The 72,089-nt window shown below is 40.1% G+C and overlaps 2 protein-coding genes, 1 long non-coding RNA gene and 1 pseudogene across 5 annotated transcripts; 1 reads left to right on the top strand and 3 right to left on the bottom strand.

The window, feature by feature from the left end:
• Positions 1-1,232: 1,232 nt before the first annotated feature.
• LOC146976020 (protein TUNAR pseudogene) lies at positions 1,233-16,693 on the bottom strand (annotated as a pseudogene). Its single transcript, XR_015037470.1, has 2 exons — positions 14,256-16,693; positions 1,233-6,023 (listed from the first exon to the last, which is right to left on the bottom strand). The product of XR_015037470.1 is annotated as a protein TUNAR pseudogene (transcript).
• Positions 16,694-27,760: 11,067 nt separating this feature from the next.
• Positions 27,761-45,570, bottom strand: LOC146976019 (HHIP-like protein 1). Of its 2 annotated transcripts, none has more exons than XM_085795531.1 (14): positions 44,363-45,570; positions 38,026-38,290; positions 37,416-37,695; positions 36,386-36,511; positions 36,118-36,261; positions 33,903-34,015; positions 33,592-33,732; positions 33,119-33,193; positions 32,600-32,726; positions 32,333-32,478; positions 31,448-31,529; positions 31,113-31,195; positions 30,560-31,020; positions 27,761-28,728 (listed from the first exon to the last, which is right to left on the bottom strand). In XM_085795531.1, exons 1-14 carry the CDS (start codon positions 44,672-44,674, stop codon positions 27,943-27,945), a joined length of 3,141 nt encoding a protein of 1,046 aa, XP_085651657.1. In that variant the 5' UTR covers positions 44,675-45,570; the 3' UTR covers positions 27,761-27,942. The 2 variants fall into 2 exon arrangements, with proteins under 2 accessions (XP_085651657.1, XP_085651656.1); XM_085795530.1 differs by having other exon boundaries at positions 27,763-28,706; positions 30,625-31,020.
• Positions 43,519-66,082, top strand: LOC146976017 (uncharacterized). The gene is made up of 3 exons (XR_015037469.1): positions 43,519-43,646; positions 44,471-44,611; positions 66,065-66,082. It is a non-coding gene; the product is annotated as an uncharacterized LOC146976017 (long non-coding RNA).
• LOC146976018 (uncharacterized protein C14orf132) lies at positions 58,247-63,768 on the bottom strand. Its single transcript, XM_085794643.1, has 2 exons — positions 63,652-63,768; positions 58,247-58,671 (listed from the first exon to the last, which is right to left on the bottom strand). The coding sequence occupies exons 1-2, from the start codon at positions 63,766-63,768 to the stop codon at positions 58,453-58,455; spliced, it is 336 nt and encodes a 111-aa protein (XP_085650769.1). The 3' UTR covers positions 58,247-58,452.
• Positions 66,083-72,089: the final 6,007 nt, after the last annotated feature.

The raw sequence follows: 72,089 nt of genomic DNA, 5'->3' as shown, positions 1-72,089 counted from the left end.
CAACACAGTATTAGGGTGCATCCCGCTGACAAGCCAAAAGAATAAAGAAGGGGAAAAACGTACAGAAGACCTAAAGGGAGTAGCAGCACCAAACACTCAAGTTGAATCCCACTGATAAAAAAAGTAAAACTGAATATATAACTAGACTTTTTTGAGCCCTAATTTAGTTATTCCAACGAATTTCAGCGATTCTATCTATATAAGAAAACAGACTTTGGAGGAGTTGTGCTTCGTTATTTTGTCGGATGGAAGGACTTTGTTTCAGCTTCAGAGCACATTTTCTACACATTGTACTGTATGTAATCCGTGGAAAATGTTAAGAGTGCAGCAAATGACATGCATTTAATGGTGTGTGGATCTAAATTATTCAATTGAATGTACAGGAAAAGAAAAAGCAATAGGCAAATGCCTCAAGACGAGACTCACATGTTATATTTACACTTATTTTGACATGTAATTCCCACACTTAGCTTAAATTTTCTCAAAATGTATTAATTCACTAATTTATTCCCTTGTGTATTGCATTGTAGTCCCTAATCCCTTTTTGGATAGATTTTACAAAATAACATCAAATCAAAGCAGTAGACTTCAGAGAACTAGAGGATCGCAGTTTGAGTTTTTGCCAAAACTAAGGGTTTATATGAGAAAAAAAGTGAAACTCTTTGAAAGTGGTGTTTTTGATTTTTATTGGCATTACTATAAGTATACATTATAAACATTACATGAAAGTACACCAGATCTCACAGCATTTGTTCAATGGTTACTCTCAGGGATTGTAACAAACAGTTTCTTCAGCTTCATTAGAAATGGCCATAATGTGCTTACTCAAATCTAAGACAAAGATTCTCTCCTTTGACAAATATATATGTTTATGTCTCGTTTGAAAAATCAAACATTTTGGGCAGGATAGTCTGGATATCTCCGATTTCAATTCGACGGTTTTCTTGCTGTACCGTCCTGGAATGTTAGTCACTAAATAATCAGCATGTCACACAAAACTTTGGTGAATGGATCATTTCTGAGGTTTTTCTGACACCTGGAAGTTTCTTGAATCGCTTTTCCTGCCTGCTCAGGAAAGATCTGGCTGTTAAATGAAAACCGACAGTCTGTGTCCAACGTGCCCTCTCAGGCTAAAAATCAATTAATTTCATGAATCATATAAAAACGTGGGAATCTGTCTCACAGTCTCAAAATGCACATCGGTCGCCTCTGAACACTGTTCTCTCGTTTTCAGTGTTGTGTGCTGTGCCTGGGGCAGTGCTTAGGTTGGGTTACTTCTAGGTGTGCTCTGATGCACCTGTTTCTTCTCTGTCTCCACAGTGTTTGTGCACATAGAATAATTTAAAAACACATAACAAGTAAGAAATAATGAACCATCCCAACATGTGCCTCATGAGACATTTGAGTTGCATTATTGTGAAAAGTCCATGCTGTGTGTGTGTGTGTGTGCCTGTGCATGTGCCTGTGCCTGTGCATGTGCGTGCATGTGTTCTGAAGAGGACAGCAGATGGCCAGGACTCACCCTGTGGGCTCTCTCCTCTCATTGGTCTGTGTGGGAGTGGGTCTGTTATGTTAACTGGTCTCAACCAAAAGCCTGAACTGCATGCAGAATAAATGATAAGATAACCTTATGAACTTCAATACTGTTGACATGAAATTATAATTAAGTTTACAAATTGGCATTTATTTCTATCAAATGTCTTTGTTAATTGTTTTTAAAATATATTTTTCATTTAGACTTGATGTATTAATCTGACCATTGTATAAGATCATGAATCACTTTGCCCCGTAGTTTTGAATAGATATTTACATTTTTTATATTTTGGCATGAGCATTTAAAAAGATTAAAAATATTTATCATTGGCACAAAATAAATGGCTCTCAATTGTTTCAGTCCAAAAATATTGGTTTAAACCATTTGAAACCCCATAAACTGGTATCATTTTTCAAATAAGGTGTCCTTTAAAAAGGCTTTGTAACAAAAAATTGCTCAGTTGGTTTAGTTAATGAATACTTCACTTAGGCTCTGTAAATAAATTAGAGAAGAAAATTGCCATTCAAGTTATTAATGGGTTCTAACTGCTCTATGAAGCATTAGTAAATAATTTATGAACTATTACAAAACTATTAGTTACAACTTACAAACCCTTTCTAAAGAGTGCCACCTTCTGAAATGGATACCAGAAAACCTTTGCCCGTATCCACGTGAACCTGAGCTGAAACGTTAGATATACTTGTTCATTTTGTTTGCTAACGTCAAGTGGACCAAAAATATATAGTAGTCTATATTGAGATGTATTTCCCTTCCTCACAGCTGTGGTTTTGATTGTCACAGTGTGACAGCAGATGTCTGGTGAACCATAGGTGGCTCATACTGTGCTGTGGTGCACACTTGAAGTGGCTTTAGCTCAACAAACTCCACTGTACAGTTATTGGATGTGACAGGAAGTAAATGTGCAAGTCACATTGATCTCAGCATGCTAACTGTCGACTCTCCTGATATGTGCTGAAAGATGGTGTAAAATTAAACTCTTCAAAGCCAGAATGCATGCGTGTGTGTGTCTGTGTGTTTGTTTTTCTATCTTTGTGAGGACCAGTTTGTGGTTTAGAGCTAAGTGAGGACATTTTTGGGAAGTGCAGTTCTTAAAGAGCTGTTTGATATGGTTTGTTACTTTTGGGGGTTTTATCATGAGCGCTCAGGCCACTGGTTGTAGCTGCTATGATAACTTTGTAATTACTGGAGTGTCAGAACACAGCAACATTGCTACAAGTAGATCCAACAGGGCAAGCGACAGTATCTGTCAGATAATGGCACAGGTTGTAAACAAACCTCCAGTTTATCCAGATTGGCTCCAACGTTTTGGTGTTAAAACATTTAATTAAGCACACTGCAATATTGTTAACTCTCTCACTGCAGGACATCCAGAAACCATAAGTAAGTCTTGTAGGTCCAAATTGAAACAGGAAGTAGGATTGTGCAACGTTTGGGGGATGATTTTAACAGTACTCTCTATCCTCCAAATAAGTACAAAAAATAGTATCTGAGAGGTCACATCATCATGTTCTTGGATTTCAACAAGTTGGTGAGAACAATGTGAATATAACTGAGAACTCAAGTTGCTAAGATTTGGATTAGGCAATGTGCTTCTTATGGTTTTCAATGAAGGTTCTGGGGTACAGAGGTGAGAACACATTTGAGTCCTAAGGCAAGTTAGTTATTATGTTATTAAAATATGTAGCCTACCCTTTTGATACATCGACCAGTTTCTGAGGGAAAATTGTGGTCACTTATTTATCCAGCATTCAAGAGATATAGCCATGGAAATACTTATCTGCATCTTCTACACTTCCACTCAATAAAAATAGACTGTGGCCAGTAGAACCATAGATATTTCAAGTCCATCACAATGTGGTGGCTTTCACATTTGCTTGCAAACAAAACACTCAATGATAAACTAATACTAAAACTAAGAGTATATATACACAATGTAACAAGGAATCATATTATGTATTGATTATCAAAATATCAGTACATATTCACATAAGCAAACGTGTAAAATTGGAGAAGATTAAGTGAACAGTTAGAGGTGCTGGTCATTCATTTTCGGAAAACGTTCTGTTCCCGTGGTCCCATTTGATGCGTCTTTTCCATAACCTCTGATTGATAGTGTATGAAATGAACGTTTCCACAGGTACGGGTGCATCTATATATAAAAGTATTGTGCTATGTGAAATGACAGCAGGGATTCGTGTAGGTCATCTCAGTACTATGTCTTCTCTGGCTTTAGCTTGTTGGTGGAGAAGAGAATGACGAGGATGAAATGTAGATTCAGGCCAGTCCTTCCTGCTCGCTTGTCAACTACATTAAGGTTTGCTCCTCCATTAGAGGCACAGTGCTTCAACCTAAAATCATATCCATAGTGACAAGCAGCTCCGCTCGAAATGTTGTAACCAAATCCCAGGGAGACTTTTGTGCCTTCAAGAGTTTCGAGACAGACGGTGAGGCCTTGTACAGAGGTTTTATGTCCTCTTTTGTCAGACAATCCACACTGGCTCTCCCTCATTTCTCTGTTTCTGTTGCGCTCCTTTGTGCTGCTCTGCAAAAGTGCACCGTCTTGACTTGTGCGACAATGTCTCAGTTCCACGTTTTGCCCACTGTGATGCCGCTCTGTGCCTTGCTCACAGATCCAATCACAGAAACATGACACCAGAAAACAGAGCGTTACCCTGTGGTACCAACCATCCACAGAGGGATCTTTGCTGATGCGCAGAGTTGCTGCACAGGCTGAAACATCGACACCCTCCACTTTCATGTCTGGGTGTTCTCAACATCAATGAGCATGTAGAACAAACAGAATTACTACAAAGACGGCAGTCTTCACATCGGTTATTTAGAAAGAAAACAAAAACGTAGAAAAAAGTATTTGATTATAGCGATACAAGCTTAAGTAAACATCTCATGATGCGCATAAGTGAGCAAGTACTATATCTACAAAAACACTAACTGCAGGACACAATTTTCCACAAAAAGGTGAATTCTGTAAAGCATTTTATCTTTTATAAACCAGACTGTAAACAAATCTTCTTTTCTTTTCCTAAGCTCACGCGTTTGCTTTTAAATTCTTTCATTTATTTCTGCTCATCTTATTACTTTCCCACTATTATTAGAATATCATTTTCTTGTTAGGCACAGAAATCTGCCTTTAGAATAACACATAATCCTCAAATAAGCTATGAATCAAGCTGTGCTTATAGGTATTATAATATACTGTACATGTGTGATTGAAGCACATACAATAAGATCACTGGAAGCCCCTGGCTGTTAGGTGCAGCTGCAACTATTGCAAGTGTGGCAAATTATCACATAGCTCATAATGTGTTCAGGCACACGCATCAGATCGAAGTGTATATGTAGACAAAGACAAGCAGCAGGAGGTTGAGTGCGATGCCGATGACTCCTAGCACGGCCAGGAATCTCTCCTCCGGTGTGCTCAGGTATGGACTCATTAGGTCCATGTAAAACTTGCTTTTCTGTAACTAACTACAGAAGCAAATATTTAGCAATGAGCAATCAGTTTTACGTTCATACCGATGCTCTGTTCAAGTAGATTTAACGGTGCCCAGGAGAGGGTCCCTTTGTTGATAATTCACTTGTTGAATTTGGTCCCTATCTACTAATTTGGTCGAGTGAATTTAAAGTGCTGTGTTTGTCAAACTATTTGGCAGTGGCTATATCTTAAAACTCATAGAAAGATTGTCAGGGGTGGGAAACAAGCAAAATAAACCACAAACTTTCACAGAGATATGAAACATGAAGGCAGATGAAGCACACTCAGATATGAGCACTGTCAGATGAAAGACACATAACACTCTGTAACTGTCCAAGCAGTTAGAGGAATGCTATGCTACAGTCATGCATTAGTATGATTATACACACTTATGGCCGTTACCAGACTGGACACACTGTCAGCAGTCATTTGACATAGATGTGTGAGATTGTTTTTTGGAAAAAAAAAAAAAAAAAAAAAGTACAGTTTGCAGGTATAGTTTTAAAAATGAAGATGATTCCACCTGTAGCTCCTCCTCTGTGACGGGCAACAGCCTTTAGTCAGCGGAGCAGAGCTGTCTTAAGGGATAAGCAGGGATGCAGGTGTGGATAAATATGGCTACCATCCAGCTGAACACACTGCCAATGATCCTCACATGTCAGCACTTACTCTGCATAATCAAAATCCTCCAGGTGTATAAATACTTAAAGAGGAGGGTGGGCATGTGTGGAGCAAAGTTGGGGATGCCGCCAATGCCTCTCTTCCAGGGAAACACCTTAGGTGACGGAGGTGTAGATGTAGACAAATATGACCACTAAAAGATTGAGGATGGTTCCGATGATGCCCAGCACGGCTAAAATTCGCTCCTCGCGGTCATTGGTGGAGTCTTCCTCTCTTGCATGAGCGCTGCAGACATAGCGGCTGCCGGGGACCATGGTTACCATCACAGAACCCCACCCCCACAGGGCGCGACGCCTAGGGGAGAGAGAGAGAGAGAGGGGCAAATGGAAAGAGGAGAGGGAGGAGAAAGGAAACAGGTTAATTATAGCTGACACAAAGTAGCTGAAGTGGCCCCCCTCATCTTTTCACTTACAAACTTTCTCCTGCATGCATGTGGACATTGAATATTAAAAGGGTAAAAAGTTCAAAGTCGGTGGAGAATGAAATGAGTTTTTGACTGTGTTTGGTGTCTGACCCATATCTCCACCAAAAGCAGACGTTGGTGCTTCTTCAAAAACATTTCTCCTTCTTTTCCCTCTTCCATTTCCCTCATTCTCGTACATCTTTTTGTCCTCCTTGTCCCCCTTCGTGGCCTAGATCTTTTTTTTTCTTTGCTCTTTCCCTCCTACTCTTCCTCTCACTTTTTCTACTGCTCTTGTTCTTACCTCTCACCTCTTTTCACCATTCCTTCTTCTTGCCTTGTGTTTTCTCACTTCTTTCACATCATATTGACGTCAAGGCGAGTCCAACGCAGCAGGACATTTGACGCAACTCCAACATCTAACTTTTTTATGTTGTATTCATCCAGACATGATCTCTTTTCCATTCACCTTTCCCTTCATCATCATTTACACTATAACCCCTTTCCCCTTCTCTTAGATTGCAACTTCTATAAGTAGATAAAGCTAATATTTTATTTAGTATAATTTTCACAATATTTCAATTAAAGCTTGTGTTAAACGATTCTAAATCCCCATTCTGTAAAATTCATTATACTGCTCTTTCCTTCTTTCTCTCACTTCATCCGTTTATTCCCCTTTCCTATTCCCTCTGTCACTGAGCATTACTGCTGATGTAGGATCAATGGTGTCTGTTAAAACTGAATGAGGTCGGGTGCTGATGAGGGAATTATCTGTAGTCCTTGGAGACAGTTTGGGAGCACTGAGGGAAATGGAGGTTAGGATGAGGACAGTGCTAGACTGTGTATTTATATCTCTCTCTGGCTGTGTGTGTGGTGCTAAAATGAGTGTGGCTTCACTCAGGAGTTCAGATTTCCACTACGCTGAACTGACCATAATTAGGTCCACTGGTCAATTAACTCGTCCTGTTTGGTCAATAATTCACCACCCTCCAATAAAATAATGAACCCAAGTAGATCAGGGAGGAGATTTGGTTTTATGATGTTTTACAGCAAATTCCACATGGAACGTATGTAAATGTAACCGGTGTGTGTGTTTGCTCTGCGTTGTGTGATTGAGCTCCAGTGAACCACAGCAGTGCTCCTTTTCCAGACGTCTCTTTTATTCTGACAAGGACGAAATAAAAACAATAACAAATACACTTCCGGTTCTCAGACTTCTCCCCAAACCCCTCTCCCATAAAGCAACAGGAAGAAAGAGAACGAAAACAACGGAACATCGCCATTTTATATCGATGCGGGGTCGCCCAAGAAGAAACGCAGGGGCAGAGAGCCCAAGAAAGAACACAGCCCGAGAAGGAAGACGGGTCAGGTAGATAAAATAGTAGATAGGTAAATAAAAAAAGATAAAAACTTACAATTTTGTGTAATAACATGTAATAACATGTTACATAAACACCAAACAGATTCACCCTCAAAAGTTTCTTTACTCCCTTACACCCTTTCTTTACCCTTCAATATAACTGTGACAGAGTGTGTGGTCCTGTATGTGACTCCTTTCTGTTGCAGTAACTGCCATAGAGGTGGTTGTGAGTACTTGGCAGGTGTTTATATGTCTGTCTGTTGATAGAGTTTGTCAGTGTTGGTGTCACAGAAAACCACTGGTGGGTGTGGTCTGATTGAGTGCTGAGTACTCATGGGTCAGGACGTCAGCATGACCTTTTCTTTTTGCGGCTGGTGTGATCTTGTTATGAGATGCTCTCTTGTTCTATCTTTTTTATTTTGTTGGTGTGCTGGGTAAACATTTCCACATCTAGCAGCTGTTGTTACAGCCCAGGGGTGTGTGTGTGTGTGTGTGTGTGTGTGTGTGTGTGTGTGTGTGTGTGTCTATGTAGAATAAAGACTGGGACATGGTAATGTCTTTTTGATGCAACCCAGCCATTCAGCAGTGTAACATGATTATTTCCAACCCAATTAGAGTTATAAAACTCAGGGCTGTAAAGATCATACATAGTTGAAGGAAAAGTTGTAAATAATAAAGAAAAGTAGAAGAGAAACTAGGGAAACTATAGATTAGCATACAGTATTCAAGATGTATTACAAACTGAATTGTACAAATAAATACTGCCAACCACCCACCTGTAAGAGTATCTCCTATTTTACCCAGTGAAACTTTCAAATCAAATACGAACTCCTCAGTGTTAGTGAGGCTACAGTCGCTAAAATATAAAACTGAAGAGCAGTTTGTAGAAGCCATGTGTTGAGCTTTTTAATATACATGTGCTCTAAATTGATCAAAGCACAAAATAGTCGCTACACAATATTGCAGCTACAGCAGTATGCTATCAACTAAAAAACCTTCACATAGAACAGTGTGTGTGCAAATAAATGTCTGAGGATCCCTACACATCCTTGTCTTAGCTTCAATTACATAACCAAGGTTCCATATCTACAATTTTTTTTTTTCGATCATTTCTTCAAGCTAACTTGCTATTTCAATAACTTCTTCCTTATCTCCATTTTACAGTAAATCCTGTGGCCATCGAAATTATACAGTGATCAGTGAGGAGGTTTATTTTTCCCTCCCTTGTTTGCATACAGTATGTGTGGACTCTTATAGGCAGCATTTACATCTCATTTTGTTGATCACATGTGGACAAACATATTCATTGTGAATGAATATATGTATGTGCACATGTATACAGAGAAAGAGGCAGTGCTATAAGCCTGCAGCACCTCTGCAAAACAACTAGCATGAATTCAACATTCACACATGCTGTCGTTTCGTAACTTTCACAAAAAAAACCTTACCCACCCTCTGCTCAAGTGCATCTTTAATGAACCACAGCAGCTCAAGCATTTAGTCAATTCAAATTAATATTTAAGTATATTCATGCTATTTCACTCAAGTCAAACCTCCACCACTCTGCCACATTAGTGTAATGAAAAGGCAGGAGGAATCAGATGTGATAATTATACTGAAATTGAAACTCAAATATCGTTTAACATTTGTCACTGGGGACGTGAATTCACCACCTGAGGTAAAAGCAGCCGCTGACGTAATTTTTAAAGCTCATGTTTGTCCATTTCTGACTGAAAGGTGAGGTTAGTTACAAACATCTCCCTGCACTGTGAAGAAGCAGTAATCAGACTTTGACTCTAATCCTACTAAATAACTAACTGAAAAAATACAAATGGTGTCCTAATTGTGACTGTATCTTCTTTCTCATGTAAACAAAGCATTACTTCAGGAAAACATGGCATTAAAGTAGCTTTAAATAAATAGAAACTATTACAAATAATACTCTAAACTTGTTTTGAACCAAATATTGAGGGTTAGGGTAAACAAACAGCGGTTGGGAATTCACCAATGGCCACTGCCGGAGCAATGTAAACTAATCTGCCCCATAGAACTCATGCATAATATTCACCATAATTGGTGCAGATAGCTGCTGTGCTTATTTCACTGTCAAATTAATGTATGTAGGCTGTGATATGAATTCCCTATGGAGCAGTGTACATTACTATAGGAGTTTGAGAGGTTACACTGAGACCGTCTATCATGGTATTCTCATGGCTATATCTAGAATGGAAAAAAGAGCCTGTGAGATGTATATTTTAAATTGCATGCGTAAAACAGGGGGTCATCATTAAGTAACGTAATATCTTTGAGAGATACTTTTTCCTAAATACGTTCATTTTGAACGTAAATGTAAGAAGTTATACAAACAGTGCTTCCTAGACAAAATAACAAAATGTTTAGATTTCAATGGGTGGAGCCTTTTTAGAGGGCAGTGCCACCCATGGTTGACAGCGCAGCCTGAGCAGCCTCAAGTGGAAGGAAAGTCTGATAAGGACAGTGTTTGATATATCCAACATGGGCTGAGCACCAGGGGTCTGGATTGAATTATTTAATGAGAAACATGTTTCCAGCAGTGCAAATATACTGTAATTACAATTGATTGCAATATGGATGGATGGATGGATGGATGGATGGATGGATGGATGGATGGATGGATGGATGGATGGATGGATGGATGGATGGATGGATGGATAGATGGATAGATAGATAGATAGATAGATAGATAGATAGATAGATAGATAGATAGATAGATAGATAGATAGATAGATAGATAGATAGATAGATAGATAGATAGATAGATAGATAGATAGATAGATAGACATCTTAAAACTGCACTGACTTTCCCACCACAAAGACTGTACTTGGGACAAAAATTAATAAAAGGTAAATAAAATATTGAAGAAAGAATGTATTGTTGCAGGAGGGGAGAACAGATGGAGGAATAAAAAAATGAAAAATTTAGACGCCTGGGGAGAACAGTGTGTATGTGTGTGTGCATGTTTGGTTGTTTCGTGAACACTCAAATAGCAACAAACTGTTTTTCCCTGCAACACGCCTTAATGGTCCTGGTTCTGCTCTTTGTCTCCACCAAGACAGGTAGATTAGACAGTCTCCATACTCTGTAATTACACACACATTCACACGCAGACACTCTTCATCTCATGTAACACTCCAATTTGTATTTCTAATCTCCATACCGACTTCATTCATTTTGTAATAGAAGATTATACCACATCTACATTTATCATGCACATGCTCTCATGTCACGCTTCTCTATGCACCCTGATGATCCACTTAGTTTTGGAGTAAAGAGTGAATATGCAGTGAAGAAACACCACAGTGAAGTCACCGCTGCAGCAGGAGCAGAGGAAATCCAGTACTGCATGTCCTCAAAGTCTAAATGAAACTGACTGGCGCTGACTCCAGTGCTGTTAATGAACAATGGACAAAGACTCAGAGTTTTGTCTTTATCATCATCTGTGGTAGCTGCACACTCACACCGGATGCTAATGATTTTAAGGTAGCAACGGGCAACGAATGGATGTTTCATGGACCAGCTCAGCAATGTGTCACAAGATGGGGACTTAATCCAGAGATGAATGACTGTAATATCTGCATCATTGTGATTAGTGGTTTAAGATTACAACATCTTAAGTTAAAAGTCACACTGGATAAAAGTCAGTGTTTTTTTCTGCTATGCTAACAGTAGAGTTGGGAAAGCAGCAAATCTTATTTAGTTTTCCCTCAAAGGGAAGTTTTGAAAGCCCTGAATTTCATTTTTGGTTCCCACGGTCACCTGTGCCACATGGCTGGCAGCTGTTAGCCGTCAAAGATGGAAAATCTGAATGAATGTTTTATTTATTTATTTATTTATTCATTATTGCTTTATAGCCTATCCTCCACCCGACATGTCCACTTTCGACATCTCAAAATTCCTCTCACCATTATTTATGAAGATAACTTCTCATCCTCATCACAACATGTAGATCTTTTCTGTAGCCTCTTACAAGCATCATCCATTATCAGCTCATCTTATCAACGCATGTCAGTGTTTTGTTCTTTTAGACAGACATATGAAAGATTGTAATCACCTTTACATGTGTCGACTATCTGCTGTAGTCTTCCTCAGAGGGGTCACCTGATGTTATCAACACATAACTATCCAACTTCCACTATTTTTTCTCCCTGATCAGCTGTAAGTGACTGTGTCATATATTATCCTCTTTGTCATGATGAACTCTAAGAACAACATCGTTTTATCTTCGCCTATTACTGACTTGAGTTTTGGCTGGTATTTGTCTTGATAACAGCAGACTCTTCAGACTCTGAACTTTTCCCTGAACTCAGTTGATTCACACTCCAGGATTCCCTAAGCGTATCTTCCCAATCTGCCAGTCAACCATTACAAGTTAATCTGTCTCAGGGTGTCCAGTGGGAGGGGCTGGGACTTTAAGATGCTGACCATGTAATTGTTGTCCCTTATCAGTCTTGCCTCATTTCCTTTTTTCTTTTTTTTTTAAGTATATTTTTGGGCTTTTATGCCTGTATTGGATAGTATAGCTAGAGAGAGACAGGAAATGGGGAGGCAGAGAGAGGGAGAATGACATGCAGTAAAGGGCCGCCTAATGCAGGATTTGAACCGGCGCCGACTGCAGTGAGGATTGTAGCCTCTACATATTCCCCCGTCTTGCCTCATTTCTTGCCAGCTCACTGTCAAATAAAAGCAGAAAAAGCCTCTAATACTCACAAATAAAGGTAATCTATCTCACATCTCTGTCTATCTCATCCATGTGATATGATTATTTAGTCAGGCAAGTAATCACCAGCTGCCACATTAAAACAACCAAGAATGACAACTGCACCGCTTTTTTCAACTTGCATACCAACAACAGTGAGATTTCATGTTGAGGAAATCTGACCACTTGAACCCTAATAATCAGGCCATGTGATTATTGATAAGCACGACAAGAATTCTGATGATGTCAAATACAGTGCAAACAAATAGAGTTCTCCTGTTGGACACTGTGCCGTGTCTATCAGCTGTACAAGCTGTGGTGATCAGAGACAGAGGAATTACGTATTGATCCGAGTCTTTGATTGGTAGTGTTATTGACTCTGGAGAAAGTCTCAATCAATGATCTTACAGCTTTTGTGTTTGCTATATAGACACTGTTCAGCATTTGCACAGATCAATGACACCCACACAAGCTGCATGTACACATAAAGCGACACACGAGAGACTGTGTGTTGCCACAGCTCAGCTGTAAAGACCAGCTGTTTGCTGCTCAGAGATATGATTTTGCTTAAGACAGAATCATCAGTCTATCCTACATGTATAATCCTATGTGCTTTTCATAAATCCCCCAAAGTCTCTTATTGCTTCTGTCTCTAGCTGTCTCTGTCTCTTGCACATGCACACGCGCGCACACACACACGCGCGCACACACACTGAGCTGATGCACAGAGCGGTGGTGTGGGAACCAGATCCGTATGACACTAGAACGTTCCACAGCCTCATTACAAGCCCGAGCCCGGCGCTGCTGAAAGAGGAAGCCAGCGGCCATGAAGCGACTGTCACTTCTCCTCAGCCACAGCCCTGCTTACTCCATGTTTGTGCATGTGTGGTTTTATAGCATGTGTGTGTGTGTGTGTGTGTGTGTGAGTATGTGTGTGGAGGCATGTGAGAGAAAGACGTGGACAGGGAAAGAGAGAGAGAATGTGTTTACTGTAAGACTCTATGTATGAGATGTATTCATGACAGCAAGGGAGGAAAGCAAAGTGTTTGTGTGTTTGATTCGGTTCAGTTTGTTCGGAAACATTCCTCTATTGGTGACAGCTCATCCCATTAGAGTTGAAGAATGAAAATCTTTACAACATTAAGAGGTTAGAGATATTCTCATAAAACAAAGCACAAGTACTGACAACCGGCTGAATCAAAAGAATCCCTGATTACCTCACACACATTTTCTGAAGCAACAAGAACGGATTACGTGACCATTTTCAATATTACAGTAAATATGTTTCTCAGTATGTGCTCAATAAACAATATTTAGAGACACTTTAAAAGGTCCTCAGCTAATGCCAATACCCAGAATAACAAACTCACACGACTGCAGGCAAAAAGCAAAAATGAAGTTTTGCCCGACAACAAGAGTACAACAGTTAATGCCTCTCTCCTCTATCAATCAGAGGCCTAAAAATGACACAAGATGAAAGGTCAGCTTCAGATTTCTGAAATATTCTTCATTCTATTCTAATGCAAGACAGTTTGTTCACACATGTTAATTGGACATATGGTTATGAGATACATACAATGATGGAGGCGTATCCTCTGGTAATTAACGCCTGATATTACGCACTTAATTTGATTTAACGACCATCAGTTGATATCGGAGTATGTTCTGATGACATTATTACTGCAGGCGCTTTGTATGGTTTAACATGTCCTGGCTTGTGCAGTGGTTCGGTTTTCATTCAAGGTTCCAGACTGGATGTCATGTGACCCATCGGGCAATCGCATCGTGTGACCCACATTATCCAGTTTCAATCAGTGGATGGAAAACAAAAAATGAGCCACTGATCACATGACCCTGCAGTGTCCAATAACACGAAGCACCTTACTACCCCTGAACTCAGTCTTGTCACTGAACTTTCACCTTTGACCTTGGTCACCCTCCTGAGGGAATATGGGATATATAAATAGATAGATATATGCACAGATGGCAGCCATGAGGGTTTGACCGTACAAGTAGAGACATGTACTCACCACACATTGCACCAGGGGGGCAGCCAAAGACTCTTTTCTTTCTTCTCTTTATCCGAGCATGTTGTCAGTTTTTTCTTCTCCTCCGTCCTGCTGGTTTCTTTCACCTCCCTCTCCCTCTCCTCCTCCTCCTCCTCCTCCCCCTCCCTGTCCCCCCTCTCACCACTGCTGTTCAGGTCCAGCTCTATCGCTGGTGGGGAGAATCCAGGCAACACACACACCCACGCACACACACGCGCTCCCTCTCACACACACACACAGCTCCGGGCAATGCTTTGACAATACACTCAGACACAGCTGGGTTCAGTACACACGAACACACACACACAAGACACACACACACAAACACTGACACACCTCTACGCCACACTCTCACACAAGCATAATGCACAAACACAGCTGAGCTCCTCGACAGTCCTTACACCCCCACGCTGCCTCACACACATGCACACGCAGCTGGTCTATCCACAGCTGGATGGAGACTGTGGCGATGTGTCTCCCTGCGTTACTGTCGTGATGTTTTCAGGAATCGGTGCTTCAGGTAGGAGAGAGGAGGCGGTCTCTACCTTAACGCCCCGGCAACACTTAGAGCCATCGGGACTTTATTCAGTCATGGAGACAGAAACAAAGAATACTGTACATCCTGCCTCCAGTTAAAGGATCCTTTTATGTTGGTGCACATCAAAAGCTTCTCCACACTTCCATTTCCTCAAGCCATGACAGCAAACCTCCACCGGCCAAATCTGCGTAATGAGGACATTTTCAGAGAGTTGGAACAGTTCCAATCAGTCCAGGACAAAATAATGAGAGGAAACATCTATGAGTGCTTCAGCAGCGTTTGGCTTATCTCATCTGGCAGCGACGTACCTCACAGTAGGCAGACAGTCCGAGATAGAAATTTGTATTCATCTGCCACGGCTGGATCTCGTCCTTGTGGAGAAGAAGAAGAAATTGTTCTACTCCCGATGTGATTTCTCAAGTATTGATTCCCTTCTTGCTTTTGCTGTTCCCAAGACAAGACAGAGGTCCAGTTCTCTGTGTGATCATCCCACACTCTTCCCCTAGAAACTGCACAGCTGGCCAAAAAGTCAAAAAAAAATATATATAAATAAAAAATAAAAGCCCTCCAGGAAACCGAGTCTCAGCTAATTTGTAGATCTTGTCTTAATGCGCAGCAACATCTCAACTTCACCGTGCTCAGCTCTCTTCTGACACACTTTCAACGACAGGGTGGGAAAAAAATCCCCTAGAATAAGAGAAAAAATAAAAACAACAACTGTGTTTCCTCCTTCTGCTTCCGTCTCTGTGGTGCAAGGAGTGAACGCTTTTGAGAGTGGCCTGTCAGCATCAATATTTAACAGGAACCTTGCTGTGTTGCTGTCACAGTTAAAGTTTCCATGTTCCAGTCGTTGTGCGATGGGCAGCAACTTCTCTCTGGGTCTGTAGTCTTTTCTGTCTTCTCTCCTACTGGCCTTTTTAACTATTGCTCTCTGTTTGAATGTCAGGCTCTTACCTGGCCCGATTTGCTCTTTATCGCCATGTCCTGCTCGTTGGAATTATCTGTTCTTCCTTTAACCTCTTTGCTCTCCATACCATCTTCTTCCTTTCCTGTGATCAACCTTCTTGAGGCTCGCCGTTCCATGTGCAAACCGCTGTCATGTTCTTTCCCTGTGGCGAGTCACAGTCACTCAGGACTTTCTCCGCTGTGGCTGCTCAAGTAGTTATCTTTTTTTTCATTAAGCCTGTCCTTCTGTCCTTTGCAGCTCTATGTCCACTTTCTGCCCTGCAGCAAACCTTCAATCAACCTTCCCTCAACCGGCTTCAGTCATACCAAACCCTTCACTTTCTAAACTGACCCTCTTCCCGCCTTCCTCTCCCTGTAGCAAACTGATTCACTTGGCCTATATCTCACTCACCGCCTGCCAGCGTGGCTGCTTTCTGCCCTCATCCTGTCCTTCCTTTGTCTAATGACTGCTCAATTCTGGTCAATTCGATTATTCCCCCCCTCCTATATCGCTCTCATTGCTCCTCCATCCCCCTCTACCTCTTCTCTTGCATGCAGAATACACAGTATTCTTGCTGCTGTGCTCTGACTCATACAGCTCTCTCTCTCGCCTCCCCTTCCCCTTCCAGAAGCTCGCAAATGTTCTTCTGTTTTTTTGTCTTCTCTCTCTAGCAACACGCCAGGATCTGTTCAGCATTCCTCTTTGTCCCAAACACCACAATGATGCCTGCGCATCCTGCTGAGACGGATGGAAGGACAGCCTGTGGATAGACAGTCAAGCAGAGAGAGAGAAAAAGGGAAAGAGGGAGTCACACTTTCCCCAAAAGAGGCGGGAATTTGCCTTTAAATGCTTGTCTGCTTCTCTCTGTGATCTTGCTGCTGCTCACTGTCTCTTAGGTTGATTACAGGTGGCATATTTCCTTCTCCTCATACATGGGACATGTCTTTTTTACCAGCTGTGGTCACTGGTGCAAGTTTGCTTCTCTTTAACCCTTGCTGCTGCTGCTGCTACTGCAGCTAGTGTTGCTCGTTCAAGTCCATGTTTATGACAGTCTGGGGGAATTAAAAAAAAGAAAGAGAAATAAAGGATAAGACAGAGGCAAACGTTTCTCTGAATACACAGAAGAACAACAGTGGGGAAAGATTTTCTGAGAGAGAAAGACAAGGATGAAGGAGACGGATGTGGAGATGAATAAAAGAAAAAAATAGATGCCTTCAGGATCTGTGGAAGTGACAGCAGAGGAGATATGGAAGGAGAGAGGAGGAGGGTGAAGAAGAGGGGGAGGAGGGTAGTTGTGGAGAAAAAGCTTGTGTGTGTGGGTGGAATGGAGAGATGATTGTAAGATGGATATGGAGTGAAGCGAGAGGAGGCGCTTGTCAGGGAAGGGACAGAGTGAAGTGAATGGATGGAAGGATGGATGGATGGAGAGTTAGGTTGGGGATAGAGGGAGAGAGAGATGGGCACACACATGGATTTATGGAGGGACGGATGAATGGTTTGACAGATTGACTGCTCTTGTATGACACAGAGGAAATGATTTCATGCGGCTGTCATGGAAGAAAAGGCCTCTCCCAGTCTCTGCTCGTCCAAACTATTCAAATCATCCTCTCACTCAGAGCTATTTAATGTTTATTTTTACCTGCGTGGGAATCCTGTTGTGCTCTCTCTGACAATGCCCTGCTCCCCTCCTCTCTCTTAATTTCTACCTCTCTCATCGATTCTCTCCATCCCTCTGTCTGCTCCTGCAGCCTCAGTCTGTGCTATCACTAAAATGCAGCATCCTTCTTCCCTCCCTCCTCCTCCTCCTCTCTCTGTCTCTCTCACTCTATTTCCCTCATTTCCTCTCCTCCCTCTCCCCCACTCTGCTCCTATTCTCTCTATATTTGTCCTTCTCTGTGTCTCCCTCCCTTTTCTCTCCTCTGTTTTTCACCCTTCGCTTCTCTATCTCCCACCTCACCCCACCTCACCTTCCGTCTCTGCTCCACCTCCTCCTCCACCACCACCACCACCACCACTACCCCAGCCCATATTCCATCACCACCTCTTCACATCCCTCTCTCTTTCGCTGTCCTTGGCTTTCTTTTATTTTTTTTTTGCTACCCCTCCCTTTGCTGAGAGAAGCTTCCAGAACAGAGTGGACAGACTGTGGGAGAGGAAAGCTCCCAGGACATGTGAACACCATTCATAACCCTGCAACATGAATAATACACATGCAGTACATTCATATTTTCTCATATGCATGCACATAAAACACACACACACGCACACACACACACACACACACACACACACACACACACACACACTGTCTTCCTCCCTTGCTCACTCTCTCTCCTCCTCCATCTGGCTGACAAAAACAAAAACACATGCCACTAAAAAATGAACATACAGCAACGTTTTCCTGTTATGTATGCATACCTGAACAACACTTACAATGCACACACACACACACACACACACACACACATGCAGACAGATGCACTAAGACACAGTACACTGAAGACATTGATAATAAAAGAGGTTCCTCCACGGTGGGATTCCACAGCTGAAAAGAATGTAGAGAGACTATGGAAATCATGTTCACAGCCAATCACACACACCGGTCTTCTCCTCCACACACACACACACACACACACACACACACACACACACACACACACACACACACACACACACACACACACACACACAAAAACAATGAAAGAGATAGAGTGGACATGCTGGGGAAAAAATCAATTTAAAATGGAAATTCAGAAACTAAATCACTGAACAAATAAGTGAAACATCAGCCTCGTTGGTTTTGTGTGTCAAGAAAAATAAAGTGTGTTTTGTCTAGGCTATTGAATGTCCGCATTTGTCTGTTGCCCCGTTTTCAAGATTTGCATACGTGTAAACTATGACACGTATGTCTGTCACATCCTCTGTGTGTGTGTGCGTGTGCATGTGGAGCTGGTTAGAGCTGTCCTTTTGGCCTCTAGCATCACCCAGTGCCACCATCTGTGCTGCCAACCAGATGTCTGCATGAGTGTGAAAGTGTGTGGGATGAGACCTTTATTTGGGTGAACTCATTAAAGATCAACATTAGTTATGCTTGTTATTGTTTGTAGAAATTATATCTCTGCAGTTCTTACATTTAAGTGTCTGTATAGACTCTGACTCATCTAGGTCATAGGATAAACCTTAAGAGTATTAGATGAGTCTTGATTTCAAAAAGGCTCACTCATCTGCTTCTGAGTACGTTTCAATGTAATGTCAAGCAGCAGCCAAAAATTATGATGAAATATATTCATCAATGATTTTCTTTTCATTTTTGATGAGACAAAGCTGATGTTATTAAAAAAAAAACTGTGACTGAATCTCCACACAATATCAATAAGAAAACAAGAGGTGATTAAATCCAAATCTCCTTTAATGTCACTGACAAAAATTAGTAATGTAACACAAATGTAAATAGTGTTTTTTAAACCCATCTCATCTCACCATATCAGTCCACGATTCAGCTCGTGTTTTGTAAAATTAATTCGTCTTGCAACAAGATTTTTTCAGTCTTGTCAAGATTCATCTAAATAACTGCCAGTCCTGAGTTTGCTTTTCTTTTATTTTGTGAGTCTTCTTCCATAAGTGTGATTAAACGTGACTCACTCCTCAACATATTCAAAATGAAGCATCTTTTGGATGCCAACAGGATATTGACGCTCTCAAATATTTCCCCATGACATCCATCAAAGTTTGACAGCAGAGACAGACAAGAAAACTGGAAGTGAGCCATATCCATAAATTATTTTGTCACAACTAGTTTGCATCTTCTCTTCTCTACAAAGTGAAAATTACCAATGAAACCAAATGAGATGACACAACTTTGTACTACAATATCAACTGGTTTAAAAAATGTTGGTCAACAGAGGGAGTGTTGACTTTGTAGTAATGGCCTAATGCAGTAAAACAGTGTAGTCAAGTGTATCAAAAAAGTCAAAATGTGGCTTCTTATTAAAGACCAATTTCCCATTAAATCATAAGGGACTGGGAAAAATGCCTTAGCTTAGCGTCTGCAATTTAGGCCATTAAAAATATAGTAAAATTATAAATATCTGTAAAGGTCACTCAATAAAATGTATTTGATCATTTTAAAGGGATAGATCAACATTTTGGCAAATTGGCCCATTCCCATAATCCCTATAGTCATACAGTAGGAGTAGGTTTGTTACCTTCAGTTGTCGGTGTAAGATAGATAACGGCCGACCCAAGCCGCGAGCTGCTCAGAGCGACACTACGGAGGCTAATGGGATTTCTTGGTTTCCCTCATCAAACTCATCAAATACACAATCCAACAACTCCAAAACGCTCTAGTGGACAAGTTGTGACCTGGACATTCACCACTAACAGAGTTGTTTTCAAGGTAAGTTCATGCAAAACAGCTGATGCGCATTCCTGTCAGGGGCAGTTATTCAGCAGCAGTCTCTGCATTTACCTCGAAAACAACTCTGTCTCGTAACGTTCCATTATTATCTCATAGTGGGTGAATGTGCAGGTCACAACTTGTCCACCAGAGTGTTTTGGAGTTGTTGGATTGTGCATTTGATGAGTTTGATGAGGCAAACCAAGAAATCCCATTAGCCTCCGTAGTGTACTGTACTGTAGCTCTGGCTCGGCCGTTTAAAAATATCTTACACCAACAATTAAAGGTAACAAACCTACTGCTATGACTATAGGGATTATGGCAATGGGCCAGTTTGCCAAAATGTTGAACTATCCCTTTCAGTACCCCTTGCAATTACACCAAGTACCACCAAGGACCCGAGTATCCCTGGTTGAGAAACACTGGCTTATGCCAATGCAGAACCAAGAATCATGAGTAATAAGCCCTGATTTTAAACACGAACTTTGTGCGTCAGGCGTCAGCTGCTCATTGCTAAAGGTAGTTGATGTGTGAAAAGTTTTAACATCAGTTCAGTTCAGTCGGGAACATTCCCGTCAATTGATTCGGATCATTTGACCATAGCCAAGTTGGATATACTGTAACACATAAACAGGAAATATCTCAGCAATGCGATCTCCAATCATTCAAACACACTTCCCCATTTGGCATTGCCCACGCAACTGCAGCTACAGCTACAGCTACAGTGTATATTGTTTTCATTTTTCCTTTATGAAGAGAGAGGAGCGAGAAAGCCTGCTGTACTGTAGCGCTGGTAACGCACTGTCAACACATTCCACTGTTGATTCTGTGAGACATGTAAGAAACTGTCAAGAAGATTAGTTTAAACATGTAAAAAGACAGAGTGTCATGGCGATGTCTACTCCATCTCTGTCTCGCGTCTCTTGCAGTAAAAGCTCTCAACAGTCATCCATTTAGGAGCTGAATTCTGGATGCATTTCGTTGCCGACTATGTCACATCCAGTCAACATGATATACTTTTCATTTCAAAGGCTCCTCCAAATGCGACAGAGAAAAAAAACATCTTATCTCACCATCTATCTTCAGCTTGCTTGCTGACTGGTTATCTGAGGCTGAAATTCTGCTTGACTGCTGATTCCATCATGCCTCCTCCAATTCCGCCTGGTTTTTATTCGCTGTGTGCCTGACGGACTACCCAGGAGAGTCTGTGTGCTTCGACTCCACCTGTCTTGTCTTACTAGAAGTCGTTGTTTGTAGTATACAAGATGTGTCTGAATGCATTATGTCGAACATTAAGTCAGCCAACCACTGGCAGGAAAGCATCTGAATTTCTGGCCGGCAGATTTTCTCAAACGAGTAACTCGAGGTAACAAGCTGTGAACACAACCGTGACTTATCACCACTTTGGTGTCCAAGTTTACTCCTTACCCACCGAGCTGTTATGTTAGCTGTTATTATTAGCAACATTAACTAATTCATCTGTTGTGTTTCTGACCACCTGATGAATTTAGGCCCAGTTTTTGTTTTAGGTTTTGTTTTCTACTGAGATAAATATCTATCATTTGTCCTGGGAATGCATTTCTTGCATTGCCTGAACATGGTGGCTGCTGTTGCTGCATGTGTGTGTATGTGACTGCTATTTGCTTTGTTGCTGCTGCTGCTGCTGCTGCTGCTGCTGCTGCTGCTTCTAGCTCTGGCAACACACTGTTTGCAGGTTACTGGAATTTCTCGTCATTATAAATTCATTTCTAATTAATCTTTGACAGACAAAAGGCAGTAAAATGTCACTGTTGTCACATGCAGCTGCTAAAATGGATTAAAAATATATTCATATCTGTTCATGTCGATGTAATTTTCCAACCCAGCTTAAACATAGACAAATAGAGGGCAAGGTGTCTGTTTTTATGTCATGTTGCAGGACTTGTCATACCCATGAATAATAGGTGGGCCGCAAATCTCTAGATGTGCACGTCACGCCATCAGTGTGTCCACTATAACCTGCTAACATGTGTGCAGATTTGCAGAACATGTTCCCCAGCCAGCCAGATGCTAACTGTGTCTGTCTGCTGTTTGTTTCTGGACAGGGAATGTACGATGTGTTCTGCAGTTTTCACTGGAAACAAAAAAAAGTGTCTTAATTCCGTTTAATACAAATAACAGTAATTGAATTGTAAGAACTCAGGAATGTAACAGTGTTCTCATCTTATTTTATTATTCATAAATGACACTAGTAACATCATGGGGATGTTAGTGATGTTTTTGCCCAGATTTTACGATGTAGGGCATGTTCACAAGCATCAATGTTCCCACATGTCAGGCAGTGATGAGAAACTTCATGTACAGCTGCATGCACTCTACATATTGGATAAGGTACAGAGAAGCAGATCTGACACAGTGGTTAATCCTACTAAATACTTTAGAGGTGTGGCAACTCTGGTCCAGCAGTCTGTTATGTGCGTTGGGGATTTTTTGTTTCATTTGGAAAGACAGAGAAAACGAGAAGCAGACAGACAGGTAATGAGTGGACGAAAAGATGAATATAAACACTGACACATCTTGCAGCAGACAGACATATACACACGGACAGGGAGGCAGGGGCACATGCATCTTTTTGCTCATTCCAAAGTTTGCTGCGTCATTACCCTCACTCTGCTTTCTTTCCCTTCATCTGTCTTCCATATTTCCCTCCTCTCTCTCCTCCCTCACTTTACAAACCCGCACTTGCCTTTATGAAAAGTTCTACTTAAAACACAAAGAGAAGTCGAGAGAGTGATTAAGACAGAAATAAAGAGACAGCGGGAGATAGGGAGAGCTAAATTAGGAACAAAAGACAAGACACTGGGGGGGAAGGATCTGGGCGTGTGTGTGCTCATGCGTGGATTCCCTGTACATGCTTGCATGTTTTTGTGCATCTTTACAAAACCCTTATGAAACCGCAGGCTACTTAATTGCTTATTTCCTCTAGTTGTTTTCTGTTCTGCCTTCTGACTATTTCAGGATATAATGAACTTAAAGAACTAGATAAAACCACACAAATCCAAGTAGTTTTACAAAAAGAAGAATGAAGAATAGGTTATGTGTTATTAGGTAATTTCATATCAAATAATTAAGCACAAAAAGAGTATGTAAGCTTTGTGACTTAACAGTCAATATGATTTATGTCCTTGCAAATGTGCTTGATATGCCAAAACAGTGCTGTTAAAATGTAAAAAAACAAAAAAAAACAACACATTTATAATTCCACTCTTTATTTCTTTTATGGTGTAGGATGTAGTGCAAGCTTGTTTTCACTGCTTGTATTCTCTCTTTGCCCCATTAGAAGTGTTTTACTGTAGATCAATAGGACATCTGATCCGTTCCTCTTGAGTCCCATCCAGCTCAGGGATATTCATCGTTTTAATCAGACACAGATCCATTAGAGATAATTAATGTCATAGTTAAATTGTCTGCTGGCAAAGATTATTGTCACTCTTGTGCGATCATTTTCTGCTCCCTCTTTTTTCCCTGTCTCTACTTTTTCATACATCAGTGTGTCTCTCTTTATGTGTCCTAATAGATTGTATATCAATCCCCTCGCTGCCCACCCCCTCCCTCCCATCAGCACAATCACACACATGGACACACTTAACAGTAGCAAGCTGACTTGTAGGGGATTGGTAACATATAACAATCGTCATCAGGACAGTTAAAACACAAAACTGTACAAAGCATGTGCACATTTGTATCTTCTTAAACATATGAACACATATGCACATGTTCTTTTCAGCATAAATCTGGGTCAACCTCAGCAGACACTGCGGAGTGTGTAGCTGTAATAAACTGCTCAGGGTGATGGCTCTCCCTCACGTTGATGCCTGGGACTGCAGGATGTTTGGTGATGGACTGGTTCTGACAGTCTATAGTAGATACACTTGTGGTGATTAGAAATCTAATCCATATTTCAATGAGTCTTAGTCTCAATGAATGCACCGTATTAACTGGTCTTATTTTGTGTATCATCAATTTTACTTTTTTTATGTCTCCGTCACTTTTGAAATTAATGGTGTTTTGAATTCAAATGTTTTTTGTTACAGACAAAGAGACATGTTCATGTTGGTCACTGACTGCTCAAGCAGCTGCTGGATGGATGGTTGAAAATGTGCACTGCCATGTGCCCGTGAGCAGGCCCTAGTAGTCCCTGTCTTGACTGCAGCTGCTCAGGTGTGAGTGCATGTATGTATGTATGCAACCCGCTTTGCATCTGAAACATGTCCCCCAGGCTGTAGCTGCTGTTTGGATTTGTTTCCAGTCACCTTACCTTTGGTAAATAAGAGCAAAAAAAAAAAAAAAAGTCCTATGTCTGGAAAACATTTCCTCTGAGGCTTCAGATAACACAGTATAGAACATCCTGAACAGCTGTGACCAGCTAGACTAAAGCACACCGTGGCTGTGTGAGCATTTGGTTGACGATCTCTAGAGTAACTGTCAAAAAGCTGAAAAAACATCACAAGCTCACTGATTGAAAGCCAGTTACCCTCAGGATACATGAAGTATTTATCTACCTGCAAGAAACCGCAAGATCCATTTGTATTTTTTGTTTTGTTTTGAGTTTTTCAGTTTTCAGGCCTCCATAGCTGCTACTTTCATGAATATGTGTATTCTACTCTGTTTCCCACTGTTTAGCATGTGTGAAATATATTTCACACATGACTTTAATGGAGCCATTCATGAGAACTTGATTAGATAAGATTACTTGTTGATTTTTGGTGTGACTGTGACTCATTCAGCTCATTACAAGTGCAGTGACAAATTATTCATTTAATGAATAAATTCTACAAGCATCGTCTAGCCACATGCAGCATGAAGGCTCTCTTGATACATGACTGCCTCCTCCTGGTCCAGAGGCAGAAGCAAAAATGACTGTAACATTGTACTATAAACAAAGAGCCTGAGTGATACTTAATTTAAACCAACCAGGTCAGGTCAAAGGTCCCCGATGATGCTCTCAGACAATACAACTACGAAAAACACAGGGGAACACAGATTTAACAGACACACACATATGCTCATGCACTTCTGCTCTTCATTCATTCATGCTCTGTTTAAATGGGATTGTACCTTATTAAAGGCACAGTATGTAATATCTGCCACTAGAGGGCTCTCAATTAAAACAATATGGAAAGACCGAGTATGACAATGTTTTCTTCACCACCTTTGCCCTTAGCCTCTCTCAGTTTAGATCATTCAGGAGGTTTTTTTTTTACTTGGAGCAGAATTATTTGCAGATATCATGGTCCGGAGGAGGGGGGGGGGGGGGGGTTAAAACCAGCAGAAACACAAAATAAAGGAGCATACAGTAACCTTTTTTTTTATTTTTTTATCTGTGATTCATGAATACACTCTGCAGGGAATGGGGAGTTTTGCCTTTACTCTGATAACTTCAGCTCCAGATGTACAGTGACTAAAATCGTTCATCTTGTCAAAATAAAGTTGAAAACAACAAAAAAAATTATTCTTTAGATTGTGTCTATAAATGTATTGCTTTTGGCAGCCATGATTAAAATCAATCAAGCACACAAACATTTTCACATTTAAACATTAAGTTTTACATTATAGTGCTGAATGGCATCACTGCTGTGTGCATGGACTCCTTCAATGGACTTGAAACTTCACATCTACAGAGGTCAAGGTAAGCTAAGTTTCATTATCATCATATATTTTCTATTCAAGACTCATCTACTTTCCATTGCCCGAACACTGCTTCTGTCATTCATGTTTAATACGCACTTTTCTTTTCTTTTTTTTTTTGCTTTTTTTTGTCAAAGTATATTAAGAAAAAACATTCAGAAACTGCTGATGTCTGTTGCCTCGCAACTGACCTGTGATGCCTTTAGAGCTACAGTACAACCCATCAGCACTGTCTGAAGCGCTGAATTTCATAGGGCAGGACTGCTGAACCTTCTCACCCCCAAAACAAATTCTGTTTCACATAGCAAGTTGTTGTTGAATATTTGACATGCCTGTAAGGTATCTTCTCCAAAACTGTGTGTAACACAGGCAGAATATTTACATGGGGGTAAAGTTTCTGAGTAAGCCTCCATCCTTCAGCTCATAAGAAAACACATACAAAGAATAATCACAAGGAAATCACTTTGCTGTTAAATCTCTTTATATAAAACTGGAAACATTTTATTACATTCATCATACAGAATGCCCAGCATTTCCTTTTCCTGTTTGTTTTTTTCTTCATCATAAAACTACATTCAAAAAGGTATCAAAATGCAAATAGAAAATAGACCAGCTGAAACTATACAGTACAAAAATACAAACATCTACTCAGAACACAGCTGACAGGATTTAACAGGATTAGGCAGCTTTTCTCGTGTAAATATGTAAACAGAACAGGTTTTTTCAGAACTGTCTTACTCCCTTTTGGCCAGTTTTGGGTAAACTAACATTTGTAAATCTGAGAAAGCAGTGAAAAGATGTTAAGACGTAACAAACATGACTATTTTTCAACTACAACATGAGTGCATTGTCCTGTTCGTTGTGACACTGAAGTGACAGGTCACACCAGAGAGTGGCACAGCATTGAAATAAACGTAGGTTGAAGCTATAGACTCTGATGTAAAGACCATTTTCACTCATGGTCACTAACCACACAGTTAGCACAGTTATTTCAAGGGACCGTACTTTTACCATCCACTCCTGTGTCATTACTGGCAGGAGCAGATGGAAATCACGCCATGTCTTATTTTGTGGAGCAGTTTACACTTTGGGCAGAGCAAAGTTGGAGCTATATAAATACATAGGTTTTTCACACAGATTTATTTCGCTTCTGCAGCCCTGTTGAAATATAACCTGATTAGAGTGAAATTGTTGCTCTGACGAATGATGATTTGACCAAGTCATTACACAAGGGTTAAGAAGAGTTCAGCAGATTCCCTTGGCTGGTAACTGTCACTTTTCACTACAATCATTTGTGTTACTGTATGTGCTTGGCTAGTTTTTACACAACAGTGGACTGAGTGAGTTTTGGAGAAACTGTCTTCAAATACGATCAGACAAAGCTGACGAAAAGCACCAAACAGAGACATACATGCATCTCCTTCACACTTCTATCTTCCTTGTTAGAGGTGCATGGTGAGAGCTGTATGGTGGTGCAGATGGACAACTGAGTATTAAAGGGACAACAAGGAGTTTTCTCCGTTGGCAGAACGAAAAATTCCGCAACAATAAAAAAGTCTCATATTAATGTGGATGAATCTACGTTACCCACACTGGTTATGGGCCCATTTTCGATAAATATATCGTTTTGTCTCTATCGTTATTTTGTTATTATTAGTGGTGGCGGAAATGCTGGGCGAGCCGACCAGCGTTTCTTTACTTTCGGTTTTGTGGCGAGTCATGAGAATAACACCGCCGAACCGCCGTTTGGTCGGAACTACGACGGTATGTGATCGTCTTTGAACCTCTGACTTTAATTATTGACGAATGAAAACATAAGTCTGTCTTGCGCCGGTCAAAGAATTTCACGGTGCGCGCGGAGGCTCATAAATGTAGTGTGAAAACGCTTCGCTTTTCCAAAACTCCTCGTTGTCCCTTTAAGCAGTGGGTGGGAATAAAAAAATGTGACATCATCAAGCAAAACAGGCAAAAAAGAAAATGATTCATGGAGATGTAGAGAAACTGACTTAAACATTCATGCTTAAAAATGTGCAGTATGTTGTCATCTTTTAAACCTTCTAAAATTATTGTATAACAATAATGTCTTCCTTCCTATGCTTTTTCTACTTTTCAACCATCTACGCTAGCCGCAAATCACCCCGACATCTTCCCCATGTGAGCAGTTGTGTTTCCCGACCCTGGATCTCTTGCATTCCAGCAGCGATCTCTCACCACCCTCACACTCCACGTCATCCAGAAAGATCCTGACGCTGCTGTCAGCCTCCCCCAGCGCGGCCCTCTTCATGACCGCCAGAGCCGTCGTGAAGCCGAGCTGTCGACACACCACGGTGCCTGCCTTGCTGGTGAAAAGGTCATCACACACTGTCCCCCACTCTCCTCGGATAAAGATCTCCACTCTGCCCCGGTCTGATAAACCGTCAGCGCTCACCATTCGCACGGAGCCGACCCTCAGCCTCCTCCCTCCTCTTCCTCTTTTGTAACCTCGACCTCTACCTCTTCCTCTGGGCCTCTTGTATATTTGATTTCCCTCCACGGCACCTTCCAGCTTCTCCCCAAGCCTCAGCTTTTCTTCCTGCGCTTTAGGCATCATGGTGTTGGTTGGTGGTCTCTGTGGCTTGTAGGAAGATACAGTTGGTTTCTGGCTCCAGTATGGCGGACGTGGTGTGGTCAATGCTTCGGGACGCTTGGGGTAGCGTGTAGGGGTCTGGGATTGTTTTAGAGATGTTGTGGATGGAGAAAGAGGAAGCTGAGGTGTTGTATAAGGTTGGGAGGTGGTACTAGGGGGATACGGACGAGTTGTCCCATGTCTCCTTGTTGGATGTGTGGTGATGATTGGAGTTTGAGCAATCCTAGAGGAGACTGTCGTCATGACGGTTGTGCGATAACCTGAAGGAGAGACAGAATCACCCTCTTTATTTAAATATGTGGTTTAACAATGTATTAAGACTTTTTTCCCACAGAGTTCTACACATTTATAGGGTAAATATGATGCTACTGGTCAATAAGCGAGCCAACAGTTGGTTAACTTAGCCTGTAGCACAAAGACTGCACAAAGAAAGGAAAAACAAAATTCCCTCTAGCCTGTGAATATTCTCATTCATCCAGGTCATACAGTAGTTCTCTACGTCCTCTAAGACAAATAACTAAGTCCAGTTGCGTTCGATTGAAATTTCCTTGAAAATTCCCTCTAGCTTTACTAACAACAATATAGTTTGGAATTTCTCACTTATTAAGGGAGGTTTAGATGTGTTGGTTGCCATGTCATCTTGTTAGGCCAGCTGTTTCCATTTTTTATGCCAGGCAAAGCTAACTGGTCAAACATGATCACAAATCAAGTGGTGAATTACACAGTGAGCAGGTTTCCTAACAGCTGCTCAGAGAACTGTTCTCCTTGAAGTCCGAAAAAAGAAAAGACATAAACACAGACACACAAAGATGAATGTCCAAACTGAGGCTGATGCAGAACCATTTATTAAAAATAAATAAAGCCAATGTACCTGATTTAACTTAAAGTAGTGCAAATACTCGGGATACATATAAGCACCTTTAATCCTGCTTTATACTCTTGTACCAGCCAAAGAATAGCATAAGCAGGGGTTGAATTTGGGAAAGAAGGCCACTTTAGCCAATTCCACTTTACCTGAGTTCAACATTAGCTTGTGCAAATGGCTCAATCTCCAGTTTATATCTGCACAGGAAAACTTATTCATTTATAAATTGCCCTGTAGTCAAAACACTCCTAGCTGTAATTAATATTACAAAACTTTAAAACTATGACTGCTTTTAACAATTCATTTGGTGAGTACCACTCTAATCTCTTGACAATTTAGAGGATTTTTTTTTTTTTAAAGCTCTTGCAGAGTTGTTGCAAAATAAGTGCAAAGACTGATAAGATGCATACATAAAAGAATAAGATTGTATCAAAGAATTGCCTGGATATGGATGCATGGAGTATTGTAAAAGGTTAGAAAAACCCATTGTATTTAATGACAGCCTTTAAAAGAATTCAAATTTGTATTTACATAAGAGATCGATCAATTGTATTGTAGATAACACAATCAAATTGTTTAAGTATAAGTGCAGAATAATTTATAATAAATATATTATCTCATTTACAGAGCGAACCTACTTTCTATTTTACTTTCCTTTATTTATTGCCTCACAGTTAGCACCTGTTTGATTATCTGTTTCTAATTTTACCATGCAAAAAAAATGTCTAAAATGGCTACATAGCTCATCTCTACCATAATGCACATGCTGAAAAAGCAAAGAATTCACGTAATTTTCATTATTGTTGTCTATACAATATAGCTGTGATGAGGCTTTAAATGAAATTGTATAATGGCCAAGACTGCACTGTGATAGAGTCCATATCTACACTGCAGTACTGACATGGAGCTGATGTATAGATCAAAAAGTCCTTTTATTTACAGTAAACTTAGCTGCCAGTTTAAATGTCATATTTCATATGATTATATTTTGATATAAGTAGTGGAATGTTTTATAATTTTAAAGGAAATTGCAAATAATCTTCCAATTGAGGCTGGAAAATACTAGTTTAGCTATTGACATATAAAAAAGTAGAACAAAAATAGAGTGCATAAGAAGAAATGAGCTGGTTTGACGCTAGTGGCTTCTCCCCGAGGCAAGGTGTGTACTGCTTTTCTGGTAGGTTTAGCGTTAGCCTTAACAGTCGGCACACGGGTTGGATAAGTCGGGGACCAAGTGGCTGAGTTAACAGTTGATCTAGGAGATGGATAATCTGTGGAGCTGGCCTGGTGACCAGGTGCACCAGTGGGCCTACCAGAGGGCGTGGTTGCCGCGGGAGTTGTTGCCATGGCCGTCTGTACAGTTGTCGGTTTGATTCTTGTGGCTTTGGTTGTTTTTATTGTTGTTGCTTTTACAGCTGATGTTGTCGGTGGTACTGTCGTCTTTCTTGTTGGTTTTCTTGTAGTCACTGTTGTTGGTAGTAGTGTTGGCTTGGTTGTTGTTGTTTTTCTTGTTGTCGTTGTTGTTGTTGTTGTTGTTGCTGCAGCTGTCGGTGGTGCTAACTGTGTTTTTCTTGTTGTTTTTCTTGTTGGCATTGGTGGTTTTATTATTATTATAGGCTTTCTTGGCGACTTTTTTGTTGTAGTTGTTGTTTTTCTTGTGGTCGTCGTGGGAACAGCTGTCGTGGTTGGTTTCTTGTTGATCACAAACTCTGCAAACACGAAAAGAAACAGTGGACAGTATTAAACCTATACCGACTTTGAAACATACTGTATATCCTCATTATTTTAAGGTCTTCTTTACCTTCTTTGGGGTGGAAGTGAATCAGTTTTCCCTTTATTTGAACATGTGAAGGTTTGACATTGCATTTTCCTGGGGCAGCTCGTCTGTATGGTCAACAGGGAAAAGATTAACACATCTAACCATTTTGATGTTTTTTCAGCACTGAATCTTTGAAGGGACATTTAGATAGACATAATTTATTGTCTTTGAAGAGTTTTGTTAACTGGCTTGAGCTGCAGTCAAGGTCTCAAGTTAGTTTCTTTTCACAGCTGACCCCAAAAAAATACAATTTAAGAAATATTTGCACCAAACACTCATGTACTGTAGTCGTTAAGAAATGCTTTAAGAAGAGCTACCTGGAAGGATCCACTATCTTGTAGATGACTCCTGCTCTGGCTGTGGCACTTGGAGCTCCTGTGGCTAAGAAATATAGCTCACCTAGGGAGATGGACAGAGCAAAGAGCAATTGTCAGAGAACAATAAGAAATCGGGAGAAAGAGTGAAGCAGAAAAAATACAGAGAGAAGTATGTGTGGGAGAGCAAGAGCAAGAAAGTAGGGGAGACCAGGAGAAAACATGAAAGGGAGTTGGAGGGTAGTTGGAGGGGAGAGGATATAAGTTCAAAAACTTGTGCTGTGGTAAAAATGGGGGATGGTGTCTTGCAGTGAAGGGGCTAGGACTTTGCTTGAACTTTTAAACTTAAATCTCCTCTGGAGCACTTTCAGTGGGAGGATAGAGATTATCTCAGGCCAGCAGCATGTGTGCAACCCTCCCTGGTATAAGTGAGTCTGCTCTCTTTAATCCAAGTCAAACCAAACCCTCTACTGGAACATGTAGACGCCTTAGATACTCTGGCACTTAAGTAAATTAAGATATTTACATGGCTTGTCATCATTTGCTCATTGTACATTATTTTTAAATTTTCAAAGAAGCCTTGAGGTATAGTACTTTCCTGTAAGATTATTTTCTACTTTTTCTATTTCTTAGGAAATAATAATTTGGTTACACTCATTGGTTCAAAATGCGAAAGTGTTTTGGCTGCATCAACAAAACCTCATTAAAGATTAGAGATGATGAATTTACCACCAAAATATGTTTTCAAAACACATACCACATAATCTTATCACTGAATGTAACAAAAACAAACGTTCCCACACATGAATGACCTTGGGATGGCCTGTTCTTACTTTATTTTATTGTTGGTTATGCAACCATTCCCCCTGGATAAAATGGGATCATTACCTGCCTCATCCTCAGCAAAAGAGATGATGTATTTGTAATAACTGTTGATGAGTTTTGTGAATCTGCAGGTCTGGTCTGTTCCCATACAGATCTCATTGTACTGCCATTCACCTGTGTTGGCATCCTCCTTTAAAGACATCAAACGCCTAGAACATACATCACAACAAGTATGTCACTCTTTACATTTAGGCATTTTAGTGTATTTATGAAACAGTGCAAGTCCAACTTACTTTGTGTAATGGTAATGAGAGAAGAAAAAACACATACCCACTCATGAAATCCCCAAAGATGTAGAGTCCATTGAGGTTGGGCATCTGACAGCCTCTGTAGATGTATCCTCCTGTCACCGATTTGCCCAACTTGTGGGGGTAGGCAAAGATAGGCAAGATGTCATCTACATACACAAAGAACAGCATATCACTTTATTCTGTCTATCACATAAAAAGAACACAATCTTTGACATGTAATACTACAACTTAGATCCATAGAGAGATAAAGGTTGTACATATAATGAAAAGAACAAGTTAAAAGGTTTTTTAGCCTGAGCTCAAAAAGCACAAACTTGTGCCAACATAAATGACAAAGTAGAAGCTCGCAGAGCAGAAAAACAGGATATTTTATTTTACTCTTTAATCTGTCTCAGAAGTGAAGCTCGTAAAAGGTGAAAGTGAAAAGAAATGTCACAGCTCACATCGGCATCCATTTTGCAGAGGCCACTTAGAGTCTACATGAACATTAGATTCAGTTTATGGAGGATAAAGTCACAGACCCAGGAACTGGACTCACCTAGAGATGAGTTTCGGCAGAGTTTGTGGTCGTAGCAGCTGAATCCCTCTTTTGCCCTCCATCCATAGTTTCCTCCTATAAAACATGTGTCGACACAGTCAGTACACACTGTTTCTTCATAATAGAGTGAATATACTGTAAATATACTTTTTGTCTGACATGGCTATTGTCTGGGTGGAAAAAGAAACTTGTAATTTGATGTTTATTTGCTGCCTTTTTTGGAACTAACCAGAGCCATTCGCCTCCTTCACTGTTAGAAAGCACCCTGAGATTAAGCTGTGATGTCTGACTCACTGTCTGTGCGGTCTCTCAGAGAGCTGCTTGGTACCATGTGGGGATGAGTTAGAGATAATGAGAGCCGTTTCATGTGCTGCCACCAGCTAACGATTTCCAGTGAGATCTTAAACGTGTTTGTGCTAGAAAAGTAAAGCCAACTGAGACTGAAATGTTGCTTCAAACTAAAATCATTGTACCTTTAACAATGAGATCCACCTCTTCATATTTGTTTTGGCCCACGTCGCCACAAAACATTCGACCTCTGCCTCGGCCTGTAGCGGGGTCACCACGGTCAATGGAGCAACGCCACATGTTGCGGACTCCATAGGCATAAACCTCTGCCACGAAACAAGAGAAATGTACTTCATTATACTTCATTTACACTTTTGAAGTGATTTTGCACTCAGCACGGCTTAAATTGGTTGTTTACGAACACACCATTCATCTAAAATGCTCTTTTTGTTTTTTTAATCATGGTTGTATATGATTTTAGTATTATCTGATTTACCAGGTAGTGCATCTTTGTCCTTCAAAAACGGGTTGTCTGATGGAATGCTGTACGGGGCTCCATCATCATTGTTGTCGACATCAATACGCAGCGCCTTGCCGAGAAGTGTTGACCTATCAGACACAAGAAGTAAGTACACGAGAGAGCGTGTGAAAGAGAAAGTGGCTTTCCAGAGGAAGGGTCAAGGCCTTGCGTCTGGCATTCATTTTTCTTTCCAGTTTCAGCTTCACATCTTTTACTTTCACACACAGTTCTTTTGTAACAGCTCCCTTAAATCTTGTGTGCAGATCATCACTGTAGGTCTTCCTCTACATCCAATGTCCTGTCATTGGTTACTATCCACTGTTCATCCATCTGAACTAAATCTTTTAGTTTGTTCTCCCCTGCTTTTCCAGTCTAGAAGCCCACTCCTCCCCAGTCGTTTATTTTGCACTTTTTCCCTCCCTATCCCCCAGTCACTGTCCTCTTATACCCATTTTCCACTCTTCCCAGACTCACACTCCACTCTCTCTCTCTCTCTCTCTCTCTCTCTCTCTCTCTCTCTCTCTCTCTCCCCTATGCATACCAGTGTGTGGCAGCTCGCACTGTGTAGTGTCAATATTAGACTTGGCAGGGTGTACCCTCCGTCATTCCCAGAGAGGCTAATGCAGCATGTCAACAAAACCCTTCAGAACAGTAACTAGCCTCGTGGCTTCACTATGAGGCCTAGTCTCGTTTCCCCACAGGTCTAGTCTAAGGAAAAGGTGTCAGCATCTCAGCAAAACCATATGAGTAATAAAGTTTATCATTAACCTGCTGCTCATAGCACTAAATGCTTGCTAAACACAGTTTTTTTTTCCCAAGGGGAAATAGAGACATTAATAATTTAATTTAGCCTCACCATCTCTAAGACTTTTAAAGATAGCATTTTTGGTTTTATTTTGGTTTGAATTGGCCCATATTCATATCAAAGACACGTCTCATTTTGTTAGTTGTAAGTACTTTGTCAGCTCCACAACTCTCAGTGTAATTCTTGGAGTATTGCGTAATGTGTATACAAGACTAGAGCAGCAGCCTTATAAATATGCCTCTGACCTTTTTATACCCTTTGGCAGTGATTAACAAATGAGAATGAAGAATGACAGGTGTTTACAGTTGAATGACAAAAACATCATTATACTGAAAAAAAACAAGCACATAATAACATCCACATATGCACACGCAGCACTCAAACTTTGTGTTTCAGTGTAATCATATTGGCACAACGCACATTGCCTTAAGCCACAGCTAGTTTTTCTATGGAATGAGCCAATTTATTATAATGTAAAGGTCGTGCGGCTTGAAAGGTGAGTAATGTGTACCAACACAGTAAAAGACCAAAAATGCCCTGCAGCCCCTTTAATAACATTTCATTTCATTAAATGAAAAACACTGCTGTTGGCATAAACACATCCTGCCACCTCTCCTTGACTTGTCGGTGATGTTACATCTCCAATCGGCATCTATGCACTGCCACTGAATATGGGAGACTGTTGCTCTTATTATTGAAGCAACAACTCCTATACAGTCAAAACTATGTATTGGGGTGGGGCCATTTTTGAAAATCTTGTATGAATTGATTGTTGAGATCTCAATGAAGGAGGGCCTTTGGAGCAGATTTCAGAGATAAATGTTTATTTGTTTTTTATCTTTGGTATTTTATAACTTGAGCGCTCCAGGATATCCTCATTTTATGGGAGTTTTTATAAGTGGAAGACAAGTGGTCTTTTATGTTTGTCACTGAGATACAGCTCAGAATTTTGATCTCCATAATTTTGATGCTTTTTATTAGACTTTACTTAACTGGAATTTAATTACCTGGGGATAATAAGAGGCTGATTCTAACCGCACTTTGGTATTTTGTTTACGTAGCTGACGCCTCTGTGTCGAGGAGGTTTTTAAGGTTTTCTTTAATCAGCAGTGGGTGTTTTTGCAGGTTAATCATTTTAAATTACACAGAGTTCTGATGCTTTGAAAGATTAATTGTAATTATAGGGTTTTTTTACAAGTTGGGTGTCAAACCTTTCCTGGGCTAACATCAAAGGTTTGCTACATATCTCAGATTGTCTTTTTTTCTTGGCATGAATATGTATTTTGTCAGGACAACCGTGTGCTACCTCAGAGGATTTGATGTTAGGTGTTACTGTAGCTGATATCAAAGTCCATCCTTGAATTAGTTGAATTAAATCATATTTACTTATTCTGCGAGTTGCCAAACTTTCCAAAAGGGTCTCCAGCTCGACCGCCATCACCGATGAAGATGTACAGATAGCCGTCATGGCCAAACAGGAGCTGCCCACCGTTATGGTTGGAGGCCGGTTCCACCACCTCAAGGATGGTTCTGTACCAGAGCAGATAAAAGATGGGTATACACATACAAAACTACGCAGCATGCAGTATGTGCACTTCACACGGACAAAGTATCATTAAAGGTTTTTCTCTTTGTTCCCAGTTGTACTTTTCACCTCTCAGAGGAGTGGTCCAGCTGGTTTTCATCATGTGTTGACAGTGTGAACTCGCTGATACGTATCCTCTCCTCCTTCTTGACAGACACAGAGTAGTAGACATAGGCTTTTCTGACTGTCGTGAACCTAAGTACAGAAGAAGGGACAAATGTTAGTGTCATGCTTTACGCAGTCACCTTTACTTTAAAGGGATAGTTCACCCAAAATTCAAATTTCACTCATTATCTACTCACCCTCATGTCGACTAAGAGCTGTGAGAATTTTCAGAGTCCTCCGTTCCTTCTCTGAGTTACGGGGGGGTCTGCGCAGCAGTATTTGTCCATATAATGGTTGTCAATGGATACCAACTTTCTTCGTCCAAAAAGACACATCAAAAAACATCCAAATACCTCCATACTGCTCGTCTGTAATGTCCCTCTTGTATTGAAGCCCCGACATGAGAAATTGTTCCGCCGGTCAGTGCAAATCACGCAAGATTTGCACTGACACAGGAAGAGCAGTGAACTGAGGCACTGGGAGCTTCCGCTACAAACAAGCTAAACAACAAAATATAGACTTATTTCATTTTTTTCAGAACAATTTCTCATGTCGGGGCTTCAATACAAGAGGGACATTACAGACGAGCAGTATGGAGGTATTTGGATGTTTTTTGGTGTGTCTTATTGGTGTGACTTATTTAATTTTTTTCAGAACAATTTCTCATGTCGGGGCTTCAATACAAGAGGGACATTACAGACGAGCAGTATGGAGGTATTTGGATGTTTTTTGGTGTGTCTTTTTGGACGAAGAAAGTTGGTATCCATTGACAACCATTATGGACAAATACTGCTGCGCGGACGCCCCTGTAAGTCAGAGAAGGCACGGAGGACTCTGAAAATTCTCACAGCTCTTAGTGAACATGAGGGTGAGTAGATAATGAGTGAAATTTGAATTTTGGGTGAACTATCCGTTTAAGAGTCAAAAGTGCGACAAGCTGTGCACTCCTAACACCAATCCCCTGTTGGGTTCTGTCACATATGAAAGCATGTACCTTGGGTGCAGGGCTATGCAGAGGAATCCCCTCTCGTCTCCAGCCCATGGTGATGTCAGGACTGCCCGGGTGAGGTTGAGGAAAGGGCGGTCGATCCTGGAGCCGTTGGCCAAATACACCCAGACATAACCCAGCTGCTCGGCCACAAAGAAGCGATGAGTTCCATCATCTGCATGGATCATGGCCACAGGGTTACGGAGGCCGTTGGCAACCTCCTGTAAACACAACTCCAGACAACCTTTTGGATCCTCGCGCACCAAGCCGAGGTTCTCATTTAGCTCTGGAGATGGAAAAGAAGAGATATAAAGGAAGAGTTGTTATTAGATTTGGGTTTGTTGTTTCTTCCTCTTCTCCACATTGTTACCCAGACTGCACACATACAGAAGTAACAGGCTGACATTGCTACAAAAGTAGTAATGCCAGCCTGTTACTTCACTTCACTTGTCCAGACTGCTACAACTATAAATGCACGACCATGAAAATGTGTGCAGACATTAATGGCTCTCCGGAGATGAATATTCACTCTCACTGTTAAATCAGACTCATGTATGAGTGCTAATTAGTGTGTGCGCCCGCTGGTGAACATAAAAACATCCCTCCAACAACTTACCTGCATTTGTCAGTACATTTGGATAGCAGTACTGTTTGTCTTTCAGCTCCAGGAAGTCACAGAACCTTGTGCGATCGTCTTCTATTGCTGCTGTCAGGTTTGCAAACTGCTGCAAACTCCCGATGCTCTCCATGACCAGACTGAGTGTGTAGCGACACTGATGCCAGTAGTCAGAGCAGTAATCCCTGCACAGTCCAGGCACCATCCGCATTGGTGTGTTGGCGTCTTCAGCATCAAACAGGTGGGCAGCATATGGAGAACACTCCTGCAAAGGAAAAGAAACACAGTAAAATTATCTATATACTGTTTAGAGTATCTCAATACAAGTGTTAACATGCATAACTCGGCTTTTTACTGAATGTGTGAAAGAAAATATATCAATTGTTGTTTTTTGTCATCCTGTAACTTAGAGGTTATAGGATGTTAAGATGTCAGAGATGTTAAATACTAAAATCACCCAAACATGCCACACTTTATACATGTGGAATATATCTGAGGGTCTTCATGCAAGCATGGAAACAGACTAAATCTCTCCATTATAGACATCTTTAAACCAGGAGTCATTGCACTTGTTGACAATGAATGAGAGAATATGGATAAAGGAGTGTATGAAATGGCAGTTAGGGCAAGAGAGATAGATTTATTCATATCTTGCATTTTATTATGTAATGTATCATTGCCACACCGGGAAAATATCCAATACTTTTGATGAAAATGTTGCTCTTCAATAGATTTTAATCAAGGGAGGAGAGTTTTGAAAGTGTCTGCCCCTCTTTTAAGCCGCTTTGTTTATCCCAGTTAAGGACATGTATGACTACGCATCAGATAAGTGGAGGATTTGTGCACTTATTCCACCTCAGTTCCTCACCGCCTTACTCTAACTGGTCAGGCCTGGGTTATATACAGCTTGTCTGAGCGCTGCCTGGTATAAATGGATCCCAGGACGGTCCAGTCAGTTATTAAGTCACAACCACACTGTCCACACCCAGAATAGTGAGCTGCAGGCACAAGGGCGGCACGGCAACCAAATCATCGTGTGGTCGACTGGTGCTTTTTCACTCAGTGCCAGATCAGCCAAACTGATCATCACCGGGAAGCAGAACCCGAGGAACAAACAAAGCATTTTGCATTCACTCATAAAATGCTTGACAGAGCACAAATATGTAAATGCAACTGAGTGGATGGCCAAAAGATGCACGAACTGTGATCAAAAACCATGTCAGGAACGCTGGAAATTAAAATTCCCACAGGAGTGACAATGGGGGAAAAAGGATTTTGATCAATTGCAGGTTGGGGAAAACATAAAATCAATTAGATTAATAGTGGATCGTTGAGAGCAAACTTTTCCAAAGAATGTTTTGTGCAAAAAGTTTAAATAATTCAGCACACGTCAGAAGACCTCAGACTGACTTTAATTGCCTGTCTACAAAGCAGCTGCAACTTGCAGGCCTTGAAACCAAATATATTGTCGTCTCAAGTTCCTGCTGCACTGGATCACGATCTTACACTGAACCTCACCAAGTGTGACTACCTCTACTGCTCAAAAAAACGTTTGTTGTACATTTTGATGTTGCAGCTGCATATTGATAACTTACAGTAACATTAACACCATGGCATAGAAACCTGGTTGATCAAAAACATGCACACGTAGGCTACTTACACTGGCAAACTCTGTATCATAATATGCTCTTCTGTGCTTGCACCTAAAAAGACTGTCCATAAATAATTTCGGCTTTTGCTTCTTTGTGCATGACAAGCCCAAAAGGCCCCATTAACTTCTAACACATTATTAATTATAGATACAACAGAGACAAAAGGGGAAGAAATTCATGTATGGGTGAGACACTGTATGTGCAGTTGCTGGTTTAATTATCGATTTATTCATTGATGTTCCTGTTATAAACAAGTGATAAACCGGTTGAATAGCTTAGTACCCAGTTGCTACAAATTGTGTCCAGATTCATATCCCTTAAACTATTTATACTTTCTGAGGATGTCACTATCTCCATAGTAACAAAGGTCCAAATTGTAAATTAGAGTGAAAATATGCTACTTATTCTACAGTACATGCCTGACAATCTGCATGTTTTTCAGTCAAAGTAAACCACTCATGTGTACATTACAAACAGAAACTGTTAATAGCTATTTTGGCAACCTTTGTCAACCAATAGTAGGGGGGCACAATTGTCCATTTTGTCTGAGGCATGAAAACTCCTGTTGAGCAAGAACAAGACACACGTGGGGCCTTTGGTTTGCTGTGTTGTTCTTGTCAGCTTCTAAGCTAAACAAAAATCTGACAGTAGGTCCATGACACCTTTTTATTTCCCTTTTCCACAGGGTTTAAAGCCTTGTTGATGTAATGTTTTTAAATCAAAGTGGCTAGGCATGTTTATCTAATTTCGTGTTCATACACTGGCATTAATGAATGATATCGCTGACCAAAAACAAAGAGGTAGAGGAGCTTATGGTTACAGAGAATCTTTGTTAAATGACATGAAAATATATTTCTGGGCAGAGATCAAAGGCTTCCTGGGAAACAGCTTTGGCACTACAGGGCCAAAACAAAAGCTGAGTTCAGTCAAAGTGCTGGAGCTGTTGATGAAAGCAGTTTTTTGGAGCAAACTGGGATGCAGAGCAGATGGAAAGCAACCTAATTGATCCCTGTGTTCTCAACAGTTTGATTCATCTTTACTACTCAGAGGGCCACTGTAGAGTCATGCAGATGTTTCACATAAAGGTGTCTGATGGGTCTTGGGATGCCTATGATAACCAAGGGAAAACAATTGAATGGTTCTTTAACTGGTTTATAATGCCCACTCATCTTTGCAGCTACAGGTTCACACTGTCTTCAAAAGCCACTCATTGTCTTATTTTGGGCCCTACTATCATAGGGTTGGATAAATGCATGTAACTATAAACAGCTGCTGCCTAACAATGCAGCCACTTCAAAATGCTCTAATTTGGTGTTTATGCTGTCCAGTTCAAAAGCAGACAGAGATTTAACCTTGAAAAGGTAATAAAAAGCCTTTTTTCAGCTTGGCGTTTATCTTTCTAACTCCCCATATACTGCACCGTGGTCCACACGCCTGTGTTTTATTACAGCTGGGAGAGAAGAGGAGACTCGTGGCAAACAGATGGTTGGTAACTGCGTGAACTTGCACCTTAACTGGCCCCTAAAAGGGAGAAACTGAAAGAGACGATGGCAGAAAGGAGAGATATTGAGAAAAAAGAAGGATTAAGTTCACTGTATGTGGATGCTAAGCTCCAGTAGTTCAGAAAATCACGAAGGAAACCAAACCAGCAGCTCAGTGCCGCGTGGCTTTGTGTTTGAGATTTGAAATTTTATGGTGCGTTCATTTTCGGCTGGGAAACTTGAACATCTACAACTTTCTGCAGCTGTCAGGAGCAAGCTGCATCATGGATCATCTTTTTTTAAACTGCGTCTGTAAACAGTCTAAAACATGTAGCAACACATCAACCTTAAAAGTGCTTTTAAAAATGTAACAGGAGAAACATTTTTTTATTGTTCTGTTAAGAGCATGCTAAATGTTTTTGAAGTGGCCTCAAGCGGGTTTCTGTTGGTTTTTGTTTCAATGTTGCATTTGTTCATATTAAATACTGGTTAAAGGGAAATGCTGAGCAATTGCTGCAGGTTAGAATTCACACGCAGGCACGCATACACACACATTTCATTCTGCAGCTGCATTTAAGTGACGACTTGCTCAATAGAATTTATTGATCTCCTTTCTTTAGGCTCAATTGTTCCTTTCATTTCTGCCACATTTGATCTAATTCTCTGCTTTCATGTGTCTCTGCCATTCTCTCATTGTTCCCCTCCTCCCTCTCTCTCTCTCTCTCTCTCTCTCTCTCTCTCTCTCTCTGTTCCTCTCTTGCAGGAACTTGATGTATCCTGAACCCCTGGCCAGAGGAGGAAATGGTTGTTTATTTGGTCAGTTAAGCTCGGGGATCATGACTACCTCCCTCCTGTCTCCCTAACACACACACACACACACATGCACACACACATTTGGTCACTCATTTTTCTCATTGCCTGTCTGTCTCACTCTCTCTCTCTGTCTCTCTCTCTCATTCTCTCTATCTGTTTATCTCTTTCTCTCTCTTCCCCCCTCTCTCTCTGTCACTGATATCAGGAAGCCCCCGCAGGGCGGCTGGAACAGAGGGGCCTCAGTGTAGTGGGTTTATCCAGGATAAGTGCCCTGGCAGTGCCGTAACTTGACCACCTCTAGGGCCTCTTTTAATTCAATCTATCGACATAGGAGCAACCACAACCACAGAGAGATTCTTCCAAAAAAAAGACTTTAAAAATCTGTACTAATATTCTTAAGTCAAAGAAAGAAGACCCATGTGTTTGTGTGCTTTTAGAGCCAACTTTCTCTTTCATAAAAGACTGAAAGTCAAGGAGGGAAAAAAAGAAAAAAAGTTTGGAACCACAATACTTGTGTTTGCTTTTAAAATGACATTTAAGATAATTATGCTCAATTAAGAAATGAATAAATTGGACATAACTGTTTCTTCCAAATGGTTTCTCATGACTAAAATAGCTCTATGTGAGAATTAAAAGAAACACATCTAAGCTTCACATGTACACTGCTCTGATCTCAGTAAAACTACACCAGGACTGAAAGTTGTACGTGCACTGCAGTACTGTCATTACACCCAAGACACAGCCTGTGCTGCTTGGAAAGAACCACAGTAGGCTATAATTACCACAAAACCTATATTTTAGGAGTCAGAGGATTTGTCATCGACTTTACATAGCATATGATGTTTTGCCGGGAACACTTGCACTCTTTTTTCCATTGTTGCCAGTGCTGATATCTAAGATGAAAGTGTTATTCATAGGACAGCCCTCAAGCCCAGTTGTTTTGGCGTCTGTAGAATGAAGATTTTATCTGAAGTTTATTGGCCAGACTTGAACTGTGCTGCACCAATCATCCAATTTGCACTAGAGATCTGCACGTAGTTTGTGCCTGAGCTGCAAAGTCAGCGCCGTATTATGCAATCAGTGAGTGGGACTGGCTTCAAGGCTCTCTCTGTCTAAGTTTAGCGAGCTCAGAAAAGAAACTAAAATGCTAAAATAGAAATGGTCATTATTCCCCAACATTTATTACATAAGATTGCAATCTCATTTACTCTCAGCTCATATTTAACTTTATTTTGTCAGATTAATGCAGTAGGAGTGTTTTTAATAACTGGTCAGCCTTTACTTCCAAGAAACTGTCACTGTTTAAACAAACTGGGCTAATTTCCTCCATAGAATCTATTCAGTGTTTGTCTGCTGTCACTGAGATTTTGTGTACAGATTAATTCAGTTTTCTCATCAACAATTTAGTGTAAAACACAGGTAAATACTGCATGCAATTCTTCTAAATCTTGATGTAGATGTAGTTAAAACATGGAAAGTGTGTTTTATGAGACTACGAAAAAGTGCTCTTAAATGTGCTGTTAAATTGACCAGTCTTTCTCATACAGCTGTTCTGCATCAGGGCCTGGAGTCCTGCTAACTGCTGCCTATGTCTGTGACTCATGTGGGAGAAGACACTAAACAAATGCTGGAGCCTGGAAGGAATGGAGCATGGTTTACCCTTTGTGGATTTACTGTAAGTGACGATTCAATAATTTGTTATTCTGTTATTTTATTTGTGCTAATATGTGAATGGATGGATGGCTGTAATGTTCCTCACAAACATCTACTTTTTTTTTTACACTGCATTATTTTGGTTATTTAGGTTCACACAGTGCAATTACAACCCAACAGGTCAAAAGCCCATGAGAGCTTAGTACAGCTTTCCTAGCATGAGTAACTGCTGTCCACCAAATGCCTGGTTCTCCATGTAGCCATTAAACCACATGTTTTGTTGGTTCTGTACTCATGACAAACCAAACCACAGCTTCCTTTGGAGTGAGACAGAAACCTGTATTTCCAGGAGGTCTCAGTGTGGTGATTCAGTCTCCACTGGAATATAAATGGCATTATTATTACCTGACAAACAAACCAGAGGGATACATGCTCTTAATGCTCTGAATTTAAATAAACATGCTCAAAATATGTTCTGTGCTCATCTTACAGACCCCACTGTGTAATGCATCAACACCTATTTAGGCCTCCAAACACCCTGCAAGAGATACATAGACTCACAATATCTAATATGTCCACCACAGCACAAAATGAAAAGTTTGTGTCAGTGTAGATTGTATATAAATGTAGAGTGCCATTTTGCTTCATAAAACGTTGGATTGTCACATAATGAAATGCATTTGATAACAAAAACAAAAGATGATATAAGCTGGGCCACATGCTTAATGTTTCTCTTACCTGGCAGAGGATGCTGCGGATGTACTTGCCGCAGGTGGCAAACCCTGAATGGTCAAAGTTCTCCATGATGGTGTAAAACCTGGCTGAGACCTCCTCATCTTTCTCCAGATCACAGCATCCAAACTTGGAGTATTCCTTGCAGAAGACCAATGGCTGCCGGGGCTCAAACGGAGGCTTGTAGTCCAAACACTGGGGGTGACAGCTCCCCCACCAGGCCTGGAGGAGCAGCAGCACAACTGACACGAGCAGGTGAGGGGAGAGGGTGTGCTGCAGGATGCGCTGTGGGGCCAAATTACAGGTTTGTAGGGTCATGGTGTGATGTTGTCGTCTTTCAGTTCAGGTCTGGCTGTGTGGCTTTTGACCGAATGATTGCCATTAACCAAAGCAGCTTGGATGTGATCTTTCACGTGGCCATTAGCATCTGTCAGACTCAAACTTTAAATCCCTGTAATATTTTAGAGTGTTTGATGTCCTCATTTGATGCCCTGGCCTCTGCAGTTTCAGGCAGCCATATGTTTTTTTGTGTATGTGTGTGTTGGTAATGTGTGTTTATCAAACACACTGACCTAGCATCACACCTGCCTGCAAGTTGGTCAGAGACCTACAAAATGCTCAGGATCGCGTTGGTTAAATCATGGACCCACACATCTGGTCTGCATGGCGAGCTGCCCCCTGTGATGTGTGTTTAGGGTCAAGCTGATCCAGGTCCAGTGAGTTCTTTTGATGGGTGATGGTGATCTGCAGTTGCTTGGCAGAGCCAGTGTCCCAAGGTGTCCTGGATCACAGCACAAATTCTTAAATGAGATGAGCTTTCCAATCTTTCTGTAACTGGAGTTTAAAGTCCATTGGATGATTGTTTCTCAAAAAGACATTTTCCGGATGCAAAGCAACCCAGAAAGCAACCCAGCTTCTTGAAAATTGAAAGTTTCACCTTGAGACGAAGTTTCTGCAAAATATTTACTCCCAGCTTGAAGTCACTTGGCGAGTCCCGCTGTGTTTGCTCTGGACATGTGCTCACTTGCTGCAGCGGATGTAAGCCATACATGCAGACAGACAGCGGGAGAGAGTGAGAGAGAAAGTTCTTTCATTCACACACAGAGCCACGCTGCAGCCTTAGATCCCTCCCTCCTCACTTCTTTCCTCCTCCTCCTCCTCCTGCTGTCTCCCCCGCTCTTCTTTCCTTTTGCTCTTTCACTCTCCTACAAAGACACATGCATTCCTTCCCATAGCATGCGGTCTATATTGCCCTGAAGTTGCAGCTTTCCACCTCTCCTCCCTCTGGGCTCCCCCCACGTTCAGCATTCCCAGACCTCCTCTCTGTCTCTACTGTTTCCAGACAGACTCACTCACACTGCCCTGTGTGTATGTGTGTGTGTGTGTGTGGGGTCAGATGAATCAGGACGTGTGCTGGAAGTAGAGACCAATGGATTCTCCAGGCAAAATTCCAACTATTATGTTAAAGGGCAGAAACGGACGACATATGCATCTAATTACATTGCACAAAGTAATTGTGGCTGTATTACAGTATGTTCCTCCTGAACAGCACAGTGACCGTCTCTACCAAAAGACAAAATATTACAGAGTCAGCTTGCGTTGTGTTGCTATAGGCTAAATCTGACTATTGTCATTTTCTCATAACTTATTAAAGTAGCTGTATCTGATATTTTTCATGAAAACAATTCATAGAACTCTCATCTTTCTCATGCTGATTTTGCTACAGCAGGGAAATGACATACAGACAAGATTGGCAACTACCTGGTTTTATATACAGTAGTTTAGCATTCATTAGAGCCAAGATTGTTTCCCAACAAGCTGGTGGAAACCAGAACAGAGCTAAAAGTAAGTAACATCACCCCTAATGAATGGATGTGCAAATATAAAAGTTAGTTTCCTGTGTTTCCACTGCCTCTTAGTGTTAAATGTATCAGTTACTGCAACTTTAAAATAGTGCATAGGCTAAAGAGATAAAATATCAACCTAATGGTGTTGTTGGGGATAATTTACTTTTTTGATTTATCAGCTTTTGTAGATTACAGTGTGTGTGTGTGTGTGTGTGTGTGTGTGTGTGTGTGTGTGTGTGTAGACATACTGCTACCATCTGTGTCTCATTATTGTCCAGCCACCTTTTAGATCAGTGAGAGATTCCCGTGTGGCTGGTGGACTGTCAGATACTTTATCATGCTCCCACGGATAGGAACAACATACCCTACAGCCAGACGCTGCCCGGATTAAATAGATCGATGGACAGTTTATTATGTTATGTAACATCATGATTCATCATAGTCTTCATAGATTACAGTAATAGAACTAAACTGAATTGTTAATAGATGGAAACGTTTAAAAACAAATGTGACTTTTCAGCAACGTCACTGGAGGTTTATATTCAACATTTTCAATTAAAGGTTGGTTTAGTAATTGCACCAGTAAAAAAATAAATTCACTAAAGCATCATTTCAGCAAAACAGCTGTATGTAGTTTACTCTTTATAATGGATTTTCCATGTTTAATTTGCAATTTCGTTGTTGATCGCACATTTCTGCTGTACCAACAAAAACATCAAGTTAGGACATATAATCACTTCTGGCATCAAAGGATATAATCTGACTCTGAACATCAGTGTATCAAAACTTCACTTGACAAAGATTGTGGTTATTTTGTTGTTAGTTTTTCTGTTGCTGAAAATCCAAAAGAGCTTCTGAGTATTATGCGGCTCTGTTTATCAGAAAACTAGAGTGTACAAAGTTATGAAGATTTGAAGACAAGATGAGATGTGTGCCGCGTAACAGCATGACAAAAGAAAAAAGAAAAACCCAAACTTCTGCAGACAGTGTTCATTCTCAGCTTGTAAAATGTGCAAATCTTTAGAATGACTAGAATAACTGAGTCTGTGAGTCAGTCTTTACTGGAAGAGACAGCCAAGCGCACACACATGTACACACACACACACACAAACACAAAACTCACCATGCAGTCAAGGCAGCAAAGCACTGGCTCTCAGACTGTGTCTCTATCTTTGTTTTATTCTCTCAATCTTTCATACTGTAGCCTACGTGAGTTGTGAGTATTTACTTGCTGCAGAGCCTGACCTCACTCTGTGACTCGGTTCACTTCAAGGACAGTTGGAGCTTTCATGTCACAGCACATATCTACAGTCTTCAGTCATTTGACTTAGCTCTTTCATAACCTTATGACTTTAACCACCACATCTGTTTGTGTCTGTGTGTTGTCCACGTAGATTGTGTGTGTTGTGTATTTTACAGTAGAATGCACAATGCATCCTGCAAAACCACAAACTTCTGTTTCTTTCCTTGCCAACATCCTTTAATTATTTTACCCTAATTGATATTTATTTACTATGTACATATCTGTGCATAGTAACTAGACATCATGATATTCTGATATCAATTTCTTGTTTAAGCTAAATAATAAAATCAAAATAAAAAAGCCGCCATGATTGTTGGTCTGAGAGGGCATGCAAATTGTGATCTCCAGTATGATAGATAGACACACTTTTTTCACCTTACTACTTAAGGATACACACTGGTACTACACAGTGTACTTAGACGACATGAATGCTCAACACAGTAGTAATACAAATACTTTTTTATAAGGAGAGCTTTGTTATCCCAGTGCAGAACTTCACTGTCCTCTCACAAGATTTGACAGTTAAAGTGACAGCGACCTGCTGAGGTAAAAAGTTACAGTAAGCATTAGTTTGCCAAGAACAACTGTGAGTGTAAGAGCCGAGTTTACATCATTGTTTTCCTCTGCCCCTTTCACACCATATATAGACATCTTTGTGCCGGAGTGCTACAGCTGTTCAATAAAAACAATGGTGTGTGTGTGTGTTTGGAAGGAAAAGTTGAAGACATCAAATGTGATGCTGTAAAAATAGTCTTCAGTTAATTTTGCACTATTTAAAGGAGCTATTTGTAACTTTTGCTATAGCACTACTTAGCCAAAGTTAGCATTACCAGGTGTTTATAGAGGGCAGGTGACAAGTCCAGCATCAAACTCCATCACTTTACAATATGGAGAGGAAAGCAACACGAATGTTACCATTTTCCTTTTATTTTACTGAATAACATGCTAACCAGTTAGCCTGGCCTGTGTTGTCACTTTTGATAGCAATTCACCATAGCCTACAATCTGCCTCACAGCAGTCTGGAGGCCCTCTGCTATTTAGGGTGTTTTTTTCCTGCGTGTGAGTTTAATAAGGCATTGTATTAAGCACTCTGCTGAGAGGGCGTATTATAATCTCTTGTCTTGTAAATACAGTGATAGCCGAAGCTCTTGTCAGGAGACATTCACCACCACAACAAGAAAACACATTTGGAAATCGCCTTTAATGCAACTTTAACTCCAAAAAAGTTGACCTAGTATATGTGTTTAAAGAAAGGCCTAAATACACTATTCACTGCACACATTTTTGGCTGGGGTGATTGCTTATATTTTAGCCTTAAGGAATTACAGCTGGAGGTTTCTTTTCCAAAGATGTGGCAGACAGAGGTCTGAAGTGTAGCTCCTATCTTAAATCTGAGGAACGGCCTCTGGGTGACATTTTCTTTATCTCACTGATGAGTCTGTTAGGTCAGACAGCGCTTGGCTAAGGAATTACACGTCAAATAATTTCGCCATGACAGTCTGCTCTGTCCTTCATTGTCTTGTGTTTATCAGTCATTAATCTCTTTCTCCTCTTGTCTCCTGGCTTGGCCCCCATGCTAGATTAGATGTCCTGCCAGAGAAGCCAGCGATCACTGTGTTTGGCAGGTTAAAACATTCTCTCTGCAGCTACTGTGAGTGAAGATTTTTTTTTTCCTTCCAGCGGACCAAGTGCTTTGGTTTTCTTTGCAATCTGTACTTTTATAACCTTGAATGAACCTTGATTTTTTTTTATCACATAGTTTAGTGAATGTGAGGATTAGATTTTGTGAGATGTGATCCCCTCCTCAGGGTCACCAATACCAGGGAAGCAATATCCATCTTTTGGTGCTCTCTTTCTCTCTTTGAAGTTGGTCACAGCAACTGTTATATATTTCATATTCCATCCACATTAAGGAAAACATCTTCCCAGTCATCAATCCTCTCAGTTTAAATAAAAAAATATAATTGAAGTTAGAGTTCTGGTAGGCAACAGGAATGTGTGACATTATAATATTAGTAATTGAAATCCATTGTCAACAGTTTGAGTCTGTGATATGATTACCACAAGGTTTGTTTTTAAAGGTAGGCCTACTGTGATGGATAACTCTAAAAATAAATAATAATAAAAACAAGAAAATACAGAAATGAATTGGTGTTAAGTAATGTGGGACATTCCTTTTGTGTTTGTGCATGTGCACGGAGCAGTTTTGTCTGCATGTGGTTGCATGAATTCACTCATCTGTGTGTGTTAGAGGAGCTCTCGTCTCCCCAAAGACATCCAGCCAAGCCTGCCAGGACTACAGATGGAGTGTCTGGGATAGCCTGAAGGGCACACACACACACACACACACACACACACACACACACATATGCACACAATTGTGCTCGCATACACACATAAGTGAGTGTCACTCGCTTATACAATGCCTTATGAAACTAACACGCAGAAAAAAATTATAAAGAAAGAAAGACCTCTTTCATTCAGTTTTAAAGAAAGTACTATCTCGATGTCAGATTCAGTTTATCAAAGGGCAAATAATTAATTCCATCATTTCATTTCCTAAAGTAACCGGATTGCCAGTTGCTTCATTAGACTAATATCCATTTGAGTTTTAAAGAAGAGGCAACAGGGCAGCAAGATAAAATGAACATTTTATAATCCACGTGTGGAGACGACACAGTCAGTCTAATTTTATTATGTAACTTTGATACATGAAATTATACATGATCTAATGGTGATGAACATGCAAGTAATAAATCAAATGGCAAACAATACTGGTATGGCCATTTGAATAATGTTGAATATTCAATGTATAAGTTTCATACACTCATTGTACTGTATACAACAAGACAAGTTACTTTATGTGTTGTCAAAAAAAGTGATGGTGTTTTAAGTTGCAGCACAACCGTCAATGTTCCAGGTGAAATTGCACTGAAAATGTTTTTTTCTTTTTTTATGATAGATTTAGATCATGTCAAACTTTTGTAGAATAATGATGTCTTTCTTATTATTCCTCTGACATCCAGGTAATGGAGTAGTAGTCATAATAGTTGAAAAAAGCCTGTGATCATTATTAAGTCAGAAGACACTGAACCAAGATGAAGCCACGTTACTATTAATGCACATTTAGTCAGCATTAGGATCAAGTCCTGTCCTTTCACATTCACTTGGAATTCATCATTTCATTCCTACAAAGTATAAGACCATTATATTAATGTATCTCTTACAATGTGACAATGATAATAATTCATTATTCAGCAGTCTGTCCTCTACTATTGTCCTGACTTTCCCTCTCTTTCTCTTTTACTCCTAAACCGGCGCCACTGAAGTCCAGAAATAGTTGTATTGATTCCAATAAAATGAAACCATTGATCTGAAATAGTTAGGTTATAGACATTAATTTAATGCATTATCATTGTGGTCGTTGTTGTTTTGACAGGATACTTTTTCTTGATGGGATGAGGTTTTTTTTGTTGTTGTTTTTGTCTTTTTTTTGAGGGGGGGGGCTACCTGTGAAAACAACCCTGAGAGGCAGATTTTGTTTTTCTCACCTGAATGAATATCCACTGAGAAACAAGTAAGGAAAGCAAGGAGCAAGAAAAAAAAAAGACATGACCACCCATCAAATAAGAAAAAAAATCACTTGCACGTCGGAGCTTCTACAGAAAACTTATTTTCAAATATTACGCTTTGTCTCGTGCACAATCCACACAACACAATTTTGAGATTCATTTGTAGTAGTACAAACACAACAGCTAGGTTGTATTTACCAGTCTAGCAAAGTATTTGGAAGTTGAACTTGATGACAAGCATTCATAAATAAACAACAGACAAACATGTCACATTCTTATGAATTTAATTAGGTTGTATTACAGAAGAGTCATAGCAGAGAGGTCTAAATCTACATAACTCAGTTTAAAGGTAAATAAATATGACATATGATATAATTGACAATGTACAAACAAATGTTTCATCAAATGAAGCCTAAAACTAAGATATAGAAGAAAAAAAACACAGACTCAAATCTAAAGCCAAATCTTTTCATGTTTGACTTTATGGTGCTAACTTGTAGATCTAAGGCTGTAGTCTGTGTTACTGAACTAAAATAAACAGTTCACTCCATTAAAGAGCACAGTTACAAGAAAGAGACAAGTGGCCATGCATGTCAAGTGACGTATACAAACAATGCTGTAACGCTCAGAAACAACAATGCTACAATAGTAGCATGTTACTGTAACATTTAACACTGAGCTGCATTACAGTTGTTTCCTCCTGCTCATCACACAGTGCTGCGTTGTGCACAGTTGTGTTTTCACTGAACTCCATTTCTCACCATGTCTGTATCTGTACATAATTTCAGTCTGTGAGTTTATGCATGACATGTGCTTGAATATGTTTGGTTGAACCCTCTGTAAGACATTGCACCAGGAGAACCATTTATTTCACCGACATTTTGGCCTTGGCCTTCACAGCTTATCATAACAACAATTACATCATCCTGTCCCCCAACAAGTCAGACATTTAGATATGCTTGTACTCTTTTTTTTTGTCACAAATAAGAAATAAGTTATACATTAAAGTTGCATAACAGCATCTGTACAACTGTCTGTAGTCTCATATTGTCCGCACAATAAGTCAAGTTTTGTAGAGACAGTGAAATGTTTTTTGCAGATTTGTGTGATGTCTTAAGCTCCACCTCACTCAGAAAATATCTTCGTGTCACCGCACTGCAGAGTCCTTCGTCGTGTAAATCCATTTTGCAGAATCATTTAGAACGTGGTTGTCCAGAGACACCTGTATCCCCACTTTTTCCTCTGGAAAAGTGGATCATACTGTAGTCAGTGCCACGAAGCAGTTTCACATCTTATTTTGTCTATTTTGTCATAGACTGAGCTGCTCTGTTGTTTCCAAGTTGCGTTCGGTGCTCCTCTTGTGTGAAGATCAGTGATGAGGATCTGCACAGAAGCAGGGAAGAGATTCAGAGATATATTCTCTGTTAGTAAAAGTTTACATGTTCAAACATGAAGGGACATTTACCACTAGACAAGCAACTTCAAGTAGTTTCTTGATTAAATACTCAATATATCAATCTTGGAAATCACCTTCAACCACGTCTGCATACTATACGCAACGCAGCATTCTGAGTATCAGAGGTTGAGGCTGCACCGGTAATATCGGTAAATGATGACTTATATAAATGAGATGAAAGATGGAGAAAGTCAAAGAGGTCCAGTGAGGACAACGTGTGTGTGTGTGTGTGTGTGTGTGTGTGTGTGTGTGTGTGCGGGGTGTGTGTGTGTGTGTGTGTGTGTGTGTTCACAATGTGGCCTTCACAGTCTGGTGCCTCGCATGCATGAAAGGAGGGATGTGAGAGATGACAGAAGGCACAATGGACCTCAAAAACAGACCTTAGTGTGCCGGGGTTTTTCTTTTTCTTGATTCTACACCTGATAAGGAGCTAATGATATAAAACAACTTTAAAAAAAAGTTGCTCAACACAGAGTTGGTCAAACTGTGAGTGCTTCTGCCTGCTGCTTAGATCTCCTGTCAGCTCAGTTCTCTGCATCATTTAGCTAACTACTGCCATCTTGGGTTCACATCCAGTGTGGAGAATTTCTACTTAACAGCACTTTGAAGCGCTGCATGGGAGCATATTAATGTCATTTCTTTGCTTTAGAGAGATAACCTTACCTTTTATGATAAAAGAGGCAAAAAGAGTTCAGTTCTTTAATTATTAGTGTGTACTTTAAGGACCTTTTTACTGTTACTACAATATTAATCATGCAAAGTCTCAATTCATAACTCTCAGATTACACAAATGACATTATACTGTTGGTTGATTTATTTATTTACTAAATTGTAATTTCTGAAAACATTGCGAGCATGTCTTTTTTTCTGCCACAAAATCTAAGCACGGTTGTGTTCTTTTTTAAACTTCAGATTAAATAATTTAATGTTAATTATGTCAGTGCCTTAGACTCGTGCATTTTAAGCAAGAAAAAGATAATCTTCCCCAGAGCATGATCCCTTTAGATGAGTTAAAACTCATCAGTGACTAATGTCTGCTACAGACTGGCTCATCACCCTCAGTGGGCGATGTTACCGTTTTACTGCTAACAAGGTATTTTTAGAGGAGAAAGAAAAGCAAAGAAGACAATATGTGAGGGTGAAAAGTACACCGGAGCCTGACTGAAAAACTCACTGTTCACGGCAGCTTGTTTTGAACTAATTAGGTCCCTGTACTGTTTTGGTTTGTCTCTAGGTCCTGTTTTATTTTGAAGTTTGTTTGTCTTGTCTTCCTGTGCCCCCCCTCCTGATTACCTCATGTGTTTCACGTGTGTTTGATAGCTGCACCTGTGTCTCATTTTCTCCCTCGTGTATTTTACCTCAGTGTTTTCCCATTGCCCTTTGTTGGTTCGTCTGTGTTCGTCCTCGGTGTTCCTGCATTCGTGCTCTGCGTTGCCTTTGTGTCCCTGTCTGTCTCTTCTTTTATGTTACTGTTTTCTCTCTGCCAGTATTTTCGGTCCTGTTCAAAACCTGCATCCTGTGCAAAGTGTTGGTTTCATTCTCACCTGAGTAGCTGAGTAGCTGGGTCATTGGGCAGGTAATGGGTGTCTGCAGTTCCTTGACTTCCATGTTATTTACTGTAACAGGAAGGTAGCTGCCTGGTTGGGGGGTGGCATACACTGTCTTGTCCACAGTACCAGCATCTGCGGCGAGCAGGCTCTTGTTTCTTAGGAGTCTGTTTATTCAGTTCCAAAAGCTTGTGATTATGATGGTATCTTATGGGTTTATAATGTAGGTCCATGCCGCCACAGAAACCAGCTTCTGATTGGACCATGCTGGAGGTTTAGCAAAGGTACAAATTGCAGGTGGTGGTGAACAGTGGACACCTGAGCCTCAACCGACACACATACTTGTCACACACACACGCACTGTCTGGTCTGGAGTGAAGCTGTTCAGAAGTGCTGTATTGCTGCTGACAGTGGTTATGAAATGGTGAGGAGTAATACCAATAAACTCCAACTCGCATCTCCCTGAGTGGCTTTAATGATTCTGATACCAAGTCATGATGATAATGGGTTTGAGATGAACTCTCTTTGTATAAGCTATACATGCTAAATCAATTAACTGCATAAGACACTGCAGCTTTTCTCATGAGTGTTTGTTTCTTTGTTTTAAAAAAAAAAAAAAAAACATTGTCACTGCAACAAACGAAATGGTCTCAGTTATGAGTGTTTCTATGTGTAGAAATATATATTAATGTGTCCTTTCGTCTTGTTTCCTTTTATTTGAAGTCCATCTAGACTTCTCTGCTTTACTCCCTCTCATTCTGACTTATTCTGATTTTGTTAATGTCACCATTTTTTCCACTTCCTGCCCCGTCTTTCTCTCCACACTTTCTCCTTCCCTCTCATCTCCTCACTGCCACTCTCAAACATCTCTTTCCTAATAGCAGAAATGAAAATCAGCAATTCCTGCTTCATTATCCTCCCCCCCCCCCTTTCCTTCCCATCTTCCTTTTTCACTTCATGCGTCACTCATCGCCACTATCTCCGATGACTCATTTTTTCTCATCTCTGCTTATCTCTTTCTCTGACGGCCGACGTTACTTCTATTCAGTCTGCGAAATCATCTCCTAGTAAAGTCTGACCGCCCTAATAGCCTCCAGGGACACACTTCCCTCTGGGACATCGAGCGAGGGAGGACAGGGAAAAGGATAATAACTGGATAGGAAGCTATGAGATGTGAGAATGAGAGAGCCACATTACAGCTCATTATTATTATGATGATGACGCAGTTCACACAGGCTAGAACTCAGAGAGATGGTGAGATGCATGCAAACACGGGCATACTGTATGTATAAACACATATACGTGCAGTGGGAGACACTGACTGTGTGATCTATTCTGACTAGACTGCGTTAAAACTACCTAATGCAGTGTAAGTCATCTGAGACAGGGTAGCAGCGTAAAGAATTAAGCATTAGTGCGTTTAAAGCTAGGCTACTGGCTGACTAGTTTAATTTATTGGACTAAATTTAGGCAACAGAAGAGCCTCCATTTTTACACATGTATACTGGATGGTCTGATGACGTATACCATGTTTCCAACAAGTCATCCATATTAACCTCTCCGCTGTCTACTCTTGAGAATGACTCACTTGTGTTCTTGGATCACATAGCTTGAAGAAGTTAGAAGTAGAGTATTGCATCTTTCTGTTTCAAAACAATATGTTGAGATCTGACATGGTTAAGGCATGGTTAAGGTTTGGTTCAGATTATGCACAAATATGCTATGGTTAGGTTTAAAAGGACTGGTAACCTCCATCTTAAAACTGACTGTCCATTTGCTGGCCTTGCAGACTATAGTTAAACTCATCACTATTCCGTACGTTGCAGATTCATGAAGTTTCCTCTCATTACTTTTTGACCTTTGCTGACCTAATGCATCCTTACCCCGCTTATTTCTGCAGCTTCACAGCTTCTCTGTTCTTCTCTTCTCCCATCCTAACTCATTTTCCTCTTCCCTGTGAGCTTAGTGAAATTTTATCTCCTCACTAACAATTTCAGAGTGATTTCAAGTGAGCTGAAAAGTGAATGGCACTAGCCTTTTTAATGATGCATTTATCCCTATAATGGGGAAATAAGTAGCCTAACCCTGACAGACAGAAATGCTTCTATGTGGGCCTTCTTTGCTTGTTAAATTTCAACAAGTCACTGCTCAATCTCTGCTGCGCCCTGCTCCATCCTTAAAGGAGTTAGTTTCTTCTGGGTTTTTTATGGGTGTCACAGTTTCTTAAAGTGTGGGTTAGATGAAGTGGAGTCTTTTGATTGCATATTAGTGTGGATGTTTGTGGATCCAAGGAAGATGAGAATTTGCTGAAGCATCAAGTGGTGAGAAAGAAAAGGGAAGCTGTAGTCACGGCATGGGGGCATATCATCACTGAGTGTTTGCCAAAAACCCATCCATAGAAACAGCAATTGTCCAGTCATAACTTAGCAACTCTAACTGGGCACAGCAGGCCTGTCAGGCTTTAGAGCAGCATGCAAGAGGACGTAGTAAGAGAGAGGCTAGAGGGTTTGGAGCATGGTGTGTCGGAAATACAAGTGCAAGAGAGTAAGCAAAGTATTTAACTGTGCATTTATCTGTTTTATAGGTGAAGTTTCCGCCAATCTGGTGTTTACTCCAAAGGAAAGAAGACACTGCATTATTTTGCACTTGTCCAAAATGTAAGCTACACAGCATATTTCAGCCTTTTAGGACAAAATCATGCATCAAACATATATGTAGAAGTAATGCTGTTTTTGCAGCTAGCATTCATTTTATTAGCTTGCTAGCCATTTTTGATCAAATTTACTGACCTAATGTGTCTATATTGGCCAATTTAATCTGAAATCACACACTTTTTCTCCCACTACTCACCACTGATGCTAAATATACCTCTGTTAACATTGTAAACTGCATCTGTGCTATGTAAAATTGGAAAGCCATAGGCAGGTTCAACAACAGTAACTTTAAAGGAGCTAAGACTTTGGGAGGCTCAGTTCCACTATATTGCTATACAGAATTAGTCAAGTAAATACATTGGGTGCTGAAGGTGTAAGAATAAAAACAACAGAATAGAGAAGAACAGCATAGACAATACAGGTTGAAGTTCAGTGCTTTGGTCGAGCATCCCCAGCGCTCCGGCTGCCATGGGGCTCAAACCTCTGACCTCTCCTGCCACGAGATAATTTGCAGCTTCAAATGTGAATCGTTCTCGGGCTTCTGATCCCACAGAGAGATCAAACTATGATCTTCTGTAATCCTTGTGGCTTTGACACTGACCTCTGCTGAGCCTGTGTTGCAACTGGGACCGAATGGGTTTATATAACTCCAGCGTGACTTGCATAACCAACTGACCATTGGCAAGCATAGTACTGTTATGTTAAGGCCACAGGTTTTTTTCTGTTTTTTCCCAGCCTGGAATCTAAAAATGAATAAATGTAGCATTTAGCTCTAGGGCTGATTCTCATTAAATTAAGGTTAATACCCTGTTTGAATGTAGAGGTTAAAATAAAATCCCTGTGACCTATTTGTTTTTGAGTGTAAAGGGCAAACCTGAGGACAAGTTCACCTGAATGTATTTTTTAGTGATTTCAATTATAACTCAATGGGATAGGGAATAAAAGCAAACTCAAAAAAGTGCTGCACTGTTGTGACCATGTAATTCAAGAAAACACCAATGAGTAATGGCTGATTTTGGATAACTTAAGATATAATAAAGGTAAGTAAAGGTAATGAGGACATAATGTGGCTCTTAGGGCATTGTGTCTGTGTAAGGCTTATGTTTAAAAAAGTTGCTGGTTGAATTCCCCTGACAAGCTAAAAAAAAAACAAAAAAAACAATACCTCTGTGGATTAAATTACTTTATGACTTGATAAATGTATTTATTGCAGTGACAATTAATAGGGTTGTCTTTAAAGTATGGAAATCTAAAAAGAGTAGGCTAAATGTGTTGGATAGCTTTGGTGCTGGTTAGTTTGATAAACTGTACAACATGGTGTCTTTATGTGGTCTTGTTTGGTCTCTTACAGCTTGTCTAGTTAACATTATTCTACACATTTCCAACTTTAATTTTTCTAATAGTTACACTATAAAACCAAACAGAAAAAGTGTGATATAGTTGTGTTTTTCTAAGATCATTATTTAAATCTGAATACATGAATAAAAAACAGTGTTGATATGACCTTACTCCCTATTTTAATATATATTCTTATTTGCCAAAAGAGTGGGGACGATAAATTCCATGCAAATTCCCTTTCATAACTCATTCGAAAGCAAACACTTCAAAAATCCATGGCCGTCCGTTCAAAAGTAAGGCTATTATACATTATTATATTTCTGTTTCTGAAGAAAAATATATTTTCAGGATAGACAAGTTTTCCAACTAAGAATCTTGTCAGAAGGCACAGGCACAAACCACAGCCACCACCACTATGTTGCCAATAGTTGCCAGCACAGCGATCCACAGCCAAATCGTGTCACTGGACACTTTCCCATCATCCTCCGCTTCTGAGGGCCGAGAATAGCTGGCGTTGAGGTTGGAGGTGGACGTCTGCAAGGACGTGTTGCCATTGTACGGAGAATCCATGAAAGCCCCGCTCACAGCCGGGAAATGCTGTCAGGGAAGAGATGGAGGAGGGGGGGACAAGAAAGAGAGGAATAAATAATTTCACTTGTAGAAAGTCTGAGAACAGCAGGTAACAGTGTAGACAAGCTGTGTTACAGCTGGGAGAAAAGGGTTAAATTGTTGGAGCTGATGGATTCTATTGTAAATTGGATAAGAGCAGAATAAATATAACCACCATTAGAAAATATAGTAGTATGCATCACACATAGCAACCGTTTGTTGCAGATAATGTCTCAGTATTGACCACAGTTGTTCAATATAGGAAATTGATCAGTTAGATAAAATCATCAGATTAAAATCTCTTCCTTTATCTAAATGCAGAGATATTTCAATTCCTTAGATATTTTTAGCCCCCAGGGCAAAAATCAGGTACATTCTGCCCTAAATGAAACAAACAATAATGAGTGAACAATAACATGTTTTACTCTGGAGGTAAATTGCACAGCTGTGCCTGGTTTCAGGACAGCTGTACTGTACAGCGAAGAGAAATCAGAATCTCAAAGGGATTAATTCTCAGATGGATTAACCAAGACTGACACATCGACTAAAAGGGACAGACACACATGACACATGAAAAGGCACACTGACTTACTTAGAGAGGCAGTTAATCACTTTTTGTCTCAGCTGGATGAATTTTGTCCCTGTGGGGCTTTCATAGATCCCAGTTACATGGACAGCAAAGAGAGAAATGTAATACACATGGAGCTATAGGTTGTTTATTACTTTACCTTATTAACAATCTACAATAAAAGATTTGGGATTGACACTCAGGTGTGTGGACTAACCCTTTTCACACAAGCTCACCATCACACTGCAAAACATAATCATGAGTAAAGAAGAAAGACACAAGAACACAAGCTGTGTCATAGGTATTTTCTGTAATACAAATGGACAGCTCAGTGGCCATTAATAATTCCAGCTTTCACTCTGACAGCTCAAAGATTCAAGGAAGTTTGACCCTTTCACTCGCGGGTGTCTTAGTGGGTGTTAAAGCCCCCGCATGTGATTGCTCAGCAACATCACCTCTGCTCTGACTGTAGGAAATAAGACAGAAGTCAAATGACGTTGCTCAGAAAATTCCTCTGAAAACCTTATGTGCATAACATTTTACATTATCATTTGTTTGATAAGTTAAATGTTTGCCACAGAGGTTTTACCATAATTTATTAAAGACTCAGTTCACTAAAATCTCCTAACAGTAGTTTTTTTTTCTCAAATAACGATCCACATCTCACTGTATGATCAGTGGTTAGGTTACTCTCTCCCAGTGTTCTAGGAGTCAAATATGGTTGTATTATTATAGTCATATTGATTTGTGGAGAAGAGTGATGCTATATTTTAATATGTTGTCAGGTTCCTAAAGGTTTGCATGAATCTGTAAATGTTTGCTCAGATTGGTTAACATGTCTGCAAATGTGTACACAGACTCAGATTCAGTAGCACACCTCCCTATAGATTGGGTTGCAACCTCTATACATTACAATATTCAGCAGTAAAGAAAATGAACACACTGACCAATAGGCTACTTACAGTAAAGAATGAGCCCTAAAGACAGTTGCTTAACACATGGCTAACCATATTGTAATAGTAATAGAGGTCCAAATTGTATTGATAAAATAACCTTTCTTTAAGCAGATGAATATGTATCTAAGTTCTGTGCGTCAGCTGAGATCAAACCTCTGTGATTTATGGAGGGTTTTTTCTTTCCACTTTCGCTCTGGGATGCTTCAAGCATCAGGTTCAGTTTGACCCTGAGTGCTTCTCAGGCTTCTCTAGTGTCCTCATCTAGTCCCAAACTGCAGATGTGACTTGAGGCCAAATTCTCACTGAGGAAGCCCTCCCTCAGCGAGGGGAATAAAAGAACAGTTTCACTTTTGCTGTCGCTGGATATCACAAGGGAAACCTGTTATTACACATCCAGTGCTAAAAGCTCAGTTATCATCATGATGAGACATTTAAATCAAGACTGTCCTAATGACTTCAAGGAAGAATCTTAATAAAACAAGTTAGTCTTGTTAGAGTGGGGTCAACAAGGAATCACTGGGGGCATGACAGGAGGCTATCTGACACCGCCTGTCTAAGTGGGGGGTCTAAGTCCAACTACATGGTTCAAATGTCTTAGAGTAGCTGCAAACTGTTTCTGGACAATTAAAAGAGACACTTAAACATTTACAAACATCACAACAAAACCATCTCCCTGTATATTCTACATACTATGCAGCAAGTGCACTTCCTAAAAAATGTACTGTAGATAAATACCTGAATGGATGACCAAAATAAGAAAGGAAAAATGAAAATCTTGAATTATAGTCTTAAATGTAAATGTAATGGCACAGGGATAATCAGACCAAATATTAAAACCCACCAATGTACACTATAATTATTCTCCATTATGCATCAATATTCATGCACAAGTGTCTAATCTCATCCAGTAAGACCGACAACCATCATGTGTGTGTGCGTGTTCTCTTCCTCCTTAAGAGTAAAAAAAAAAAAAATTCTAAAATGTTGCAACCGTTAAGACACGGCAGCATAATTTATGAGAGCTCTCACATCAGCCACTTAATATGTATATTTAATTTATAACTGCCTCCAAGGGTTTTTCATGAGTGAAAGAAAAGGGACAGGAGTAAAAAATAAAAAAAAGTGCTGGTGCTGGTTTGTAAGCACAAAGCATGAAGTGCCCAACATGCTGCTGACTCACACACACACACAAAATCTACAACCTAACCCGATGACAAAACTTTCTCCAGCAACAGGGACGCTGGGAAAGTCTGTGCCCACAAGCTGTGTCTTATTCTGCACGGAAAGGTCATCAGCAAAAGCAGCAGCTAGTGAGAATGTGTGCAAGTGTAATTACAGCTGCATGCCTGGAAGACAAAGCAGCCAAAATTAGAATGAGTTTGTTTATACAGTAGGAGGCAAAAAGCTGGATACCTGTTGTATGCTGCGGCTCTGCACGCTCAGCTGAGATGAGAATGTGGATTTAAATGTAGGTTCTGAACATGACCTCAATGTTTAACTTAGCGGTGATTTATTGATTACATAATGATCTGCTGAACTTCATGATCAAATATTGTGGGAAAAACTTCTATTCTGCAGAAGTAGAGAGCAATGTGCCCCTCAATGCAACAAATTCATAACATTTTAGGTCATGATGCATTTTTCTCTTTATCGCATTGTTCATCATAGATCCAGCTTGAAAAAAAAATCAGGAGAATATCAAAGGTAATGTTAATTTTCAATCTTCCTTCACTCTGCTGCCGTTCACACTGTGCGCCATGTTAGTTCTTAAACATCAGCTGTCAGCCGTCATTGTTGCTTTAAAGCTATAGTCACCATAAAGTTCCTCTATCCCCTTTTTCTTAACAGATTTGGATGAAAACTTAGCTAAAAGATCGATTACTGTACATATCACAGTTAAATGCACATCTTAACACTAATCGTCTTTTTATTGCCACTCATTTTACCCATTTCAGAGATGAAAATTAGTTCCCAGACAAACAGATACATGCACAAATGCATGCACACACACACGCACACATGGGTACAGTCACTGTATTGAATATCTGCATTGAAAATTGGCAGCCTGTCCATTCAGACTTAAGTCATAATGATGTGACCTCTTTTAAGTCCTACACTGGCTTCAAAGTTTCACTCTGTCATCATTTCTTTTAAAACAGATGATGCTTAATTAAAACGTTTATATAGCCCCCAACCCTTGATTATTTTAGTTTATTATTCTGCTCAGCATTGTGTTTGGTCTATAAAACCCTTAAATGATTATGAAAATGAATATCGACAAATGCCCAACCAGTGATGCAGAACATAAAGATGTTTAATTTACAATGATAAAAAAAAAAATAGTGAAGAAAATTAGTTTTTCATATCAAAATAATTTCAAGTCAGTTTTCTGATGATCACATAATTAATGAATTCACCCGCTTTTCCAGCTTCAGTCATTTTAAGACAGGCTATGGTACAGTACATGTGATCCAAGAGGTGCAGACTTTGAAACTTTCACAGATTCCAGATAAAGCTGAAGCTAGTGTATCTGAAAATCACTGAAAACTGTTGAACTAATATGTTTTGTGTTGCACTCATCAGCAGTTACAGTTTGGTGCATGCTTTGATATTGAACTGATATGTTGAATGGGAGAATATGGATTGAATTTTGTAAAATTCAAATGTGAAGTAAATTTGTGATTCCTCTGTTCAGTTTTAAAAGGAAATACCAGAAAGAAACTGATACAAGCAGTTACAGTTGCAGCCCACGCAGAATTGGCAAAAGAGCTATAGTCACCCACACAGCTACATTACCAGACAGCATTAAAAAAGAAACACAGTAAACAAAAAAATCAATACAAATAAGCTGAAGTATCTAAGAATCTAATCTAAGGTGTTCAGACAATTATCAAATAAAACAAGGAGGGAAAAATGTAGATGCACAGATTTTACACACCCCGAAAATCGTCTGCCTAGAAAGCCTGGTGCTGGAACTAGAAATCACAGAGGCGACACACAGAAGCAAGTGCCAGACTGCTGGTATCATGTCAGCTCTCTGAGCCCAAACAGGACTGCACCGTACACGCATCCTAATGTATTATTGATCTGTAGAAAAGTTCATCCACTGCAGATAGTTCTAACTGATCTAATGTGATTTAATCATCTTCACCAGCACCAAACACAAACAGTAGTCAAGACATTAAAGTTTCCAAATGAGGTCATCTTTGAGCTGAGTAACTTCCTCCCAGAATATGCCTATAAATAAAGGTATAAATGTCATTAACTTTACAGTGTTCTTCCCCAGTCATTCCAAGATCCCTGCTGCTATATGAAGGAAAAAGACATTTGCGTTCATAGATTTTTGAGTCAGAAGAGAGTAGAGAAAAATCTAAAACATATAAAGAAGATAAAGATAAACACAGATCAAGTAAAAGACACAGCGAGAACCATAGATGTACCTACTGCCGGCTGTATATGAAGAAAGAGATCAGGTCCTGTCTGTCCCGTCCCACACTCTGACTTAGACTGAGCGCATCCAGAGACAGAGAGGAGCCACGCTTCATGAGAGCAAGTGACCATGAGAGAGAGAGAGAGAGAGAGAGAGAGAGAGAGAGAGAGAGATCCCTCCCAGTGAAAGAGGAGAGTTTACCAGGAGATGCTTGAAACAGCTGAGCCAAATGGTAAAAGCCTCACAAGTTGAGTATTGACTATGACATAGAAACGACCAACGATGAAATACATTGGTAAATCTGGTCAGATTCACACTGATGAATAAACAAGTTGCTGCTTTTATTCAGTCAATTGTCAAAAGGAGCAAAGTGTCAACCGTTCCTTGAACCTGGTACAATGAACAAAGGCAATATTGTGATAATGTTGTTTTTTTAATGGGACAATACTGGATGGGTGGCATGACAACAAATCTGCCTGTGATCTGAGTCACTGGGTTATAGGGTTACATCTAAAATAAGGCCTGCTTTTTTCACATGTGCATACGTACATATGGTATGCACCTGCGTATCTGCGTGTTTGACCATGTATACACACTGATGTGTCCAAATATTGACAGCGTGCATCTGTATGTGTGGATGAATGCATATGCACAGATAAATTAAGGACTGGATCCTCTGAAATGTGATTTGTAATGTAGAACTCAAAGTGGGTCAGACATTTTAAATCCTGTGGATTATTTCACTATTGTGTTGCATAAATATTGCACGTGAGAGATGGTGTCACAATGCAGCAGAAACAAGGACTCACTCTAATGTTTGTTAAAAGAGTTTTTCTTTTACCTTTTATTCTCTAGTCTACAGCATGATATTAAAGCAAAAAAAACAGCAAACAAGATGACATTAACATCATGTGAATTTACAGTGCCTTGTTGCCTTCTAATCCTCTTAAAATATAAACAGCACCAGAAAGGGCAGTTTGTACTTTGTCTGTAGTTTCTCATAGGATGAAATGAGTGAAAATGATACAGTAATGCAAATCTGTAACAATGCAAAAAGCGAGAAAGTATATTATTGGATAAAAAGAATTGGGAAAATTATCCTGCTCTTATGTAGGCCTATGTTTGTCATCTAGGCATGTGCTAGCCGCTGTTTAAATAATATTAACAGATGCAACTGTAGTTGTCAATCAGAAAACATTTTGGCTAACACTGGGTTGACAGTTTGAAACAGAAAACTACTGATTCAGACTTCTATCTATTGATTTTAAGAATAAAACTGTAGGATGACTTTGCGCAAATTGAAATTGTAGCTAAACACAGTTATATATTTTCCATTCAAAGTGACTTCCCAACACTGTGTATAAATTAGAGACCATATGCTCCTCAGCTTGTGAACATAATGTTCTGTGTGTGAATCAATGCAGAAAACAGCTGTATTTATTTATAATTAGTCTCATAGTCAGGTTACAAGACCATATATAATTTTCTCCTCTACGCCATGCAGAGCCTTTTCATTTCAGAGACTGCTATTTTGGAATAAGACAGAAAAGGGATTTGTTTGTTGTTTTGTTTTTTGTATTCATGAGTGAGGATCTCAATTCTTTTTTTGTATTACTTTTTTTTTTTTTTTACAGAAAATTAAATTTTAGCACTGAACAGCTGGTTAACTGGTTGACTGGTTTAAAAAGTGATTTTTTTTTTTTTTGCAGTGTACCCATGACACCTGCTCAGGCTCAGGTGTTTTTCCATCAAATAAATATATAAAGCTCATTTTTTCCTCTAGCATCTAGTCTTTTATTCCCTTTCCTGTACACCGAATACTCTGAATTACTAAAGGGACACCATTTACAGTCATATCACCCAAGAGAAAACTGGAACAGTAAGAGGGGGGGGGGAGAGTGAGGAGAGAAAGGCAGAGAAAGAGGGGGTTACCAGAGGATAAAGCTGAGTAAACAGTGGTGACTCCATGACGTGTTCTCTTGCTCACATCATGTCTTTCCTCCTCTCAGCCATTCCTCTCCCCTGTTCCTTGCATGTCTCTATATCCTTTATTTCTCCTTCTCCATAGCTGCTTTTGCCCTCTGTTCGGTCGCTCACCTTTCCCTCAGCCTCCCTGTCACTCTGTTTCAAATCAAACAGTGACAGTGACTCTGCCACCTGCTATCCCTGTCTTTATGACATCATATCCCAAACTTTTATCCTGTCTCTCATCCCCACTTATCTGTAACACTATCCTCCCATTACCTCATTCTGCCTGTGTCTCTGCCTCTATCAACTTGTATGTCCTCAGTGCAACCTCTCTCACGTCCTTCTCTTATCACATTTGTTCTCCTTGTCACCTGTAAAATCACCAGATTGCGGTTGCACTTTCTCTCCTCACCTCTGCTAACCTTCACCACCATATTTTTGTCCTCTCCCCTTCCGTAGATCCTCTCATCCCTCTATCCAAAGGCTATAACACCACTGCAGTGAGTGGTTTGATGCAGACAGATGCATAGGACATCCTGGAATAGCACACAGTGCAGCAGGGCTTGTGGGAGTTTTAAATCCTCCAGATCTTTGAAAAATAATAAGTCTTTGCTTCATGATGTTTCAAGTGCTCATAACTTTTGTGTATAGCTAATAAGTGGACATATGTGTCTGCTTCCTGTGCCCATCTGTGAGTGGGTCTTCTGTGGGGGCTCAGAGGTAGGAAGCTCATTTGGTAGTCTTCGTCAGTCGGCTATATCTGTCTGTGTGTGTGTGTGCGTTCCTGCGTGTGTGGGTGGTTGTCTGTCCAAGAAAGTGACAGAGGGTTGAGGAAAATTCAGAAAGTGCCTCTGGTGAACGTACACACAGACATACACGCACACAAAAGGCACAAAGGAACGCACACACGCGTGTATAGCAGGGACACACATTCACAAATCACTGGCTGCACACACACACACACACACAATGACAGTGGAGGCCGGGGGTTATTTAAAATTAGGAAAATTGAAGGGGGTTTTGGGTGAAGAAAACAATAACTCTCCCTTAATTAATTTTCAAAGATGGGGGGCAAAGTAAAAGGGGGCCAGAACTCACTTATCATTTATGAGGCATTTGTCTCAGAAGCTATTTGTTTCACAAGCTATTAGTGCAGCCTTTGACATGAAGTTTGCTCCTGGGCGAGAGCAATATTTCAGCCTTGTGCACATTGTCTCCCACTTACAAAAACTTGACCAAGAGGAGGAGGATTATATTTGACTTTTATGACTTCAATTCGGCAAAAAAATATATTTCCAGGGTTGGAAAATGTGGGTCTCCATCTGTGACTGCTTTAACAAAGAAACAAGGATGAAAGAAGATCGGGGAAGGAAATAAGAGAAAGAAATGAAAGGGTGAATAAACAGGCCCACAGCACCCAGCTGTTCCTCGTATTTCTGAAACATCTGTCACAGAAGGAAAGGAAGGAAAGGGTGAAGACAAAGAGATCCTCACTCTTTAGTCTTGAGCGAAGAGGTAGAACGACTGGCTGACATTTCCATCTATAAAACCACACTGCTAAAAACTTGAGCCTCATTCATGGCCATAATAAGATCTTGTCAGACAGATCGCGTCCTGTGGCGAGGTCACTGATGGTGCCTCAGCAAAACAAAGCCCCAAGCTCTGGACAAAAGATGATGTGCTCCTCTTACAAAACTGCCAATGTGACAGAAAAATGCAATTAACATTCAAGATGAGGCATTTTCGGATGAGTTGAGTATCATTATCAGTTTGATGAAATTAAATAAACAGTGCTGAGAATATAGGACATAGGACATAGCGCTGATTTTTGTGTCGGGTCTTTATATGCACACATATAATAGCATTATACCGGTAATCGATTAGTAAATCATTAATAAGATTATCAATGTGTTTTCTTCTTTCAGATTTGCATTAAAATCAAACTTAGTTTGAAATTACACTAAAAGGAATTCAAAGTATTTTGTCAAGGCAATACATTTAAATTTTTACCTGTGACTTCATTGTCTCTTGCTTAAATACAAGCTAAATTGATTGAGTACACTTTGATTGACTCTCGCTTGGTGACGATCTTTGCCCTGAAGTAATGGACACCAAGCAAACTAAATCAAAATGTAGAAGCAGCTGAAAATCATTTCTGAGTTACTGAGCTGTGTGATGAAAAGAAAATACTGCCGTTAGATTATGTCCGGAGGAGGCCTGAGCCCAGTGAAGACGTGACAGGAATGAAGGGAGAAAGAATAACTGATGGAGAGAAAGAGGAAAGAGAGGAAGAGAGAAAGAAGAGGGAAGGAAGGGAGGTGTCCGGTGTGTAGGTTATTGTGAGTGAGAGGAGGAGAGAGAAAGAGAGACATACAGGCTTCCTCTCATGGCTGGTTGAATCTTTGCTTAGTTCCTCTGGGGGCTTCAGAGCCTGACAGACGAGTGAAGAACAGCATTCACTGACATCATTAAATGACCTTACACAGATTTCATAATACTCACACACATGCTCACGTGTGTGTACATGCAAAGATACAGTAAAATAGCACAATCTCATCCCAGTATGGAGGCTCCCATAAATGCATAATACCTGAGAATTAAAAATACCTTTTCATAATATTATTGCCTCTAAGACATGATGGATTAAGGTGTTTTTGTTATATGTTGTCCCCCCCATACCCATGTACCATGTGTCCAACTACAACAAACGCAAACATTTTTATATTCAAGATATGGTGATATTACAAAAATCAGACAACAGATTACTGATAATCCGTGTTTACGAAGCCAATGGGAATATTCATATTTAATCAACTTTACATTTAAAGCAGGATTATACAATTGTACAGCTGAGAAATAAAGACCTGGGGGACATGTTGCATGTCATGGCCCCCCTCTTCTGACGTGTATAGATATATATTTTTATATTTCAATGAATCATGTTAATCACAGCTATATAGATTATATATATTTTTTTTACAATTCAAAGAATCATGTCCAACCCTGTAACTATGTAAATGTACTTTTTCTGTTACTACTACTACTCTCTACTCTACTGGTCCTCCGTCTTTATGGACTTTTTATGTTAACTGTTATATTGTTTTGGAGACTACGGATGTAATTTAGCACATGTGCTAAATCCAGTGTATTTACCGTGGGTACTCTAGCATTCACTGCCCATTAATATGCATTGTCCCGACTAAATAAACAAATAAAGTAAAGTAAGTAAAGTAAAATTTATCCTTTAAAACTAAGCAGTGGATAATTTGTAATGTTGCTTCTTTCAGACTCTTTTTTCACTAATATTGTCTGTAAACAAGATATGAATATGTTATGAAAGTTAGTGAATAAGCACGAACACACACAAGTAGACAGTGTGCACACAAACGACATGCGTGCAGAGACTGCACACAGACACAATGCGTTCCAAACACGCCTCTCGATCACTCTCACCATACTATATGTTTCATGTTCACGCTCCATTTAATTGACTCTGTGCTCTGTCGAACAGCCACACCAGCTCCATTACTGTTCCACGCACAGATAGGTGAAGTATCCCAAGTTTCTCTGATGAAACTTGGCCTATTTTTTTTATTATCCAGAGAGAAATGTCCCACTTTATAAATCACAGGGCAGAGACTCTTGTCACTTATAAATGTATGATGATGTGAGTGAAGGCACATGTCACTTTTATGTATTGTAGCTTGGTGAATACATCTACCTCCAGCTTTGAGCACTTTCAATTCACAGCCCGTGGGTTTTGTATTTATTTTAAGGTAGCATACCTTTATCCTTAAAGTTCTTATTAAAAAATAATTACAAATTTAAGATTACATAATGAAATTTACATGCTCACTGAACTTAATGTTTACATACTATTTGACATCCTGTACCCCTCCATGTGGCATTTTCAACATTTCACTCATGATTTCAACTTTTTAAATGAACTGTAAATAGATACCTACGTTTGCTGTCTCATCCACTAGTCCTGAATTCTTGAGGATTACAACACTACAAGCAAATTTTCTCTGTAACAACTGTAATCAAAGGTAAAGAAAGTAATTACATCTAATTTCACACATAGTTCTCAGGCATAGCATGTGTGCATATAACTTACATAATGTTGCACTAGAAGTGACTGAAAATATTTATTTCCCTCTTTTTCTAACATGCTCCATTATAATGTATTATAGATTGGTTTATCTGGGATGTTTCTGGGGGATTGTGTAAAGCTACATTGTTGTAATGCAATATAGTAAGTGATACATACTGTGTGAAAGATATTATCCTAATCCTCTAATAAACCAAAAAATCTCACATTGCAATAGAGATAATACTGCACTGTCATGCTATCCCAGAGAATGAACTGTTTGCTTAAAGCTTAAGCAACATGATTAAATATACAATGGGAATTCACAGTCATGAATACAATAGACTTATAATGATGTTCATCTGTGTTTAGCAGGACACCATAACACCACCATTTAAATGTTCTTGTTTCCATAATATGAAAAGACTTGATGATGAAATCCCTCTCAAACCTGAATCCAAAATATCAATATTGCATGCAATGCCACTAATGTAATAATCACAATTTCAATGTATTTAGGTATAAATCCTGTTAGATAGATGAATACATTAGTTCGCTCTGATAGCACAGACAATCAAGTGTCAGTGATGGCATCATAGAGACTAATCCTAAAGTGAGATGCAGGCTGACTCACTTACATAACAAAAGTGCAATTGTGTCCATCCACACGCACATCTGATGTGTGTGTGTATTTCTAATCTGTCATGCCATCCATCCTGAATAAATAAAGCACTACAGAGCTTATATTATGCGTGCTATGGGTGACTCATCCCTCACTATGCTTAATGTGTTCAGTAGCCTAGACACATAACCTCTGGTTACCATCATAGTAAAGTTATCTCAACTGTCTACGATGAAATCACAGAGAAACAGACACTGTGAAGTAATTTGGATTATAATCAAAATTCAAAATATAGACGCATTTCCACCTCAAATGACTCCAGCATCTGTCCTGTCAGGTTACACAGAAAGTTCACATCAGTCCTCACACTGAGCTGATTAATCAAAAGTCCGGGTACTGAGGGGACACATTACCTGGCTATTCCAGCTGTTTCTGGACTCCAGTTGTTCATAACGGGGCTGAAACTAAAACTTCCTGGATTAAGCTTTACTGTGCAACTCATTCAGCAGTATGACCTGAGTTTGTAGCCCTTGGTAGTCTCTTTAGTGGCATTTGCATTTCTCAGCTTCATGTCATCCTAAACATGTTTAATCCTTTGCTGTTTCAGAGAAGAGGTGATATGAGACTCATAAGTGACTGTGCAATCACTCACAAAAACGGTAATTATTAGCTGACGTCAAACTGATGCCCCGCCTTCTCCTGAAGAAGCTGATAAACTCTGTAACAGATGGTAATCTGACCTAACTCTCCATCACACACGATTTGATAGACAGGACTTAATTAAGACCAATCTAACATTCACCACCCGGAAAAAGAAGGTTTGAGGTAAAAAAGATGGAGAGAATCAAGTTATCAGCACAAGGTCAACACAGATAGTTTATCAAAGAGCTTAACAGGAGTCATCATGTAAATGATCGGACTCAGAAATAGAAATAGGCCTACTGTACTCCTCGATATATGATGCTTAACAAGACTGACCGAAGTACAAAACCTAAGTCTTCACCAACGGTAAGTCCCCTTTGTATAAAGTGAAGCCTTTCGATTTAAAAAATTGCAACATTGTTTTTACTCCTCTACTTTTATGTCTAAGAAACCAACTTTTTGAGATGTACAGTTCCAGGTAGCAAGAGCGTCAAGGTGTTGACTGCAGAGTGCTCAGAGACAGTTAGCGTCGGGTGATTAAAGACCACACATTGAGCACACCTGATTAACTATCGGAGAACAGATGGCTATCAGATGAGGCTTTCCATCAAACTCCTTCAGCCAGACAGGGTTCACGTCTGGAGCAGACAGACTCAGGAACAACAATCAGGGAACTTAAAGGGGAATACTGTTCCATACAGAAAAACAGAAAGACCATGAATTTGCTTTGTTTGGCCCTATACTACTAAATTTTAGATGTTAACTGGACAAGTGTCTGTGTGTCTTTACACAGAAGATTAGCCGATATCAAAGGAGATTTTCCTTCAAATCTGCACAGCTGGACAGGGTACACTGCAGGGATCTGCACAATTAGGACTGCTGCATGTGTCACGCAAGAGGAAATCACTCCAGATGCATGTTAGTGTTATGAAATCTTTGACATGAGAAAGCTCAAGTTGTTCAAGAAAAAATGGGAACAGAAAGAGTAATTTTCTCTAAAGATACCAGTAGGTGGCACAACTCCGCATCATAGCAAGCAGCTCACTGGCAAGCAGAGTGGCAGCAGGGGATTTGGACCCTATAAATCTTCACTGCTGTGGCAGATGTCATCAGTATTCAGACCATGTCAT

This window comes from Trachurus japonicus, chromosome 13 (genome assembly GCF_045865225.1).
Source record: "Trachurus japonicus isolate A0001 chromosome 13, Traja_1.0".
Classification (NCBI taxonomy): domain Eukaryota; kingdom Metazoa; phylum Chordata; class Actinopteri; order Carangiformes; family Carangidae; genus Trachurus; species Trachurus japonicus.
This window is presented reverse-complemented; position numbering and strand designations above follow the sequence as displayed.

Bases quoted from the DNA above. Each gene is read 5' to 3' on its own strand.
- LOC146976019 (XM_085795531.1), bottom strand. From the start codon at position 44,674: ATGACCCTACAAACCTGTAATTTGGCCCCACAGCGCATCCTGCAGCAC. The intron at 36,512-37,415 runs GTACATGCTTTC...TTCTGTACTTAG, and splicing joins TGCATAGCCCTGCACCCAAG to GTTCACGACAGTCAGAAAAG. The intron at 33,194-33,591 runs GTACAATGATTT...CATGTTTTATAG, and splicing joins GGTGGATCTCATTGTTAAAG to GAGGAAACTATGGATGGAGG.
- LOC146976018 (XM_085794643.1), bottom strand. From the start codon at position 63,768: ATGGTCACTTGCTCTCATGAAGCGTGGCTCCTCTCTGTCTCTGGATGC. The intron at 58,672-63,651 runs GTAGGTACATCT...CTTCCCTGACAG, and splicing joins TTCTTCATATACAGCCGGCA to CATTTCCCGGCTGTGAGCGG.